The 71200-nt window shown below is 38.9% G+C and overlaps 4 protein-coding genes and 3 long non-coding RNA genes across 12 annotated transcripts in view; 5 read left to right on the top strand and 2 right to left on the bottom strand.

The window, feature by feature from the left end:
• Positions 1-7893, top strand: part of LOC102075892 (uncharacterized) — a 16519-nt gene extending 8626 nt beyond the window's left edge. For 3 of the 4 annotated variants that reach the window (XM_005464134.4, XM_019354478.2, XM_019354479.2), the window contains 17 exons: positions 1-451; positions 750-820; positions 916-1074; positions 1176-1217; positions 1306-1398; positions 1538-1612; positions 1705-1793; positions 1883-1985; positions 2078-2194; positions 2284-2435; positions 2553-2702; positions 4275-4332; positions 4428-4556; positions 5210-5296; positions 5491-5585; positions 5698-5740; positions 5945-7893. The exon at positions 1-451 is cut by the window's left edge and continues 227 nt beyond it. In XM_005464134.4, coding sequence (XP_005464191.3) covers positions 1-451; positions 750-820; positions 916-1074; positions 1176-1217; positions 1306-1398; positions 1538-1612; positions 1705-1793; positions 1883-1985; positions 2078-2194; positions 2284-2435; positions 2553-2702; positions 4275-4332; positions 4428-4556; positions 5210-5296; positions 5491-5585; positions 5698-5740; positions 5945-6253 — 2223 coding nt within the window. In that variant the 3' untranslated portion in view covers positions 6254-7893. The remainder of the gene's footprint in view (positions 452-749; positions 821-915; positions 1075-1175; positions 1218-1305; positions 1399-1537; positions 1613-1704; positions 1794-1882; positions 1986-2077; positions 2195-2283; positions 2436-2552; positions 2703-4274; positions 4333-4427; positions 4557-5209; positions 5297-5490; positions 5586-5697; positions 5741-5944) is intronic. The other variant, XM_019354480.2, reaches the window with a different exon arrangement.
• Positions 7894-28172: 20279 nt separating this feature from the next.
• On the bottom strand, positions 28173-31303 carry LOC106097069 (cell surface A33 antigen-like). The gene is made up of 3 exons (XM_013266596.2): positions 30987-31303; positions 29730-30086; positions 28173-29613 (listed from the first exon to the last, which is right to left on the bottom strand). Exons 1-3 carry the CDS (start codon positions 31054-31056, stop codon positions 29456-29458), a joined length of 585 nt encoding a protein of 194 aa, XP_013122050.1. The 5' UTR covers positions 31057-31303; the 3' UTR covers positions 28173-29455.
• Positions 31304-36557: 5254 nt separating this feature from the next.
• On the top strand, positions 36558-43474 carry LOC109199145 (uncharacterized). The gene is made up of 5 exons (XR_002059621.2): positions 36558-36601; positions 36688-36879; positions 37441-37539; positions 41453-41545; positions 43291-43474. It is a non-coding gene; the product is annotated as an uncharacterized LOC109199145 (long non-coding RNA).
• Positions 43475-48921: 5447 nt separating this feature from the next.
• Positions 48922-57250, top strand: LOC112844145 (programmed cell death 1 ligand 1-like). The gene is made up of 3 exons (XM_025903876.1): positions 48922-49032; positions 54750-55088; positions 55327-57250. The coding sequence occupies exons 1-3, from the start codon at positions 48963-48965 to the stop codon at positions 55452-55454; spliced, it is 537 nt and encodes a 178-aa protein (XP_025759661.1). The 5' UTR covers positions 48922-48962; the 3' UTR covers positions 55455-57250.
• Positions 50117-52387, top strand: LOC109199153 (uncharacterized). 2 transcript variants are annotated; one of them, XR_002059627.2, is made up of 4 exons: positions 50117-50479; positions 51062-51220; positions 51545-51631; positions 52013-52387. It is a non-coding gene; the product is annotated as an uncharacterized LOC109199153 (long non-coding RNA). The 2 variants fall into 2 exon arrangements; XR_003216970.1 differs by lacking the exon at positions 50117-50479 and having other exon boundaries at positions 50974-51220.
• Positions 57251-60976: 3726 nt separating the features above from the next.
• Positions 60977-65591, bottom strand: LOC102075975 (uncharacterized). Its single transcript, XR_267930.3, has 3 exons — positions 65483-65591; positions 64511-64649; positions 60977-61190 (listed from the first exon to the last, which is right to left on the bottom strand). It is a non-coding gene; the product is annotated as an uncharacterized LOC102075975 (long non-coding RNA).
• Positions 65592-70715: 5124 nt separating this feature from the next.
• Positions 70716-71200, top strand: part of LOC102076031 (cell surface A33 antigen) — a 2596-nt gene continuing 2111 nt past the window's right edge. For both annotated transcript variants that reach the window (XM_019354490.2, XM_019354489.2), the window contains exons 1-2: positions 70716-70977; positions 71189-71200. The exon at positions 71189-71200 is cut by the window's right edge and continues 336 nt beyond it. In XM_019354490.2, the coding sequence (XP_019210035.1) occupies positions 70902-70977; positions 71189-71200 (88 nt within the window). In that variant the 5' untranslated portion in view covers positions 70716-70901. The remainder of the gene's footprint in view (positions 70978-71188) is intronic.

The following is a 71200-nucleotide window of genomic DNA, read 5'->3' as shown; positions in this document are numbered from 1 at the left end:
AATCTAAAAATGGCAACTAAAAATGAACTAAAGGTTGAAATGCAATGGGTGAAGAACCTCAGATTCCCATTACCAGTGAAGTTACAGCAAAATACAAATGCAATGCCAGCAGTACATCCAATCACAAGGACATCTGACAGGTATTCACTGTATGATCAATTCCACCAAATAAATCCAAGACATCCAGAAGATAATTTAAGAAGCCTCGTCATCTGCCCAACACTTCGACGAGAGGTCAGCACTGCAGTAGCAAAACAGTTCAATCAAGAGCTTGAATCCATTTGGCATTCCTTGTGCCAAATGAATGAATCCCACTTCAAACAGTCTGTGAGAGTGTTGATTGACTTACACAATGAAAAAATTAACAGGACATTTAAGGCTGAGATGGAGGCTTTGGGCAACACACAATTGTCTGTTGGACTGCATGGGATGTTGGGATTTCATACTGCTGGTAGGTTTGACTGATATATGATATAATAATAACTCATAAAATTATCACAGTTTTGTAAGCACAGGTGTCTTTGGCTGGGAAGGTAGAGGATGTCGTCTACTAGTGAGAAGGCTATTGGTATATTCCCTGGCTCCCTTAGTCAATGGTGTTGGTTTTTTGTGTTAGTGTGTTTGGGGAAAAAAATTGTATGAATTTTTGAGATCGAGCCTTGTAGTAAGCAAACAGTTTGAGTGCTTGAAAAACATGAAATACGTTGTTTAAACCATAGATCATTGCTCAGTTTTGTTTTGTTTTTTAGAAGGGGAGGAACACAGTGTGGTGAAATCCTCATCCATATCACAATTATATGCCACAAGTGATGATGAGAAGGTAAAAAAAACCCTCGTATTGCACTTTGATGTTGACATACGGAACATTATTAAAGTTCTTAAGAGTTAGTATGCTATCTTTCTGTGTGCATAAAGGAGAAACTCAAGCAGCTACTCTCTGGATCCCGTGATGAAACTCAAGCCCTGGCTTATGTTTCACGAAGATTTCCAGTCTCAATAAAAGACATTAGCAGCGTTTGCCCACTAGACTTGTTGCTTCAGTCATCATTGTCATCACCATGGATGACAGATGATGTAAGTGCTGAAAAATAAAATTGTTTTTTACCACAATTAAGAACTTTGTTTGTTAAGAAATTGTGTGCCAGCCACAAATCTTGTTTTCTTAAACATTCCAGGCTGTTAACTATCGGGTGGCGCAGCTCGCTCAAGAAAACAAGGTGACACATTTTCATTTGTTTCCTTTATGATATTTTCATTGGTCAATGAGTATTTATGAAATGCTTAATGAGATGTTCTATTTGACAGTGTGATGCTTTAGGCACCTTTGATTTCACTTTGTGGCACCGGGAATGGACCAAATCTGGAGCAGTCAGCGACCAAGTTGCCAAATCCATTCCAGTAGGTCCTTTTTGCATAATTAAAAATGAAAAAACAATAAATTAAAAAAAAATCCCAAACATAAATTTACAAAAACAATATTGCTTTTTACATGCTACATGACCTGTGTGCACCTACAAACGTTATGTTTGTGCTACAGGAATCAGAAAAGATATTCCTTCCCAGAATTGTGGGTCATTCTTCACCAGAGACAGGCAACCATTTCATCCTTTGGGTGAGCCAAAACATTTTAGGAAAGAGATTTCAGCCTATAATATTTACCCTTTTTATATTTTGCTGAGCATTTATGATTATATATGTTTGCAGGTGTTTGACTTCAAAGCTAAACAGATTAGAATATATGACTCACTGATGACTTCCAACAGCATCAGTGATGATGACATGGACCTGCTCAGGTAAAAGGAGATTTTGTACCACAGTTTTTGTTTACAGGCAAATTAATGCAATACTGATGGTGCTGAACTGCTGCTACTCTCTTTTTTAGAAACGTCTTTAGGTTTTCTGGTGGGCTTCAATGTTGGACAGTCACATATCCTCCACAGTGGAAGCAGGAGGACTCCGTTAATTGTGGTGTTTTTGTGTGTTCGGTGAGTTTGCTGTCCTGGGAGCTGCTACTTTTGCATGATCTATTGGTTGCTCACATGTTGGGTCATCTATGTCAATTTTAATTTTAAACTAGGCTGCAGAAAATGAAGTCCTACATTACAAGGTCACTGAGGATGCTCTGACCCTTAGTGAGTGCAGGATTCTTCGTCTACACCACGCTACACAAATGCTGAAAAACGTGAAAGCTGAGGTTAGAGAAATGGATATCTGAGTATAACAAAATCTTTACTGGTAGTATATGAAATATTGTGTGATAATATTAAGGGTTTTGTTATTTAGAATTTCCCACCGACTATGGAAGACATGTTGACGATTCGACAGAAAGAAATGGAAGTACAAGAAGCTGGAGTTGAACAGACAGACTCAGGGATCCATTGCATGGCCATGCAAATAAAGGCATGCTTGTTCCAGAGAGTGACTGGGAAAACCAGGTGTGCAAAACAATACTGACAACTAAACATTCTTTATGTATCAAACATTTGAGAATGAAAGTTACTCTTTTTTAAAAAACATGGTAGAAATTTAAAATTCACTTTGATTTTCTACAGTGTTTTTCATGACCACAGAAATCAATGTAGTTGGCTACTGTGCACGGTCTGCAAAAAATGTCTGCATTTTGAGTGTGCTGGTGTGGAGGGAGACTGGGAAGACTGGGAATCAAAGGATTTTGTTTGCGGATGCAACCTTACAACTAATGTGTAAGAAACTCTTGATTTGAATATCAGTTACTGTCATACTGTTGTTGTAAGTTTACATATGCTCATCGAAAGCATTTAATTTTTGTGTAATTTTGTGGTTCGGTAATGATTTCTTTAAACTATTGTTTTTCCAGGATTGAATGATTGCATTACAAGTCTTGAATGACTTTTAAAAATGCAAAAAATGTAGTGCACAATTTTTATTTTAGATTTTCTCTAGTCCACACAGGGTCAAAATTGCACATAAGGGCTCAAATATAGACATATACTAAAGTGTTTATACAAGTGGTTGTCAAGGTTCTATGGTGCTGTTTGCCTTATCAAGGCTAAGGCCTATTACCTTCTCATTTCTGATCACCCAAAAGTAATTTGTTTGACAGCACTTATTGGACTGACCAATACTCAGAATAATGAGAAAGTCTAAGTGAAGATATAAGAAGGAGAATTGTAAATGTACACAACTTGGAAAGGTCTCTTGAAGCCATTTCTAAACAACTGCAGATTCCAAGATCATTAATTCAGCCATCAGCAAAAGTTATTCACCAGAAGAAGACCCAAACTGTCACCTGCAAGGAAATTATAGGTAGGATGTTCAGAACAACCCAGGAACAATCAAGACTGAAGCCTCACGTGAACTGCAAACTGCTGGAACACCAGTGGCACTGTCCACAGTGAAGTGTTTTATATTGCCATGAACTGAGAGGGTACTGACCAAGAAAGAAGCCCCTGCTCCAAAATCAACACCTGACTGAAATTTGCAGTTACCCACAAACGCCTTGGAGAAAGGTTTCATGGTCAGATGAGAGAAAAACTGAGTCCCTGCTAGGGCCGTAACACTGAGCTATTTAGGAAAATATGTGTTTGGAGAACTAAAAGGCCAAAACCCAAGAACATTGTGGTGATAGCGTCATACTCTGGGGCTGTCAGGTGTCCTGGTATATTGGTACAAGTAGGTTGACAAATGAAGAAGGGGGACTGCCTCTAAATTCTTCCACTTTCCGTCAAATTAGCTGGAAGGTTGAAACTTAGACACAATTGGGTATTCCAGCAGGACATTTATACCAAAAACACATCACAACTCATTGTGGAATACATAAAACAGTCTAATATTAAGCTTTTGGAATGGCCTCCCTAAACCCTCGACCTTAACCCTTTTAAAGCTTTTGGACTATCTTGAAGAGCTGGGTAAAGAGCTTTGCTCCAAGCAAAGCTACCAGGCTTAAGAACTCTATTAATTTTCCAATACTCAAATATCAAGTCAGAATTTTGATTCTGTGCGGCTAAAAGAAAATACCAAAATAAATTCAAACTAGTGCACCCAATTTTTGTATTTGTTGAAACAACTATAACCCACATAATTTCCTTAAGGATCAATAAAGTATTATCATTCAGAATATTTTGTATGATTATTTTACCCTGGAAACAGAACAGTAAAAAAAATCATTATAATCCACAAATTACCATGACAACCATAAGTGTAGGTAAACATCTGACCCGTATAAAGATTTCAATACAAATGTTACAGATTGTGGTTAATTTAAGGCTCATGGGCAATGCTTTTGTCTCAAACAGAGGTGACATGCTGGAGGCTGTTACAGTTACAGAAATCCTTTCAGATGAAGAAATTAAGGTGATTTAATGCATTCTAACTTTTCTTCACTAACCTGTATGTCATGTTATCAGCTACCATACATTTAAATCACATTTTATATTCTAATATTACAGGATTTGGAAAGAAAACTGCAGAGTGGACTTGTTCTCTCCAACCGGATGTATCTGTGGAATCACAGAGAATTTGATCCTGAACTTTGTAAACATTACAGTGAACATTTTACTTTATTCAGCGACATAAAGGTATGTATATTCAGTGTTTATGATCTTGTTCACACTTACAACTTCAGTTTATCATCCATAATAATCTGTAGTTTATCACTCAAGTATGTTTACATAACCTAACATGTTCAGGATCATTACATTACAAAATATAAAGTGTCTTGAAGCAACTGTTGTTGTGATTTGGTTCTATATAAATAAAAACCGAACTGTAGTGCACTGAACTGAAACAAAGTAAAATTCAGATTTTACATAATTAACAGATTTAACATAATTATTAAGCCAAAACTCTAACTGCGTGGCAACATCTGCATAATAACACATGGAAATAAGTCATTCTAAGGCTTTGTAATGGGATGGTAATACTGCAAAAATTAGTTTTATATTCATTTTACAACCATTTCTTTTAATGGCTTTAAAACACTTTGTGACAATTGTTCATTGTTTTTTGCATTTCTACCATTAGTTCTATATATTGTGCTATAGAAGCAAATTTTACTTTTACTTGGTGATGGAGGCAAGAAAGACTTTGCTGGACATTTTCTTAACCAGTAAACTGATTTAGCTCTGTGGGAGTGAGAGCATATTCGAGCTGACAGTGACAGTGCACCACAGACATGCAACCTGTGTCTTATGCTTTTATCCCATGTCTTCTGTCCTTTTTGGTATTCCAGACAGAAGAAATGATCCAAAGACTTGAAAGAATTCTGTCAACGCCAGTGGAGAAGCAGCTATACCTTAGAGAGGTCATTTTGCCAGAGGTGAGCTGAGAACAAAAAAGAAGCTCAAAGATCTAAAAAATGTTGTAGATATTCTGAATGAATTATAATTTAGGACATGGGTTTTTACTGTAAATAATTTCTTGAATTGAGAATGAAAACTGCAGAACTTCAAGTGGACATCTATACAAGAAATACAGCTTGAAGGTGGTAACTTTAACTTCATTGTTGTTAAGGTTTTGATTCGATGGTTGCAAAGCAGTGGAAACATGTGCAGATACCAAGCTGAATCTATACTTCTGAAGGGCAAATCTTACGAAGAAGAGAAAATGTAAGTTCCATTGTTTACATTGTAGGTTTACTCACAGTTTAATCTGATTTTGCTGACTGAGTGTGGCAAAGGATAATTACTCATGCTTCTATTTTTGTATTTTTGTAATCAGTACAAGAGAGACAACAGCTGGTGATTCTGGACATGTAGAAGATGTAAGAGAAAACACACAGACACACTAAAAATTACATAGCAAAAAACTTTGTGTAAAAATCTACACTCGAGTGTCCTTGTGTGTGAGTTTCAACTTGCAAGTTAAAAAAAAAGCGGAAGACAAAGTCTGTGATGTAAGAGCATTGTTTTGTATTTTACATGTAATGGTATCAATACTATCAACACTTTGTCTTTTTTTTCTGCAGGAAAACACTTTTCAAAGTGACTGCAAAGCTGCGGCTGCTTTTTGCTACAACAAGGACTTTGATGACATTTTTGACCTTCCTGAGGTCAAATTGGAACAAGAAGAAACCCTGCATGACATGCAGATCCAAGAGGGTGGTCACCATGACGATTCCCAAGGAGAAAATGTCACATTTGTATATCAAAAAAGCGATGACAGTGACAGCGCTGAGACAGAACTTACAATTTCTAAAGAAATCTTAGCCATGTTCAAGAAAGAAAATGAAATTCATGACGTTAACCTTTCACACCCTAACTTTATAACTACTTGATTTTTGGTTTATGTTTGTTTCTCTTCAGTCTGTCTTTTGGGTGGCTGTGGCTCAGGAGGCTGACCAGGTCACAGACTAATCAGGTTTTTGGTTTAATCCTCATCTGCTGCAGTCCTGCATGCCAAATATCCTGGGGCAAGATAGTAACCCTAAGTTGCTTTTATATGAATATGAAAGCATGTGCATGTAAGATAGAATACACTTACATAGGAAAAGCATTTTTAACAAGTGTATGGATGAAGTAAATTGTGCAAAATCATTTTAAATGCTCAGACTTGAAGAACCAGTCCATTTACCAGTCAGTGTCCATTTGTCTGTCTACCTCTGATTCCTGAGTGCCCTGTCTGTGTCTGGCCTTTATGCTCCGTCTACATGAATACCTTTGTTGTGCTGTCCTTATGTCCCTATCCCTATATTTTCTCCCTTCCTGTTCCCAGGTTCAGCTCTTTGTCTCTTCCTCTTTGTCTCCCTAGTTTGTCACGCCTACAAAACAGACATTTCGACACTGTGTTAAGCTTCTGAAGCACAGATGTTTTGAAACACTGCTCCAAAGCTTGGTTCAAAGCACACAGGGCACATAACTGCAACTAAATGAAGTGTTGCTACCGCAGTTTCGGCAGGTGTCTTACCTGCTGCTTCGAAGCATAGCCAGTTGCAAGGATTCACATTTTTCTATTAGCCAGAGTCTTTAGGACTTGGCCTTGTAATTATTGAATTAATGCTTATGATACAACTGTGAATGTATGAAACAAAATATTGCACTCTCTCATTATTATTTTTGCTGTGGACTGTAAAGACCAAAATAGACTATCCACTCACTGAAACACTGGAATGCAAAGTGTAATTAAACAAACATTATTTAAATAGATAGAAATAATATATAAACATTTTACTTTAATGTTTACTGGCACATAGATGAGAGAAAGCTAGAGACAGAGACTGGTGGGTGGGCTTCATCCCCTCCCATCAGCAGAGCGAGAGCAGCTCTAGTTTTTTCTACTTTCTGATGTTCTACACACATAAATAATATATTTATGAATTTTAAAAAATGCTAAACAAACACATTTATCAATTACAGGGGATGTATCTCTTAACATTTTTTTATGACAAATGTTTTTGTTTTTTCCTTTTTCATTCTCACTGATGCTCCGTTTGTTAATACCTCAAAAACAACAGGAGTAATGCAGTTTCACTGTAGCCTAAACTCCAACCTCACCATAAACATCATGCCAGTGTTATAAAACATACAGCAACCAAAGCAGTGTGAACTTCATCCTATTTCTTTTCTAGCATATACATTGTGTTGACATAGAGATATTCATGTATTTAAGCTCACAAATTAGTATAAGTGTGGGTGTGTGTTACTTCCTGTTTAATCTTGATAGTCTTCTGTCTTGTGTGTGTAATTTTCAGTTTTGCTTCCCATGTCTCATTAGTTATGAATGTATTCATCTGTTTTCCCAGGTGTGTCCGTTTCCATTAATCACTCTCTTGTGTATATACTGTCTACATCCCCCTCACTGTATTTGCAGTTTCTGTCTGTCAGCTAATCTGCATCTTCCAGCGTCATCAGATTGGATGGGAAGTGTCTTCTTTGTGCCTCTGTTAGATGATTTGATCTTTTTTTCCCATCATTTAATCAATAAAGCTGTTTTTTTTTTTTTAATTTAGTTCTGTTTGCCACGTCATGTTTTCAGGGTCCTTACTCTGTCATCCACACACCAACTCTCATGACAGTTCGCACGTAACGGTGTTATTAGTATTTCTTGTGTTATCTGAATCATTCTGACCTTTTGAAATAGTTGATGTGTTGATGCTAATGCTTTGAAAGAATCAGAATTTGAAGTCGTTAGAGCCAGAAGTGACCATAATTTGGACACAGAAAGGCTAAGTTATCAGCTAATGCTATTTAGCTTGTGTGCCAAAGTTAATTACTGATCATGTGTCTTTTCATTAAGTGATTTTTTTTATTAATTAATATTTGATCACGTTATTACAGTTGATGAATGTATGCAAACCTACCACCTTGGTTACACAACCTTCAAAATGGAGCTACAGCTCATGCCTGTGCTATAGAAAACTATCCTTTATTATAGTAATATCCTTGGGCAAGACACTTTACCCTACCACCTACTGGTGTTGGCCAGAGGAGCCGATGGCACGATATGGCAGCCTTGCTTCTGTCAGTCTGCCCCAGGGTAGCTGTGGCTACAACTGTAGCTTGCCTCCACCAGTGTGTGAATGTGAGAGTGAATGAATAGTGGAATTGTAAAGCGCTTTGGGTGCTTTGAAAAGCGCTATATAAATGCAATCCATTATCGTTAGTATTATTAACTGATGTATTCAAGCTGCAAATCACTACAACAGTCACCTCAAGGCACTTTTTACTGTAAGGTACAGACAGGGCTGGACTGGGACAAAAAATCGGCCCAGGCATTTTGACTAGAGACCGGCCCACCAGGTATTATAGGAAAAGCCATAAAGCCTTTGAATGAAAACAAACGCTGTTGTGACAGTGATGTACACTGTCTTGTTGGTATATGTATGATTTCTATACATTTTACATCAGATAAAAACTTCGGTTGTAAGATTCAGATAATTATTTAATAAAAGCTAGATATTTTAAATGAGAATAAGAAAGAAAAAGTATTTCCTTGTCCCCCCCTTTCCCTGTTAATGCCCTACCTGCCCCCCTGGCAAAACTTTGCTAGATCCGCCCCTGCACAGTTACCAGCTGTCAGCTACATAGAAAAGGATCCTGGTGTTATTTGTCTCTCAGAAACAGTTCATAACTTCCCTTCAACTCATTCATGTCACCTAAAAGGTAAACCTGTTTCTCCATCACCTGTTCAGCTCTGATGATTCAGTAAGGACATCTCCTGGTTTCATCTGCATGTTTCCCTCTCACCAGATAACCAAACCGATATCATGACCAGCAACTTTTACAGCTGTGGCTCCAGCAAACATCAGCTGATACTAGAAATTAATATTAAATAAATTCTAACAACAGCTGATCAAGCTTAAACGTGCTGCTGTTGTTTAACGCGACATCTGCTGGTTTCCTCTTTCTGGCGCAAAGTGGGCGATAAACAAGCAAGAGAGACGGACTTGCGACAGAAAAGCCGATCAGCTGATCATTGATCAGTTTCATGATTGAAGTAGCAAAAGGAGAGGGAGGGGAGAGAATGAGAGAAGAGGAGGCAGCTGTGCAGCAAAGACACAGAATAACTCCAGCTTTGTGTCTTTTTTCATTGTAGCGGTAGTCCAGGACAAACTGTGTTCCTTCTCAGCTCACGCATAATTTTTTCTCTCAATACGGGACCATTCCATTTTTTAAGGAGCAGTTGGCAACTCTACTAATTAACCTTATGAATAAAATAAAGTTCACTATCAGTAACATCATAGCACCCACCCAGCTGAATAGAAACTCCGTCATGCTAGCTAGTACGCAGTACGAGTTATTGTAACTGACTGTAAAAAGTCAGCATAACGAAAATAAACTCCACCTAAACTTGGTTTATATCTGACCCAGATAGACTGCAGGTCATAACTTCTTACCTGAAGTTCAGTTCACCTGATACTCGGACCAGCAGCCGCCTCGGGTCTCTCCTCCTCCTGCCTCCCCTTCCCTCTGTGGAAGCTCCGCCATAGCCACCACCAAACAACTGAGTTATTTTTACACATCGGCCAGCATCTGGCCAATCCACCACCTCTCATTGTTCATGTCGTTACAAAAACAAAAACAAAAACGAACAAACAAACAAAAAAAATCATCGGCCCATAAAAACAAAAAATCACTGCTATGGGTACAGACCCTCTAATAAAGAGAGAGCGAAAACCCCAACAATCGGCTACCCCTTTTGAACAATCACTTGGTGAAATTGGAGAGGAAAACCTCTCTTTTAGGATGAAACCTCCACTAGAACCAGGTTTGGCTGTGAGTGGGGGTGAGGAGAGGAAGACGGGACAAAACACTGTGAAATGTAGACAAACGTTCAGTGGGAGATCTTAATTCTGATTCTAAGGTTTGGTTCAGAAAGTGTGTGGAGGTTTGTAATAAGTGACATTTTTAAGGAAGCTATGGAAGACAGTGTTCCTGTTTGACCTCATGGAGGCAGTCTTCTTTCTCTGAAACAATAATGCTGTGTAAAAATATACATGAAAGGAAACTGTTCTGAAAACTGGTGTTTAATCGTATCTTTTATTTGTTTTAACCGGTTGATAAAGCATGTTCTAATAAAATTCTTTTGGGTAGCACAATCATGGCTCCAGCACCTGTGGACGGAGCCATGTGGATGGATATTTCATATCAAAATTAACATAAAGACTACAAGTTGTAAATAACAAATGAAGCATGGAGCGGGAATATCTGTAAACCTCAATGAGCAGCAGAAATATCCAGCTGAGGCTATTTAAAACCTGGGAAAGGGAAGAAATATCAGGTTTTTTTAGATTCGCCTGTTCCGATCATAATGTTTGATGACAGCTGCTTTGTAACGGGGTGGTAAAAATCAAAGACAAAATAAACAAATAAAAACATTGCAGAACCAGGAAGGTGATTAAGTTTCCCCAGCAGAAAATCACACCTTTGTTTTTCAGAAAAGTAACTGTGACAACTGTCGCAGAATTGACAATTTCTTCCAGTTTCCAAAATTTTTAGAATAGTTCATGTATTTGAAATTTGTTTTTTTTAAATATATTTTCACATTCTATTGTTGTATTTTTTTTTGCTGCTTTATTTAATTATTTATTCTAATGTGTATTTTAACTTTCCACCCTTTTTTTGTCCTGCCACAGCCTTGACAGTGCCTTGTGGACTTGATGCTGTAGCTGGATGCTGTGTATTCCTATCTGGGTAATGTCATCATCCAAAGCGTCACCTGGACAGATCATATGAACCGAATGGCTGGAGTCCAAGAGGATCTAAGAAGAGCGGGGCTCATGGCCAGCCCAAAGAAGTGACCAGTTGGAAGGATGGAGGTACAGGATCTTGGGTACCACTTAGTCATGCCTACTCTGAGTTATAAAGTAGTAATAGGCTGGGAACAGAATGGTGTCTGTGGAAGTCTGGAATTAACAGCGGAAAGAGCCCAGTGAAAAATGCAAAGGAAAAAGACTAAAGTGCATCCTGCTGTGTCATGTCAGATAAACCAGCAGCAACAAGCTTGCTACAGTCTCTTTCATATACTGTTGGCTGGGTTGTGTGTAAGTATGCCCTGCAGACCAAAGGCTCATGGTTCAGACTACTTTACATACTGAGTTTTACAATTTTTCTACTCTTGTGAAAATAGCTTGAGTCACACAGAGGATGAAATAAAGAACTGCAGCAAGACCCAAACTAGCACCACTGAAGGAACAACGGGCTGGGAGGTTCCTTCAGTGGGCTGGTTTCAGTCATTATGCAAATGTACTGTTTATAAGATTGGGGAAACCTGCAGTCAGCTGAGACTGAAGAAGTCACTTGGATGAGTGACGAAACGTTTCTCCCACTGAAAACTCAGATGAACAGAATCAACTTTTGGAGATTTAATTACCTGGATGATTGAGCATGCATCAATACATTTTGTCTGATACAAAACAGCTTTAGATACATGTGGGGGTTTTTGTTTTTAAAGAAAAAAAACTCCAGACAGCCAGCTGTTATCATTTGTGTTTCTGTCTTCAAGCTTTTGTTAAAGAGGAAGAGTTCTGCTCTCTGTTTAAACCACTTCCTGGATCACACAGACAGTGCATGAGGACACACAGTTTAAACTTGCTTTTGCTGTGAGCCTGTACATCCTCTCTGTCAGTGACCAGGTTTTCTATCAGATTTATTTTTCACAAGTTTATGATCAGACGTCACACTCACATGAAGATGGCTCATGGTGGTTAACAACGCACAACTTGTTCAAATTTAGGTAGCATCATGAAGGCTTGCTTCCTGAGTGGTAAACAGATACAGGAAGCATGGAAGACATGCATGCTTTCATGTTTTCTGCAAACAGTCAGAAGAACCCAGAGCATGAAGGAAGCAATCACATGTCAGTGAAACTAAATTTCACACCTACGTACAGAACTTGCACACCAGACCGTTTTATACTGAGTGGTGTTCACACAAGCTGCCATTCTTTGCTGATTGGAAAATAGACGCTGTTGAAATGGATTTTAAATCCTCACCTATTCTACAGTGATTTTCTTTTCCATCCTGTTGTTTAGAAGAGTCTGAGGATTTCAGAGATCCCTTCAGAACAACGGTAAGTGTTATGCAAGAAAAAAGAAAAGTTCTAGGTTTGTCAAAATTCTTTTCACTTTGAGGTCACCAGTGGTTAGTAATGTTAATTCAGCTGAACCGTCCTGAAATCTAGGCTGCTGCTGACCAATCTAGGGTTAGGGTTTTAGTCATCATCCATTTAGAATGTAATCTAGTTTCTGAACATTATATGTGCACTTTGACTGACAGTATGATGTAAATAGATATCTCATAGGCCAAAATGTATTGGTTTCAAAGTTGTGCTGTGTGTAACAAAAACATATCCATATAGAGTGACTAATGATTAAAGCAGGTTATTTTAGTTATTTTGTAGTGATCACTGAAAAACAAAACCACGTGACCTACTTTTGATTTCCTCTCACTTCTAAAAATCTTAGAATTTACTCAGCCGGATGCTGACTCTGGATGACATCACCATGCACTTATTTTTGACCAGGATATGTCCTTCAATGCACACATTAAACAAATATGTAGGACTGCTTATTTGTGCAACATCTCTAAAGTTAGAAATATCAAGTCTCAGAGCGACGCTGAAAAACTAGTTCATGCATTTATTACTTCCAGGCTGGACTACTGTAATTCTTTATTATCAGGATGTCCTAAAAACTCGCTGAAAAGCCTTCAGCTGATCCAAAATGCTGCAGCAAGAGTCCTGACAGGGACTAGAAAGAGAGAGCATATTTCTCCTGTTTTGGCTTCCCTTCATTGGCTTCCTGTTAAATCCAGAATTGAATTCAAAATCCTGTTCCTCACATACAAGGTCTTAAATAATCAGGCCCCATCTTATCTTAATGACCTTGTAGTGCCATATCACCCTATTAGAGCACTTCACTCTTGCTCTGCAGGCCTACTTGTTGTTCCTAGAGTATTTAAAAGTAGAATGGGAGGCAGAGCCTTCAGTTTTCAGGCCCCTCTTCTGTGGAACCAGCTTCCAGTTTGGATTCAGGAGACAGACACTATCTCTACTTTTAAGATTAGGCTTAAAATTTTCCTTTTGACAAAGCATATGCACCATGTAAAGTAAGTATTAAACACATCACCAATTTTATAAGTAAATATATTTCTAAAGGTACAATTCAACAAACCATCCAATCCGGACTTACAAATTTATCAAACCATAGATGTCCATAAATTACGTTTTGTGTAATAATGAGAAAAGGTTTTGAATATACTTACTGAAATGTATTTAATACTTTGTAAAAAAAACAAAACAAAAAAACCACCTTTGTTGGTGATGACAGCTTCAAGACGCATCCTGTATGGAGAAACTAGTTGCATGCATTGCTCAGGTGTGATTTTAACTCATTCTTTCACACAAATAGTCTTTAAATCTTGTGTGTTTCTTTGGCGATTTTCAACTGGATTCAGGCCAAGTGATTGGTTGAGCCATTCAGTAGCCATTCAGTGCCTTTTGACCTCCAGACATTGTGTCTATTATGGCATCCAAATAGTTCAATGTTGGTCTCATCTGACCAGACTGTATTTTCCCTGTAATTCACAGGCTTGTCTAAATGTTGTTCAGTAAACTTTAAATGTGCTTCAACAGGCTTTTTCTTCAGCAATCGAGTCTCGTGTGGCGAGCATACAGGCCATGGCGATTGAATGCATTTCTTACTGCTTTCTTTGAAACAATCCTGCTGATTCCAGGTCTTTCTGTAGCTCTCCATGAGTGGTCCTTAGTTCTTGGACAACTCTTCTGATAATTCTTCTAATAAATATTGTGAGGAGAACCTAGTTGTGGTGAAATTATGTTCTTTCCACTTCCGGATTACGGCCCCAAAAGTGCTCACTGGAGCGTTCAGTAGTTTAGAAATTCTTGTGTAACTAATGCCATCAGTATGTTTTCCAACAATAAGGTTGCAAAGGTCTGATGGGGCTTAACAGGTTAAGAGGGCTCATTGATGTGACCCATTATAAGACATCATCATTGTGCGATACAGTACCTTGGTAATGACACATCATTTTAAAGGCCACCAGTTGGGGAAGAATTGGCTGATATTAATTTGCACTAACTGGCAGGATTGCTTTCTAATTAAAGATTGATTTTAGCTGCTGTCATGACTTTCTATGCCCTTTCCTCATTATTGCACATAATTTATGGACATCTATGTTTTGATTTATTTGCATGCGTGGATTGGATGGGTTGTTACCAGAATTTGATGTGAATTTCATGTCAATATCAACTTTAGAAATATATTTTCTTATAAAACTGGTGATGTGTTTAATATTTACTTTATCCACTGTAATTAGGTCTGGATCAGGTGACTCTTAATCCTCCCTCAATTACATTGCAATAGGCCTAGATTGCTGGGGCCTTCTTATGATGCACGCTCACCTTTTTTCACTCACCATGTGTTTATATATATGTTCCAAAACACAGATGTGTTCCTACTGAGTTTCCAGATTTTTTTTACGTCTTTATATTTAATCTGTCTTGTCAGGTTTTAAACTCAGGTTCTTCTTGTATTTATTTATTGGACAGATAATTCCAACAGTATTTACAACACGCTAAGACTGGGACAACTGTATAAGGCGCAAATGGCTGCTGGAACATCCACGTCAGTGTGCCCTCTGTTGTTTGTCAGCCTCTTCGTGTTTGTCTCAGTAGGTAAGATTTAACTATTGGAAACTAAACAACAGAAAGAAAGTAGGGGAGACCGGGGATAGTTGTAACATTTTTGACATTTCTGTCTGTAAATTGGAGCTCTTTTAAGGTAGTGGATTGAAAATGTAATGCAAAGTATTTACATGTCTCTGCTATTAAATAGTGCAGCTATTTTCTCTGCAGCACAATTACTCATTGCATGGTATGGTCTCAAACACAAAGAGTGAAATGTTACAATTAACCCCATAGTCTGGGTTAGTTGTAACATATCCTGGGGTGAAATGTAACACAATGAAATAAGGGTACTGACAAAACATTAACATGTAATATTTTTTATTCAACACAACACATGAATGCACTTAGAGCCATTTATGTAGCTATGTGTGTGTGTGTGTGTGACAGAATGCAGAAATCTAGCTTTTGAACATATTCCAACCCCCCAAAAAAGACAAATGATGGAATTTTCTGCAACTGAATATTTCATTAATTTTGGTTGGTCTTCCTTGAGTTTGGCCTCATTGGCTCAGTGGGCATTATAACCTACAACTCTTGCACCAATTTTGAACATAACAATGAAGCTGAAAAAATGTAGTTGTTCACCAGCATCGCAATTCCATTACTTTTTATCATGGCTTACCTTGGTGTGGTTTGCAAAGTGCTTCAGAAAGTTGAGGAAATCTGTTTCTTGCACCCATCCTGATTTATTTCCACTACCAATACTTCCTACTGGTCCATCTCTGACACAGTGGTCTGCATAATGTATGAGTGGGAACACAAACAGTGGTTGTGTTGCCAATGGCATTAACCGCATATACAAAGGCGACCAGTGAACCTCTCTCTGCTGATGTCGCTGCCCCAACTTGTTTAATATAAGTTAAAGTAATAGTGTGGTAAGTTGTAACATCTGCATTATTGTTACAACTAACCCAGACTGTTGCTGTTACAACTGACCCAGACTCCTATAGCCATGAACTAGCTAACATTACAGCTAACGGCTAAAACATTAGCACTAAAGACCTACACAGAATATATCCCCATAGACATACAAATAACATAATTTAAGTTTGATGAGTTTAACTGCAAAGCAGATAATGCTATTAGAAATTGAAATAAAGTAGAAAACCTTACTTTTTGGCATACAAATTACTTTTTTTCGTGTTAAATTGTCTGTGTTTGACAAAATGTGCTGATTTTTCACATGTGATAGCAGAACTGAATTGGGCATGCACAGGATGAGTCACATCATTTGAAACTTAGCCCTGATTGGAGAAATTGGAAGTGTTACAACTGACCCACGTTACAACTATCCCCGGTCTCCCCTATATTACAATGTTATGCACTAACTGAGCTCACTATACATTATACAAAAGTTGGCACAGGGACAATAAATGGTTGAGAAAGCAAGGAAGTTGGGAGAAAATTTAGCAAGTAATTTATTTAATTGATATAAGGTCTGTAACATGATTAGCTATAGAAGAGATGTCTTAGGGAGGCAAAGTCTCTGCCAAAGCAAAGATGGGCCAATCTGTGAAAGAGCGCGTAAAAATATTGTAGAATGCTTTTTTAAAAAGTTTGTCAACATGAAATTGCAAAGGCTTTGTAACTCTCATCATCTACAGCACATATCATCATCAAAAGATTCAGAGAAACTGAAGATACCTTTGTGTGTAAGTGACTAAGCTGAAGACCTTTATTAGATTTCCCTGGTATTCAGGCCCTGAGATGACACTGCATCACTCATGGGTATGATTGTATCTCTGACATTACTAAATGGCCCAGGAATACTTCCAGAAATCTCTGTAGGTTAACCCAACCCACTGTGCCACCTGCAGATGCCAACTAAAGCTAAATCATGCAAAAAGGAAGCCATATTTAAACATAGTCCAGAAGCGCGGTCATGTCTTGTGGGTAAAGACTCATTTGAAATGGACTGTTTCATAGTGGGGAAGTGTTCTGTGCTCATAACGGTCCAAATATACATTATTTTTGGTAATCACGGGCATCACGTTCTCCGGGCTATAAAGGAGGAAGACTTTCCAGCGTGTTATCAGCGCTTAGTTTAAAAGCCAGCATCTCTTATGGTATAAAGGTGCGTAAGAGCATACAGTATGGGCAGCTTGCATGTTTTAGAAGGAACTATGAATGCTGAAAGGTTTATAAAGCTTTTAGAGCAACATATGCTGCAGTCCAGATTACTTCTGTTCTTAGTTGCCTAAAACATGTCTTATAGGAGCCACTGTAGCTGGGATTATACACTTGAATTGGGAAGAAAGTTCAACACACCCAGGGCATCTTTCCCTTATCTGGATTCTCTTACCCTAACAGTGGTGATCGGGATAAATGATCACACAAAGCTGATTATCAGCTCTCTAAGTTAACCCAGGGTTTACTCATTCACGCGTAAGGAATGATGTTGGAAAGCTCTGGCCAACTAATGTACCGGCAGCTGAGTGGCTGATTTTACCAAGGCAGAGTAAATGATAATATAGGAAAACATGAAGAGGTTACACTCAAAATACAAAATGCAAGTAACACAACTGCTGTGGATAAACCTGTGGTGTGAGAGGAAAAGCAGTGTAGCAGTGTTAAAAGTGATGTATGAACATGTGAGCTTCAAATGTTTTAGTCAGTAATCTTGGAAAAGAGCTGCATTATTAATAAAGTTTAGGGTTTTTGAATGCAGGGAGAAAAGCCGGCAAAATTGGCGATTGTGTGAGTTAACATTTATCGATATTGACTTTATCAATTTATCGACTTATCAATATCAAAACTTTATCATTAAGACATAGGCGAGTCTGAGTTATAATAGTATTTTATTAGTTTAATATTCATAAATGACCCACGCTCAGCAGTGTGATTGCAAACTCTTTACTTTCAGTGTGCTTTTTCAACAGGTTTGTGCTTTCAGGAGCAGCTTTTCAGCTCCTCATCTCTTGGTAGTGCCTTCCTCTTGCTGCTCCTGCTTCTCCCTCCTCTATGCTTCAGGCATGATTAGTGCTCCACCCGTCCCCTGCAGCAGAGCCACTAACCACACCCCACTACAATTAATACTCATAGAGCAATACAATGAAATTTTAAAAAACAAACAAAAAACAGGAAATTGTGTCTAAGAATCTAGCTTACTGAAGCTCATCACACAAGGACACCAGATGCTATTTAAAAAATACAATTAAGTTAATCAAGTAAATAAGTTACCATGGTGATTTACCCCAGTCACCCTGTCTTCATAGTTAAGAAAACCAAGGATTCACCCTGCATGAGACAAAATCCTGCTTTGTAGTACAGGCCTGTGGTCATGTGTGACCTGTTAACAGTTATAGTTAGGTTCACATTTACGCCATCTAGTGGATCATTGGGGATCTAGTGGAGGCGTAGAAATGAATGAATCAGGAGCTAGCATACATATTGCTATCACAATTCACTGCAGAGAGTCAGTTTATAGTTTGACATGTTTGTCACAGACCACGTCTCTGACTGCTGCAGGTTATAACCTCACCTCAAGCAACAGGTAGTGAGTACATCAGACTGCTGTATAAAAAAAAATCAATCAACACACATACAGGAAATATAAAAGTCCTGTGAAGTACACACAGAGGTATGTTTGTCTTTGCTTATTGTTTAGCATAGATGCTTGGTTTTTTCACAAGGTATATGAAGATTTTTTAACCCGTTTAGCTCCACCTACAAAATGCATAGTCCTTGGTTACAAACTTTAAAAAAAAAGTCTATAAAGTCAGGATTCATCTATTTAAAGCACTTTGAAGTTAATGATTCGATACCCTGAATGTTTGAAATTGCCTGGATGTAAATAGCTAAACTTTTGAATTCACACAGACCTTTTGTTTTCTTTCAATGTCTGCGCTCTGTGATATATCAACTTTATTGATTTAGCTGTTTGATTATTGAAAACTGTAGTCGTTTCTTTTCTTTTTTTTCAGATCAGAGAAAAGTATCAGTCATACTCAGAGAAGATGCCACTCTGGAGTGCTATGGTCCCAAAGATGCAGCCATCATAATGTTAAAGTGGAAAAAGCCCGGCCTGCAGTTGCACCATGTCTTTTACCTTAGACACGACCACATTCATGATGACTACCAGCATGGATTTCTTAAAGGTCGAGTGACACTGAAAGATCCGGAGTGGAAGAAGACAGGAAATCTTTCAGTGATTCTCAAAAACGTCACCATGAATGACACGGGAACATATGAATGTCATGCTGGATACAACGATGATGTGAAGCTCTTGAGCACAGTAAACTTGACTGTTGTTGATCCTCCAGGTGAGTGAGTAGAGTTGAGTGTGTGTGTGATCAGAGGTGAAGCTGCTTCCTGGTTGTTGATGTTTGTTTCTAAAGATGTTGTTGATGAGACTTTGTAGAAAGCAGCTGGTCTGAGTGATGTGATCAGAGTGCAGTAGATAATGTCTGACAGCAGTTTGAAGAGGAAATGGATTCTGTTCTGTTCTTCACTCATCACCTACCTGACAGCTGACACCTCACACCTGTTTCTCACCTGCAGGTCACACAGGAGGACAGAGTGGAGACGGAGTGAACGAGGATGGATCTGTTGGACTGATAGTTGGTCTGTCAGTTCCTGCTGTGCTTGTTATTGTTGGTGTTGGTGCTGTTTTTATCTACAGAACATATAGACGTAGACAAAATCAAGATTACCAGCCACCTGAGGATCAGGGGCTTTGAAATTCCATCAGTGGATTCCAGTTGGTCTGTCAGTTTCTGCCATGTTTCTTGTTGTTTTTGTTGTTGTTGGGTTTTTGATCTACAAAAGACAAACAGGGCCATACCAGTCTGGACACGCAAGAAGAGAATGAGCTGCAGACTTCAAACATGTACAATCTGTTTCATCTCTGTCAAACCTCCTGTTTTGTTCTGTTTGTCAGTGGCTCTGTGAACTTCAGTGTGTGTTTGTGTGTTTTGTTTGAAGATGCTGCTTAATCTTTAACAATGTTCTGTAGTCAAAATGATTCAAAGCTTTTCTTTTCTCAAGAAGGTTCAGAATGTGTGTGGAGGTCTGTAATAAGTGACATTTTTAAAGTTATGTCAGTGTTCCAGTTTGACCTCATGGTGGCAGCTTTGTGTCTCTGTCATAATGCTGCTGTATGGTAGGCTTAAAAAGCCCAATGCGTTTAAGCTTTCTCCCTGTTGAAGAGAAATTTGGCCTTCCCACTGTCACTGAATGCTTGCTCATAGTGGGGCGTCTGTTTGTTGGGGTTTTCTCTGTATTATTGTAGGGTCTTGAGGTGACTGTTATTGTGTTTTGGTCGTCTACAAATAAAATTGAATTCAACTGACCTCACTGTAAATTTTCTTGTGTTCAGTCACTGCCAGCACAGAAAAAGAAAGTAAAACCAAACAGGGAGTTTCCTTTACCAAAGCTCCACGAGTCTTCTAGATTTATCACAATTGGACTGTAATCTTTTAAGTCATCTTGAGTCTCATTTTACCTCAGTGGAAAAAAACTAAGTTCAGTTCAGTGTGTTTATTTATAGCGGTCACCAAAAACGTGCTAATGTACAAAGTGGAAGAGGAAAAGGGAACAGGCATAAAAACATCCAACTCTATTTAGCTCAGGTAGGCTCACCACACTCCAGGGAGGTGACTCAGTGAACATCTGTTCACAGGGAAACACGAGGTGAATTTCTTCAATGCTGATGAGATCATCAATGTCCGGTCGGGGATTTCCTCAGGTGCATACAGCCATGGGCGAGAATCCAAGACAAGAAACAACAGCAAGTGATCACAGATAGAAGAGAGGAGAGAGAGAAACTGAAGTAGAGAGAAATAAAAGATAAAACCTGGTGACATCAACCAGGAAGAGCTGAGCGATCATGACAGAAGCAAGTAAACATGCACATTTAAGGAAGTTAGAGTCATGAGTTAAAGTGTTTTTCTTTTGTTAATCATGTGATGTACAAAAATAGATCACATGGTTGGTATTTTCAATGATTTACATAATCTTCACCTGTTTAGTTTTTAAATGTAACAGACAGACTGCGACCTGTCCAGGGTGTACCCCGCCTCTCGCCCTATAACAGCTGGGATAGGCTCCAGCGCCTCCCGCGACCCTGGAAAGGATAAGCGGAAGCGAATGGATGGATGGATGGACATTAAGTCACTAAGTGTAAGTTAGAATTAACCGCAATGTATTAATAATACAAAACCAAAAAGAAATGTAAGGCCAAAGCAGGAAGCTAAAGCTAAAAGACACAAATCAAATCCGTCAGTTACCACACAAGGGAATCCAGAAAGCCGTAGAAACATATCAACAAATTGTTACAATGTACTGAGTGCAGATTAATTAGAGGCAAAAAAGAATTTCAATGATTTTAGCATCAGGCTGCAACACAAATATACTGAAAAAAAAGTTACAGGGATTTCTGAAGCCATGAAATATCGACAGACTTCAGACCAGAATTCAAACTAGAAGAAGTCACTACTTTTAGATCAGTTACATACTGTCAGTAACAAATTTAAATAAAATGAGCTAAAACAAGCAACAAATTAATGTCAGAACCACAGAACACAAACACATTCAGCAGAGTTTGTGTATATTTGAACCAATTTTTACAGGGTCTCTGTGTGTGTGCGATCTTCTTGAAGTATCTGCTTAGTGCTCACAGATCTACAGTGTGTTCAGTGGGAGGAGCTGATCCTCTCTATCCTCAGGGAGACAACTTTAATACTCAAAAACGAAGATGTGAGATGTGTGTGTAGCCCCCTCCTATAGTCCCTGTTCACACACGACTGTGTCGCTTAACATAGGTCCAACACATTATCAAGTTTGTGAATGACACAACCATCATAGACCTTATCACAGAGAATGATGAGACGGCCTATAGAGAGGAGGGGATGGTGCTGTACAATTGTTGTCTGGATAATAACCTGTCTCTCAACGTCAGCAGAACAAGGAAAATGATAGTTTTGAAATGATGATTCAAATTCCTTGCAGTCATCATCACAGAGGATTTCTCCTGGACCCTTCACACAGACACTGCACTCAGGAAAGCTCGCCAGCGACTCTACTTCCTAAGGAGGCTGAGGAAGTTTGGCATGAATGCCAACATCATCTCAAAGTTCAGAGTGCAATCGAGAGCTTGCCTGTATTACAGTCTGGTACAGACTACAGAGAGTGGGGAACGCAGCAGAGCACATCACTGGCATGAGTGACATTTATCTTCAACAGTGCCTCCGCAAAGCACACAGCATCATCAAGGACCACAGCCACCCAGCACGTCAGCTGTTCTCCTTGTTACCGTCTGGCAGACGCTACAGGAGTCTGTCTGCTCGGACTACAAGACTCAAAAACAGCTTTTATCACCAAGCCATTCGATACCTGAACTACAACACTTGAACACACCACACTTCACAGGATGCACACAGAAGCTGTCCTACATTTGCTCAAGTACATTCTACACTCTGCACTGTTCACTTTACTTTTATTAGTATTAAAATAAAAAAATTAAAACTCATACTCCGTGCAATACTGTACTAACTGCCACTTTAAATCTTGTACTGCTCAAAAAATTGTACAGCTGCTCACTCCTGCCATTAACTCATGTGCAATTACGCCGAAACAGGAAGTGTATGGATGACATTTCTGCCTGATTTATTTTCTCTTTGAAAGCAAGTTTCTCATCAGATGATCATGAATTTATAGTGCAGACCATCTCATCTCTCTCTCTGTCAATAGCTCACACAGCTGCTTGTTAAAACAGGAACGAGCCAAAATCCTCACCAAGGTGTTAACAAACCTGGAGACCAACTACAAGAAGTGTATTTCCTCTGTGCTCCCCAACAAGGGTTTCTCAAGTTTTGATTGGCATTCCAATACATACTTTTATATAACTTTTTTATAATATATTTGTGATTTTTTGTTTGGATTTTTGGTTGATATTCTCTCTCCCCATTCAAATAAAACTACCACAACAGTTACACACTGTTAGTTTCTTTGTTTGTCACCAAATTTAAAAATTCATCAGGGGATCAAATAATTATTTTCTCCACTGTATATTGATTATTTTACAGAATACCACTCAGTTAGTGTCACACTTTCCAATAAGAGTAACATTCTCCATAAATGAGACATGGCTGAGGTAATAACAGCCATCAGTGAGACAAACAGTCTGTGATTCACACCTTGTGAGGTTATTATGCGGCAGTATTGGTGTTCCGACTAGTCAACCCAAATAACCTAAAGAGATGAAACGTGTTCTCTGTGATCTTTTTCTCTGTGTTCTGTACAGATGTGAGCTTTGACACTATCAACAAGTGTTTACTTAGGTGTTTAAACGTTATGCCACAGATACAGTCAGGGTGGACTGAGCATTGGGAGCAAGGGGATCTAGTGAAGGTCACTGTGGCTCTCTGTGAAAGGTGAACTTCATCAGAGCTTACAGACATTTTAGATGTAGCCTCCATGGCATGCAGGTATGTCTACCATTGACACGCATTGTTCAGTGTATGTGACGACACTTGTGCACTCCTTTCAAATGGCGAAGTTATCCAAGGTAGAGGTGAGAGAGCGAGAGAAAATAAAAATATTCAGATTAATCTAAACACTATATAAATGATGACAGAATTTTTATCAGAAACATGTTTAATCATTAAAAACATATTTTTAAAAAAGTAGTGTTTTACAACATGCACAAAAATATAATGAAAAAAATTAAATAAAAGTCAAATATTTGGAAATTTTGGAAGATATTTTGTTTTATTTGTTTGTTGTTAGGCTAGTTAGAAGTGATGACTCATATGAGAAAATGTAACTTTTCGTGTGACTTACTGTCACATGATCTATAACCACCTTCTTGTTGATCTACAGCGAACAGTCCTCCTTCAGAAACTTGTCTCGACATGTCTGGAAAGCTGTTTGAGCTTCTGAGGTTATTGTATACATCTGTTTCCTATGAAAGAGGGCGTTCACACTACGTACCTGAATCAACTTGTTTAACAGATCACAAAGCTTGTGATAAAAATAGTTTTGTACAAGTGCAAACAGAAACTCTCTGCTTATTGTGACTTTATTTTTAGCTGCTTCCTTATTTACAAGAAGTCACCACACTTGATTTGGCACAGATCTTACACCGATTCCCTTCTTGATGCAACCCCTACAGGGATTCGTGCCTCATCCCAGTATTGAACCAGTGATCCTTCTTGTGTTAGACAAACATTATGGAGCCACTGAACCCTCTTTAATCCTCTCCATCACTAATATAAACTGAAATAGAAATAAATATCAATCTTAAGTCACAAGGTGGACACTGTGTTTAAAATACATCAGACAACAGCTGAACTTCTATAAGTTTCAAAACTTTTCCTGCTGCTGATACAAGCAGCTGTGCAGTCATTCACTAGAACACACACACTACTGAACAAGTCCAGATATCTCATCATACATGAAGTACACACTCGTACAGAATGCATTTCCAGATGTTCATAATGCGTTGTGACTTTAAATAAATGCAAAACATCTGCAGCACATTGAAAGACATGGACACAACAGCATCATCAAGGATGAGTACACACATAGTACCACTGAGATCAAGATTACCTGATCAAAGCAGCAGCCACAGAAAATTTAAATTAAAAAAAAACATAAACAAAAGAAATGCAATAAATTGCATTGCACTGTCTTGTGTCTGCATCATTTTGTTCTGTTTTTTGCGATTTTGGCACACTTGCAATTTTTGTAGCCCCGTGTGGATTGTCTGTTATATGTTGCACCATGGGTCTTAGAGGAACACTGTCTCATTTCACTGTATACTGCACCACTGCACATGTTTTGAAATCATCATGTTTACATGTTTACCATCATCCCATAATGTTCCAGTATAAAAACATTAACATGCACATAAATGTCCACAAATGAATAAAGACTTTTTCTTTTTTTAAAAAGAGGCTGGACACCAAATTCAGCCGTAGATGTTTCAGCATCTACGGCTGATGTCTGTCTGCTGGATGATTTAGCATTTTTCTTTCTGTCTGTCTCAGATCATCTGTATTTCCTGATGCTTAAAGACAATACAGAGAACAGCAGGAGGAGATGCACTGTTTAGCTGTTTATCACTTTAAGAGTCTGCATTTCTATCTTTTTAATCTATGCAAAATAAATAAATAAATGGCAACGATAGCAACAGATCCTAAAAACACAACAACTACTGACAGACCAACTTTCAGTCCAGCTGATCCATCCTTTGTCCCTCCTCCTGTCTGACCTGCAGGTGAGAAACAGGTGTGAGGTGTCAGCTGTCAGGTAGGTGATGAGTGAAGAACAGAACAGAACAGAATCCATTTCCTCTTCAAACTGCTGTCAGACATTATCTACTGCACTCTGATCACATCACTCAGACCAGCTGCTTTCTACAAAGTCTCATCAACAACATCTTTAGAAACAAACATCAACAACCAGGAAGCAGCTTCACCTCTGATCACACACACACTCAACTCTACTCACTCACCTGGAGGATCAACAACACTCAGGTCTATGCTGCTGATGAGGTCCAAAGTTGCTATTTCTTCATTTGTTTTTCTCTGTGCAACTCGACACTCATATGTTCCACTATCAGCAGTCGTCACATCCTTCAGAATCAGAGACACGTCTCCATCCTTCATCTGTCTGTCCTGCAGATCCACCCGGTTCTTAAAAGATGGATGCTGGTTGGCAGGATCAAAACCCTTGTTGCGGTAGAAAAAAACATATTCGTTCCTCAGATTAGTTCTAGTCCATTCTACAGCTGTGATAGTTATGTCATCATTTGGAGCTCGATATGGCAGTATCACACAGACTCAGCTCTGAAGTGTTTCTAGTCTGAAACTGAAAACAAAACAGAGTAGAGAGATCAACAGGATCAAAGTACAGCTTTTCACCTGCACAGCATCCCACCAGCGAAAGGTTCAGACACACTGAGCTCTGCTGAACTGCAACATGAGGAATTTAAATTCAGTGAACACATAAGAATGATTGTTTTTACAAAATGATGCCCAAAAAGTGTAAAAACTGTATTTTATCTCACCATTTTTTGGGCAAAAATATTTTGCTGCATGAGAAAAAAGCAAATGAGGAACAAAAGCTTTGCTATAAAAATGTTTGTATGATACCAACATTGATTTTGGTATCTGATCAGTACCAGTGTGACAGGACTGATTAATAAGGTTAATGTTTCTTGTTTCATCAAAAAATAGACGTGTTCGCAAACAGCACTCCCCTCGCACCCTGTGTGACCACTTTGCTCCTGCTCCCTTGATCTGCTGTGTTTTGTTGTTTTACCGTGACATGACAGCGCAAGGACGACGAGATGCCCGAGATTACTGTGAATGAAAATAGTGACAATACTGCAGTGTTTGTAGGAGAAAAGCTGTGGCAACACAGTCTAATTTACACAAACACGTGAATAAGAGCCGAAAAAGAAGCGAAGAATAAATCTGAAGAGAAATCCGACCAACTCCTTCACGTTTGTGTTTTTCTTTCTTCTGAAAAGATGCAGCTTTCTGCACCCTCTCTTCAATGACCTTATACTTTGACACGGACCTTATACTGTTTTCAAAATGAATTATAATAATAACAAAAATATCTTTTTACTTTTTTTCTTACTGTGACCGTTCTTGATGAACGTGGTTTATCAAATCAAAGTTGCAACAAAGATTTTATTGATCTAAGCAATATTATAAGACTCTTAAAATACAGCAGGTATGTGAGTGTGTGAGAAGAAAATGATTAACCGGTTCATGAGCACCAATTATCGAGACGATGCGATGTTGAGCTGAATTTTAACCATGTTACTTAAATGTCCACATGCTCTTTTATTTAAACATTTAAACCTAGTCTGGAGGTTATACTCTCCTCCTCTATATCACAGAGTGAAAAGCTGTTTGTTTTAATTAAACAGGTGAAACTCATCTGAAGAGACCAGCAGGAAGAAAACAAACAGTAAAATGCGCCAAAGTGGTGCAGATCCTCCAGCAGACATTCACCGCGCCGTTTATTTGTGCTGTTCCACACTTACTGCTCTTAATGTCCGACATTGCATTTCCAAAGAGCAACACGTATAAGTTTAATCTACAAAATCTTACAAGATCATCTATGTTCTAAGTTTTTAGGTTGAACTAAAAGTCACTGACCATAGATGCCTATCTTTAACCTTACAGGTTAGTGCCGCGATGCCTGACGCACTCTGACGCACACTCCAACGAAAAACAATTAACGAAAACAATTTTCCTTTGTACCGAAACGACTAACATTCATCACTCATTACAAAATTATTAAAAACAGTCGGGGATGGCGGGAGAGGAGGTGGCAGGCAAGTTCAACGTCTGCGTTCCTAAATGCACTGAGTTACTCTCATATAACTGGTCGATTAGATATTTGCATTAACAAGCAGCTGGACAGGAGTAGTGGCCAGGGAGTCTGTAACAATAGTGTTATCCGGCCCAGTAGCGCAGATTCTACAGACGACATTCTATTTGTGCTGTTCCACACTTACTGATGTCAATGCCAAAAATGGCAGCGCATTTCTAGAGAGTAACAAATAAGCTGAGTTTAGTCTGTGAACATTTCAAGCTCATTATTATTATATTTTTTTTCTTCTGTTGAACTAAAAGTCACTAACTGCAGAAGCATATATTTCACGTCTCTCCCTCTGACTCCTCCCTCTCCCTCTTTGCTGCACGATCCTGTGCTCACTCCGACCGCGTACCCGACGATCACCACCAGAGGCGAAGTAGGTGTCCATTAGGTAAATTCAGTGATAACCCTGGGTTTTTGCACTACTACGTGGTTCCAATTGTTTTTCTGGTTTATCTGTGTTAAGCATTAAAATTAAATGTTTGTCAAACTGAAGTTATTAATGAAACTCTTTTATATTAATGTCTGAATGTTGGCACAGTAATCTTATATTTATTAACACAGAACGAAAACAGTTGAGTCTGAGACTTCACCATTTTCAATAAAATACAAATACTGAATCAAGTCTCCACATGCAGTCGCATATAGTCAGTCACAGGCAGAAAAGTGGCTTTCACGTTTTGTTCTTTAGAGTAAAAAGTAACACAAAGTACAAACCAATCTTTATTTTGAAGTTCCGAACAAGATGTTCATTGTGCACATTAAAGAGAAACTTTTAATTTATCCATACACCCAAACATTTGCCTTGGAGGCATGTATTCTTACAACAGAATTAACATCAAACGTAACAATATGAAAATCATCTCTCGATATGTTTCCACAATACTTAAAAACAGCCTGTTCCTGTAAGAATCTAACTTTATTTGCTCCATACTTCAGCTGAAGTGAAGCCTCTTTAAGCAACATACAAACATCATCTTTAACTGTTGCTGTGCTGTTACATCTTAAATATGGTAATTGTAAGGTAAGATCACCCCTTAATGTTCAGTTGTAAAATTATATCAGAAGTGAATTCATCACTAACATATAACATAAATATGGCTTCTTGGGTGTGTCGTGATACCAGGAGCAGACAGGCAGGACAGGGACAAACTTGGTGTTTTCAGGGATATTTAAACAATATTTTTAGCGCTGTCACTAAGACACTCTCACTTCTATCGATCTGTGTGTAGATGAAAAGCTTTCTCAGGTATGATTATTTTCAGGAAATACATATTTTGTAAACCAGCCATATTAACATGAGGATATTTGTAAAATTTCCATTATAGGATTACAGGTAAAGGAAATGGTACCCCATCCCCCAAAAAGACAAAAGAAAAAATAGGAAAGAAATCCTAAATCCTTTTGTTTCACTTGCTAATATAGCTTGGTCACTTAAGAATTGACAGACATGAGCTGGTATGAAACTGAATACGTTAAGCCAGTTTCATTTTTTCAGAAACACCTTTTGGGACTAGTAGTTGCCTAGTTTATTGTAATATTTCCACTTTTTCAACAACTTCAACTGAAGAATGATTTCTAAAAGATAATGAACGCCAAATTCAGGATGTTAAATTCTCTACAGTTAACGTCTGTCTGCCGTTTCTGTTTCTTGGTTGGTTGGTTTTAACATTACAGCTGCTTATTACCCCCCATTGTCAATTGGCCACTTCTAAACTCTGTTTCCAACAGTCATATCCCTCTGGCAGCAGCTAACAGCAACAAACTTGTAGTGTTTAATCCTGCGTGTGTGTTCTGACAACAACTTCGGTTTTGTATTGTAAATCATTTTGTGCTTTTGTAAATAGCACTAACATACAAGGGAGGAACTGTCTTTATTTTCTATGTTTGTTCTTGTCTATTAAATGGAGGAGTTAGTTTGTGTTTGGTTTGGTTTTATTTTCATTTAAGGTTTATCTAGCACTTCAGTTAAATAACTTTTTTACATTTTATTTTAGTGTTTGTTGTCCCAGGAATTTTTAATTTCAACATATTTTTTTTTAATTTCAGACCACTTAAAATAAACAGCAATAACAGCAGCAAAACCTAAAAGCACAGCAAAAACTGACAGACCAATTTTCAGTCTAACAGATCCATCTTCTGTGTCCCCTCCTGCAGGTGAGAAACAGGTGTGAGGTGTCAGCTATAAACATTTATAGAAACAAACATCAACAACCAGGAAGCAGCTTCACCTCTGATCACACACACACACAACTCTACTCACTCACCTGGAGGATCAACAACACTCAGGTCTATGCTGCTGATGAGGTTCAAAGTTGGTATTTCTTCATTTGTTTTTCTCTGTGCAACTCGACACTCGTATGTTCCATTATCAGCAGTCCTCACATTGTTCAGAATCAGAGACACGTCTCCATCCTTCATCTGTCTGTCCAACAGATCCACCCGGTTCTTAAAAGATGGATGCTGGTTGGCTGGATCAAATCGCTTGTTGCGGTAAAAAAAAACATATTCGCTCTTCAGATCAGTTCTAGCCCACTCTACAGCTGTGATGGTTATGTCACTGTTTGGAGCTCGGCATGTCAGAGTGACGTTCTGTCCAGAGTCAGCTGTGATGATTTTCTGCTCTGAAAGAGGAAACAACACAGAACAGAGAGGTTAAAGGTCCAAGTACAACATCCCATCACTGAGAGATCACTGAGCTCTGCTGAACTGCAAGAGGAGGAATTTAGATTAAATAGACACATGAGAACAACTATTCATAACAATAATGCCCCAAAACTTTAGTTTAAATGTATTCCTGCTGTGTAATAACTGTGTATTTTTTATTTTATTTCACCCGTTTTATGGGCAAACATCAATATATATTTTCTGCCTCTTCTGTATTCACAAGTGTTTAGACCTGCAAATGTGTAATTAACAGTGGAAAAACAAAACAAACAAACAAACAAAAAATAAATAAAAGTAGTTTTCAATAAAATGTACACAGATTCAGCAAATCAAATGACTGATGATGCAATCACCTTGGAAATCATGGCACAATGTATGAAAGCATAAGCTGCCTTTTCAAGTTAAATGTATTTGTGATACTGCTACTGTGATCCTTATACTTCATCTATAACAAATTTTGTAGTATTACACAGTCCTGCGAAACTAACAGATATCACCGATTCAGTTATTAAAGATCTGTAATGATGTCAACAAGACATCCACAAGCAGGGTGAGCAGTGACGTAAACGTCGTTCATCAAATTGATAAGGCAACAAAGAGTTTAGCCGTCTAGGTATTAGACTTCCTGGATCTGACCAATCAGAAACCGAAGGCAGAGGGGGTAATTTTACGAATATAAAACTCTTAATTAAGAAGACAGCTGGTATGTAAGCGTGTGAGAAGGATTAAAGGTGCTTCATGATGTCAAATTGATGCTCTTTTACTTAAACATTTAAACCTAGTTGGGACGATATACTCTCCTCCTCTATATCACAGAGAGAAAAACTGTTTGTTTTAATTAAACCGGTAAAACTCACCTGAAGAGACCAGCAGGAAGGAGACAAACGGTAAAATGCGCCAGAGTGGCGCAGATCCTCCAGCAGACATTCACCGCGCCGTTTATTTGTGCTGTTCCACACTTACTGCTCTTAATGTCCGATAGTGCATTCCCAAAGAGCAACAATTAAGTTTAATCTGCGAAACCTGACACGATCATCTAAATTCCAAGTTTTTATAAGTTTTAGGTTGAACTAGTCACAGATGTCGATTTATCTTTAACCTTACAGCTTAATTGCTGCGATCCCGACCGCACTCTGACGCACACTCCGACGACAAAGAGATTCACACAACAACAACCTTTCCACATACCACTCACCAGTCATAACAAAGTTATTAAAACATTTTCTGTAGGCGCGGCAAGATCTGACCAGCTGACACACCGCGTTTGTTATTACGTTGCTCTGCAGGATCACGCAGATCAGACTTATTCCTCTGTGTGTCCGTATTTAAAAAATAAATAAATAAAATAAAAATCTCATATTATTATCATCGAATAGAATCATGGCATTTTTTTTAATTTAGAGACATTTTTCATTAAATTCAGAACTTTGAGTTGTGTGACAGATATCACATCTATTTTTTTTTCTTCAATCACACATAGAAACAGTGAAGGGTAGAAACTTTGATCATCTTAAAGAACTGAAACAATTTAAATTAAGAGCATGAGCTGTTTAAGGAGTCCTCTTACCTTCATGGTTTCTACAGTGGCTTGCAAAAGTACTTGAACTTTTCCACGTTTTGTCACATTACAGCCACAAACATGAATCAATTTTATTGGAATTCCAGGTGAAAGACCAATACAAAGTGGTGTACACGTGAGAAGTGGAACAAAAATCATACATGATTCCAAACATTTTTTAAAAATAAATAACTGAAAAGTGGGGTGTGCGTAATTATTCAGCCCCCTGAGTCAATACTTTGTAGAACCACCTTTTGCTGCAATTACAGCTGCCAGTCTTTTAGGGTATGTCTCTACCAGCTTTGCACATCTACAGACTGAAATTCTTGCCCAGCTCAGTCAGATTAGATGGACAGCGTTTGTGAACAGCAGTTTTCAGATCTTGCCACAGATTCTCGATTGGATTTAGATCTGGACTTTGACTGGGCCATTCTAACACATGGATATGTTTTGTTTTAAACCATTCCATTGTTGCCCTGGCTTTATGTTTAGGGTCGTTGTCCTGCTGGAAGGTGAACCCCCGCCCCAGTCTCAAGTCTTTTGCAGACTCCAAGAGGTTTTCTTCCAAGATTGCCCTGTATTTGGCTCCATCCATCTTCCCATCAACTCTGACCAGCTTCCCTGTCCCTGCTGAAGAGAAGCACCCCCAGAGCATGATGCTGCCACCACCATATTTGACAGTGGGGATGGGGTGTTCAGAGTGATGTGCAGTGTTAGTTTTCCGCCACACATAGCGTTTTGCATTTTGGCCAAAAAGTTCCATTTAGGTCTCATCTGACCAGAGCACCTTCTTCCACATGTTTGCTGTGTCCCCCACATGGCTTGTGGCAAACTGCAAACGGGACTTCTTATGGTTTTCTGTTAACAATGGCTTTCTTCTTGCCACTCTTCCATAAAGGCCAACTTTGTGCAGTGCACGACTAATAGTTGTCCTATGGACAGATTCCCCCACCTGAGCTGTAGATCTCTGCAGCTCGTCCAGAGTCACCATGGGCCTCTTGGCTGCATTTCTGATCAGCGCTCTCCTTGTTCGGCCTGTGAGTTTAGGTGGACGGCCTTGTCTTGGTAGGTTTACAGTTGTGCCATACTCCTTCCATTTCTGAATGATGGCTTGAACAGTGCTCCGTGGGATGTTCAAGGCTTGGGAAATCTTTTTGTAGCCTAAGCCTGCTTTAAATTTCTCAATAACTTCATCCCTGACCTGTCTGGTGTGTTCTTTGGACTTCATGGTGTTGTTGCTCCCAATATTCTCTTAGGCTACGTTCACACTGCAGGTCTTAATGCTCAATTCCGATTTTTTGATCTAATCAGATTTTTTTGTCTGCTTGTTCACACTACAAATAAAATCCGCGGCCCGCATGCGCGAAAGAAAACGTCACACACAACATGCTCTGTTTAGAGCAAACAATATTGTTTGACTGATGGCCCTTGATATAAAGACTTCGGACTTTACGTTTCCCAATTTTTGCTTTAAGTCATTGTGTTATTTACATAATAATGTAGATAACCTAATAATGATCCTTATTGCTGTTTTAGAGGAGCGATGCTTCAAAGGATAGTTTCAGATTTCTGTCAGAATCTGCAGATTATACAGTACAAATAAAATGTTCACGTTTCTCCAACGTTGTCTTCCCAACAGTTTCACTAACATCTAGGCTGGATGGCCAGGAAGCGTTCACGATGTCTTCTCCGGAGCTGATAATTGGCGTCTGTCTTGTGTCAGTGACGTAAAAGATGGATTTAATGCGACATGACCGTTCAAACAGCAGTCGCTTTCTAAAACATCGGATATGTATCTGATTCAGTACCACATACGAAAGTGACCCAGATCGGATTTGAAAATATCGGATTTGTGCCGTTCACACAGTCATACCATGATTGGATATGGGTCGCATAGGGTCAAAAAAATTGGATTTCATGCGCTTTCACCTGCAGTGTGAACGTAGCCTTAGACAACCTCTGAGGCCGTCACAGAGCAGCTGTATTTGTACTGACATTAGATTACACACAGGTGCACTCTATTGAGTCATTAGCACTCATCAGGAAATGTCTATGGGCAACTGACTGCACTCAGACCAAAGGGGGCTGAATAATTATGCACACCCCACTTTTCAGTTATTTATTTGTAAAAAAATGTTTGGAATCATGTATGATTTTCGTTCCACGTGGAATTCCAATAAAATTGATTCATGTTTGTGGCTGTAATGTGACAAAATGTGGAAAAGTTCAAGGGGGGCGAATACTTTTGCAAGCCATTCCAGCTGTGGCCACAACTACTTTAACCTGTGCATCCTCAATTAGCTCCTCCCACAGCCTCCCCCTCTCATCCATCCTCCATATACATTTTAGGAACTGGGACATACTTCATCATGGAGCGCTGAGACTGATTTCTGTGTCATAAGCAGGAGAACAGAGGAGATGAGGAGGCACAAAAATCCCCTCCACTGTCCCAATGTGACAAACTTTTCTTAAGCCTTTATTTCAAAATGATAATTAGTTTTTATACTTCTAGATATGTAAAAATACATTGTAAACAAAAGCTCAGGTATTAGGAGGAAACGTACAGTCCGTTTGTTCTCCTGTAACATTAAAGGCCAAAGGTCACATAAAAAAAAATGTCAGGCATTGTGAAAACTGATGCTCCGATGCTGCCACCTGCTGGCAATTATCATGCAGTGACTGATGCCATGTAGTGGAGCATACACTTACTGGCCACTTTATTAGGGATACCTTGTTAATGATAGGTCGGGTGCTCTTTTATGTCTGTCTTAATTCTTCATGGCACAGATTCAATAAGCTAAAACAATCCTCAGAGAATTAGTTCCATACTGACCTTACAGCATTATGGTTTCTGTTGATTTGTCCATGAGGTGACTCTCCTGTTCCATCACATCCTGGTCTGTTAGAATGAGATCTAAATGGTAAATGGCCTGTATTTGTATAGCGCTTTACTTGGTCCCTAAGGACCCCAAAGCGCTTTACACATCCAGTCATCCACCCATTCACACACTGGTGATGGCAAGCTACACTGACAGTGGCGAGGCTGCTGGACACTGGCGCCACCGGGCCCTCTGACCACCACCAGTAGGAAACAGGTGAAGTGTCTTGCCCAAGGACAGAACGACCGAGACTGTCAGAGTCAGGGATCGAACCGGCAACCTTCCGATTACAAGACGAACTGCAAACTCCTGAGCCACGATCGGCGAGATCTGATCCGGTCGTCTAATTTCAGATTGTTTGAGCTTCAAGACACTGCGTATTAGCTCACTGGAAATAGAAGATAGGTATACTGTAGTCATGAAGGGATGGACATGGTCATAATGCTCAGATATTCTGTAAGTGTTTCAATGATCCTCAGGCGGTACTAAGGGGCTCAAACTGCCCCAGTAAAAATATCCCCCACACCATTACGTCATCACCAGCATTAAGACAGAATGGATTCATACTTTCATGTTGTTTACACCATATTCCGATCCTACCACTGGAATTTTGCATGTTTCAATTTTGTGAAGTTTTGATGAACCCACAGTTTTAAGCCCTTTAGGCAGAAAGGACTTTTTATATATTCTAATACTGGACTGCTTGAGCTACAGTGTAACTAAATGCTGCTATTCAAACTGCTACTAAAAAACATGGTGCAGTGTATTTTAATGTATGTTTTCTGAAATTATTTTATAAATTACATTCCTACGTAGGTAAAAATGGTAGTTACCTACCAGTGTCTTTGTACAGAAGAGGGAAACCCTCAATCAGATGAAGAGGGCGGGCTTTACTATCCATCTCTGACAAAAAGAAAAGCTCATATGAGTGAGAAGGACGATGAAGGAAACATCTGTGCTGTGTCTGCTCTGTAAGTATAATCTCTGTTTGTTTGCATTCTTGTACTTTGACTGTCTGCTCTCCTGATAACTGATGATGGAGGAGAAGACATGAAAAACAAATCAGGCTGAATTCAAGTTCAAAACAGCAGCTCAAGAAAAAGCTCAAATCAGTCACTCATTATAAGAACATAGCTGAACAGCAGACAGGTGACTTTACTGTGTTAATTAAAAGTGTTTATGTATTATGTTTTATGAGTGTGTATAAACTCACAATAGAGCCAAACTTTATTGAAGCATGTTGCTGGCATCAATGCGAGTTCGTGTGTTTTCAACTTTTTGTATGGAGTTGTTCTTTGTGTTCACCTCAAATCAACCTGTGTGTCATTTCTCGTTAGTTCTGATCTCACTGCTGAGCTGCACAACAAACCAAGGTCAGTAACCTTCTTCTGTCACAGTTGTAACAGTTTTGGCAATTATTATTATTAATTTGTTTTGTCTTAACCCTCACAGCTCGTCTGACTGTGAGTCCCAGCAGCTCTCAGTTCTTTAAAGGAGCTTTTGTGTCTCTGAGCTGTGAGGAGGACGACAGCTCTGCTGGATGGACTCTGAGGAGAAACACAAGCAAAGAACAGAGGACTCAGTGTGGAGATGGAAAGTCAGAGGGCTCTTCCTGTAATATCAGCTTCATCATCCCACTGGACAGTGGGGTTTACTGGTGTGAGTCCAGAGAGGGTCCCATCAGTAACATGGTTAACCTGACAGTCACTGGTAGGCTGAGTGTGTGGAGTTAGTGTTGATGAAGCTGTGTGTAAATGGATGAAATGCTGTAGTTTGTCTCTGTGTTGAGGTGGATCAGTGATCCTGCAGAGTCCTGTCCTCCCTGTGATGGAGGGAGATGACGTCACTCTGCTCTGTAAAACAAAGACCACTCCCTCCAACCTCCCAGCTGCTTTCTATAAAGATGGCTCCCTCATCAGGAAGCAGCCTACAGGTCACATGACCATCCAGCATGTTTCCAGGTCTGATGAAGGCCTCTACAAGTGTGACATCAGCGGTCATGGAGAGTCTCCATCCAGCTGGATCACTGTCACAGGTGACACACTCACCTGTCTGTGTTTCTGCAGGTTTCAACATTCACAATGTGACGACGACTTAATGACTGTGTTTGCTTTATTTTAGACAAACCCACCACCACACCTCCACCTACATCCACACCTCCACCTACGTCAGGATCGATCCCAACATCCTCATCTGCTTATGGCTCCTCTCCTGTTCTTGCTGTAGTGGTACTTGCTGGATTAGTCTGTTTTGTGGTTTTGCTGGTGTTTCTGGTTCTGCTGGTGAAACGATGTGTCCGTTGGAAACCTGAAGGTGAGACTCAGACATCTGGATTTTGCATGTATGTATTTTGGAGACAATTTTTGGAGACATGTATGTATTTATTTTGCAGAATAATCTAAACATTTCTACCAGTCATTATATACTTTTGTATTTACATTTTGTGTAAATACAATCATTCGCGCTCACATTCACTCACGGATTCACACCTTTGGGCAATTAGATTTTTCAATTATCCAAGCACGGTGGTTAGCACTGTTGCCTCACATCAAGAAGGTCTTGAGTTTAATTCCACCATTAGGCTGAGGTCTTTCTGTGTGGAGTTGCAGGTTCTCCCTGGGTGGTCCAGCTTCCTCCCACAGTCCAAAGACATGCACTTAGTGGGGTTAGGTATTTTGGGACAATTTAGGGAAATATTGTGAGGAATTTTAGAACTATACAGTGTAATCTGTAGCTGTTTGGAAAGCAAGTACTTAAAAATGAGTTGAGCCGGACATATTACGAGAGAATAAGAATTCTGGATAGAAATCTATTGGAGCTTTGGTCAGATATATTACCTGCACTGATGTCCTCTGTTTGCCTTTTGATATGCAGAGACTGACCCAGCTGCAATCTACTCGGGAACGAGATCTGAAGATGTCAGTTATGGACAAATCATCATCAAAGATAAGAGCAAAAATTTGCAGATAAGAGGTACAGCTGGTCTTCTTTCTTTTTTGTCATGGTTCAGTTCTAGAGCCAGAGCTGTGAACCTTTGTCTTGCAGTTAATTAATGCAGGAACTGTTGCTCACCTAATTTAACTAACTCCTTAGTAAAATTGTGATTCTACTCAGTCTTCTGTTCCTAGGACTACACTCTTCTATATTGCTTCCACTTATCCACTTCAGGGTTGTTGGGAGTTCAGTTGGTTCAGTTTTACTTCTATAGCACCAAACCACAACAACAACCATCTCAAGTCCCTTTAAACTGTAATGTAAATTTTGCACAATAATACAGAGAAAACCTCAACAATTAAACAAACTTCTTTGAGCAATCTCTTGGTGGCAGTGTGAAGGGAAAAACCCTTTCTCCAGCAGAACCAGGCTCAGGGAGCAGCAGCCATCTGCTGCAACCAGTTGGGAGTTTGGAGAGACTTCTCTGGTGTTGTACTTTGAATCTGTTTGAGTCACACTTCTATTTTGAGGATTACGCCGTCTAATCACTGACACCAATTTTGACTTCCCACGCCTGCTCAAGTCTTTCCTACAGATGTACTTGCCGTTTTTCATTTCTCTATTTTCTTGTGCTCCTTCTTCCTGATGTTGCTGTCTGCTGGGGTTGCCACATCTATCACAACTGCAGTCTTCTGCTCCTTGTTAACCACCACATAAAGCTTGATGTCATCTATGTACTGAACAGGAGATGGCTGACTCCAATCCCAAGTCTACATCTTCATCTGCTCTTATTGATGAGCTGGTCCAGAGGGTTGAGGTCCATTCAGAACAGCAGTAGGGAGAGTGCATCACTTTGGTATATTCCAGACTTGACGTTGACTTGTGTGATTGCGCAACACAAGCGTTTAGCTTGATGAATTTGTTGATGTCTTGAGATGTGTGTAAGGAGGAAAAGCCCTTTAATACAATGACTCATTTTCAAAGTTCTGCATGTAAAACCACAGCAGCTACTTCCTGTTTTTGACTCCAGTTTACTGTAGTTTTAAACTGATAAAAACTCTCACCATGGCGTGTCCTTGTTTTAGAACGTTTTGCTTTGCACTCTATGCAGAAGTGTGTCAGCCTGCATGGAAATATGATGGCATCTTTGCGGTCGTTCAATGATCTTTTTCACAGATATACCCACGACTCTTTCTGGTTTTGGGGGTGGGGGAGATGGAGTGTCACCTCAGAGGTAAAAACTAATCAAAGAAATCTGAAACTGTTTATAAAAGCCATTAAACAACCTTATCATTATGCTGCATAAAACAATATCCATTAGTGTTAAAATAAAAATGACTGTTATACAGTTGAACTGGATCACTTTCTGCACAATAAAAATGTCATCATCATCATCAATGGCAAGGAAAAATAACCTAAGCGGTACAGCAGCTTTTACTCCAACGAGAGGTTTTGTCTTGATGGTTAAAGAAAGTGAATCCTCAAAATTATGATTATCAAGTGAATTATTTTGGGAAACCATGATAGAAACTAATTCCCACAAAATGTAGTGCATTGCAGTGCATGCACTATATTGCCAAAAGGATTCAGTCACCCATCCAAATCACTTGGGCCATGTGTCAGGCTCGAACCCAAGCCAGCTGCTCTCAGCCATGAACCATGTGGTGATCTGCAAAGCCTAGTGAGCTAAACCAAGCCTCACACTCATCTGTCTGTTAACTTCACACACAAGTGTGGGTTTGACAGTTGCTATGAGAACGGTACTTCTCTGACTGCATTGTGCCAAGTGTAAAGTTTGATAGAGGGGGGATTATGAGGGGGGTTGTTTTTTAGGAGTTGGGCTCGCCCCTTTAGTTCTAGTGAAAGAAACTCCCAATGCTTCAGCATCCTGAGACATTTTGGACAATTGCAAGCTCCCAACATCGTAGGAGCAGTTTGGGTATGGCCCCTTCCTGTTCCAACATGACTCCATACAATGTACAAAGTAAGGTCAATAAAGATATGGATGAGTGAGTTGGTGTGGAAGAACTTGACTGGCCTGTGCTGAGTCCTGACCTCAACACAGTGTTATACCTGTGGGAATAACAGCGGAGACATCAGTGCCTGATGTCAGAAATGCACTTCTGGAAGAATGGTAAAAATTCCCATGAAAGCACTCCTAAGCCCTGCCAGAAACCTTCCTAGAGGATGTAAAGCTGTTATAACTTTAAAGGGTGACCAAACATCATATTAAATCCTATGGATTAAGAATTGGATGCCGTTCAAGTTCACATATGTGTAAATGCAGATGAGCAAATCAAAATTAGCCCCACATGCTGTCTGATTTTGGTACAAACACATGTTTTTAGCTGGATGAACAGAGAAAATCTGAACAGACCAAACATTCTTTACTGTACGTTCTCAGCCCCTCAAACCTGTTCTTTAATACAGACTCATTTTCAAACATCGGCATGTAACCACAGCAACGATTTCCTGTTGTTGACTCCAGTTTACTGTACTCTGAAACTGATAAGAGTTTTTACCACAGTATGGCCTAGTTTTGAAACATGTCTGCTTTGGGCTCTGTGCAGAGACCTTTTGGAAGTCAGAGGGACTTCAGAATTTTTGGTTACTGTGTGGTTCATGTAGAGTTGAAATACTTCAGAAGTTTTATAGCAGACAGCTAGAATATGTAAATACAAGGTAACAAAAACGGCTTTTTTGGTATTTAGTGATCAAATAATAGATTTATGTAAATAGTTTGAATTCCACAGAGAGGTACATGCACTTAGGTCTGGGTATTTTTATTTATAAGCCAAATGCAAACCTCATCTGCCTTCTCTAGGTATTTTACAGTAGTCATTCATTTGTTTGAACATTAAATGTGAATAAATCAAGTCCACTAATCAGTCAAACCCTTATATGTACTACCATACACTGGGATAATATTATGACAGCTATAATAACTATGACACAGTTATTAGATGGGATATATTAAGGAGTAAGTGAACATTTTCTCCTCAAAACTGATGTGTTTGAACAGAAAAAAGTGGCCAAGTCTAAAAATTTGAGGGAGTTGTACAAAGGCCACATTGTGATTGCTAAATGACTGGATCTCACAAAACTAAAGTTATTGTCAGGTGCTCAAGGTCTGCAGTGGTCTGTATCTATCGCATCTGGTCTAAGGAAGGAAAAAGAGTGAACCAGTGACAGGGTCGTGGGTGGTCAAGGCTCACTGATGCATGTAGGGACCAAAGTGTGGCTTCTGTTGTCCAATCCAAAACATAGGCTACTCTACCTCAAAGTGCCAAACAATTTAATGCTGGCTTTGGTGTAAAGGTGTCAAAATATAGAGAGCATCACAGCTTGTTTTGTACAGGGCAGTGCAATGGGCATATGAGCCTCAGACGTGCCAATGGAAGAAGAAGGGCTGGTGCTACGTTACCCTAAAATAGGGGTGTCAAACTCAAATACACAGTGGGACAAAATTCAAAACTGGAACATAGTCGCGGGCTAAAATTAATATTTATTGAAAAAAAAATCTGCCGACCAGAGTTTGACACCTATGCCCTAAAAGGTCCAGGGGATGAAGGAAAGCAACAAAAGGTCTCCAGGTTGAAAAAAAGGAGACAGGGAGGCACAATGGTTAAATTAAAGGGCTTTGTTAATGTTCCTGTTACTAAATAAACTAAAAGAGACAGTTAAAGAAAGAAAAAACAAAACCCAAGTGTTGGTCAACAAACTGAAAAGTAAGTCAAAAAAAGCTGAGTCCCACCTCGCAACTTACGGGGTTTAAAAGATCTGTTGTTAACATCTTGGTGCCAGATAAACCAGCACACTTTCAGGGGCCTAGTGGAGTCCATCACTGGACAGGTCAGGACTGTTTTGAGAGGAAAATGGGCTTCAACACAGTATCAGATTAACTATATGTTGTGCACAGACCCCTGTAATCTCTATGTGTTTTATTAAGCAGAGAGTGATCCAGCTTCAGTCTACTCAACAGTGAGCATAGAAGACATCACTTGTGGATATCATCAGACTACAGGACAAGAGGTAAAGAAAAGAGGTAAAGTTGCCCTTTACTTTAAACTTTGAACAAAGCCAAGCTAGCCGCACAACCTGTTTTATGATGCTAAGCTGAGCTAACTATGTCCCGAGTCCTTATCAAACTTCTCTGCTGTCTTTTAGAAAGACATCAGTTTATTTAGAGGTACATGGGCAGCAGAATGTAGTTAATGATTGACTCAAAGCGACAGATACCAGACAACAAGACCCAGTTTTGAGATGATACTTAAGGGCACAACTCTGTATGATTTTATTTTTTCTTATTACATAGAAACTGTGTAGTTTATGTCCTATATAATATGATTTTAGGAGTCGTTTTAATTTCATTCTTGCTGATGTCATGGAGATACTCCACTACTCATTCAGCAAATAACTATTACTTTCATAATAGTTAAAGGCCCTTAAAGTACATCGGCGATTTCTAAATGTAATATTTTCCAATCAGTACCAATTTCTAATACATTGATACATGCAGAAGATAAACAGATAAACATTTCAGAGCTCAAAAAACACAAATTTTATCTTTGTTAAAAATGCAACCAAGTCAATATTACACCCATTTGAAGTCTCAGAATTTAAAGACAAAATGTTTTTGTTCAGCACAAATTAAGTTAGACTACTACTACTTGGACTCTTTTGATTATTTTAGGTTCTGTGATTTAGTGTTTGCATTGCTAGTTTCCTTAGTTATTCCTTAGTACTTTAGTGATTTTCTAGTCCTTTGGTTTTGTCACTGTACCTTCCTTGCATTCCATGTGTTACGTCTAGCGTTCCAGGTTTCTATGTTCATGTATTTCCTGTTTTACTTTGACATCCCCGTGCCCTACGTTAGTGTTTTCAGTTTTGCTCTCTTTTCCATCTCGCTATGTCCGATTTGTCTAACCTGTGTTCCCCTCCTGTTTCCATTTTCCTCACCCTCTGTGTGTATATATATTGTGTGTTTCCCTTTGATTCTCACTGGGTCGTCTGTGTTTCCCCTGCCATTACTCCCGATGTAGTTTCAGGTTTCTTGTTTAGCTTTTCCAGATCAGGTTTTTCTTTGTTTATCTCAGTGCCCTATTGCCATATTTTCGCTTTTTGTTAATACCCACCTCATCTCTGTGTGTCTGTATTTTGGTCAACTTTCACCTCACTCCAAACCATCGTCTTTGGCATATATGACAGTTAAAATAATAATCTTCATATGTAGTCTTAATCTAAGACTCTACAAATTTTGAATTGGAAAATCACTCTTACTGCTAGCTAGTGTACCCCTACTGCTGGTCCAGAGAACTGTGTGTAGTGACAAATCCCTCCTTATAAAATAAGGGACTATTTGAAAGAAAGCAGGTGCATGAAATAAAACTGAGTTTTAACCCTAGATAGATGTTAAGAGGTTAACGAAGCTCCATTCAAACCTCAAATGATGCTGCTTGGCCTGCCTGTATGTCAGGGTGGAGAGAAGAGAGAGAAAGAAAAGCAGAAAGGAACAAATGTTTTGGTGTAATTTAATGTAGATGGTGAGGTTTTTCTTTCGGCTCTGTGGGTTCAAGGTTTAACATTTGTGAATTTAGTGGACGTCTCAAGAAATAGTTAAACAGTGAAAAGTATGAAAGCTTAGTGATTTGTAGCTGAGCTGGTTCCCATGAAGTGTGAATTGGCACTGTGTGTATCACAGACATACCAATGAGGATTGGAGGTCTTGATTGAACTACAAAGCTTGCATTCATGTTTCCTGTTGTTTGAGCTGTGTGTGTTTGTGTTCAGACTTTAAAACAGAGCCAGACGTTGTCGAAGCTTCACTGAAGTAGTCCACCAGTCCAACCACTGACATTCCCTACTGGTCTCCCCATCACCTCAAAAAACAATCTTCTTTTTTAATGGAATTTTTAAAAGTCTGTGTAAATTCTCAGTTATGCATATCATGGTTGTCTAAGGAGCTTGAAAACAGACTGCAACTGCTTTATTTAATTTTTAATTTTTTTTTTTTAGGTGTTTTTTTTATGATGTTTCACCTCTCATTCACGAGGATTTTTCAGTTCTAAAACCACAAGGTTGAAAGTTTCAGGAATCCCGGGAAGGCAATCTGTCACTGTAGGTCCTCAGTCATCCAGAATTAAAATTTATATTAATCATGTGATGACACACAAGTTTAATAGTGGGTCAATGACCACCTCCTAAGGGAAAAGCCCCCCCGACTCCAGTAGGGTAATAAATACCTGGGATGCTCAATTTTTTTGATGAAGCTGAAACATCTTCAAAAAACCTTAAACTTAAAATCCACACGCCTTTTATTCAAGCTCCTCCGAATTTTTAAAAGTGGACTGTTGTTTATATGTATTCAGTAAATTTACTGTTACTTACTGTATATTTTATTCATATGTCATTATTTATTTCTATTGGATCCTGTTCTTGTTCCCACAGCAGCTATCTGGTTAATAAAACTTTGCTCTCATTTGTATTTTTCGTGTTGTTGTGTCAGTTTTAATGATTGTGTGTGATGGGAAATTGTTTGGTTGTAGCTAACCGATACATGCTTGACTTTGGTGGAGAAAACAAACAGTAAGCATTGAACCACAGACTAAAAACACCAGCAACACCACTAGAAGATCTTGCATTCATCCTGTATCCTCACATTTGTTCTTTTAGAATTTCTATTATATTATGTTAAGTAAAAATATTAATTTAGTTTAAATGGGGACATCTAGTGGAGAGAGCAGCATGGCCTGGTGGTTAGCACTCACACTAAGAAGGCTTCATGGATACATATAACTGAGCACTATCAGCATAAAAGTTAAACTGTTTGCAGTCATTTACTATAATATTGACCAGGAAGCATGTACAATATAAAAAGAAAGAAAAAGTACTGATTCAAATAACTAAAAATATTTAAATATAAAGGTCAAAATTATGTTTTTTTTTCTGTCTAAACCCACTGAGCACTCATTGTGCTCTAAAATACAATAGTTCATTGAAATGAGCTGTTATTAAAAATAAATGATGTCTGCCACAAGCCCCATCCCAAATTGAATGTTTACATGTTTACACTAAAATGTCACAAAGTCAGGGATAGCAGTTGTGTTGTGCATGCTGGAGCACACCCTAGTGGATACTGGAGGATCTCTATATTCACTGGTACTAATTCAAAAACCCTTAATGTGTATTTAAGGGGAGTGTGTGAGGACTTAGAGTTTGTAAAAGAACATATGACAACATATGAATCAACCCTCTGCTATTACATCGATTTAAGTGGCAAAATTAGGTGACTATGTGCACAAGTTGAGAGATGATGACTTTGCACAACTTGGGAATGTAAAGGAAAATCTCTTCAAATGGACAGCTAACCACATTTTCCAGACATATTCCGGCCACTGAATTCTCATCATGAATTCTTGGCCAGTTGTTCTTTTGCATGATAAACAGATTCATATATTATAGGAGGAAAGGATTTCTTAGTATCCAACATGATATAAAATTATATAACGATTTATGATAAAATGATCAACCATAAATTATGTGCATGTAGTTCTCCCTAAACACAGTGAAGCAATTCAGATCAGTGAGAGGAGGCTGAAGAAGAATCGATATGTTAACAGAGAAATTTTCATATAGAAACTGAGTCTGTGTCCGTGGTCTTGGTGACTGAGTTTCAGGTGGAGCCCAGGATTTACCCAGAGGTGAAATATTGCAAACTGTTCTACTGTAGGAACCTGAAATCTCTGCAAATATTATTTGCAAATAGATGTGTGTTAATTAGTACTGTTACTGTGCCATGTGCGCAGGTTTTAAAAATCTTTTATTTTATTTTGAAACATTCAGACATGAATTCAGCACACTAACATAGTTTGACGTGATGAAGGTGATGGAGAGATTGGTTCTTCCAGGCTCCAGACCCATCTCAGTTTGTTTACGAGTCTCAGGTTTGAGACAATCACCCAAACGTCCTGTTACGCACTCGCTATGATAATATCTAACAGATAAATGAGAGGGAAAGGATAAACATTCCTAGAAGCAATTATCATATTCACATTAGGCACAGCACATGCTCTTTGACTTTTCTGGCAATTTGGAATAAAACACATGCCGCAAACCTTTGTAAATGCCATTTGTATGTTTATTTTAAATGTCTGCCTTTTGAAAAATAAACTTGTACAAACACAGTTGTTGTATAGCCAGCCACAAAAATACCCCTGTCTATAACGTTGAGTCATAAAACTTATGGAAACTTTGTCTCTTAAGTAAATCCAGCACCTTTTAAAGTCCAAAAAAGGCACTGTGACCTGCATAAACAGAAACCACAGGGTAAGAAAACATTATGGTGACATACGATGCTGAGGTTCATCTTTTGCTCATAGCACTTTAAACATTACAATCATTATTTGAGCTCATGGCCTTCCATTGAGATCAGTAAAAAGCAGTTAGGTGATAGAAGGTAATTTGGGGTGTTGTTTCTACAGTAGCAACTTTCAGTTAAGAATGGGAGTCAGAGTTTAAATGTTTTTTTTTATCTTTCCCTCTTTTCTCTTAGCTCGTGTACATCCACCCAGAGAAGAGAGCAGAGGTGAGGAAAAGGCACAGATGAAGGCTGAAATGAGAAATCTTCACTTTAGAGCCTCATTTTAAAGTGACTGACACAACTATGTTTCATCATATATATGACATTGTATATATTTAGATTTAGCCATTTCTAAGAAAATTACCAACATGAAGGTAATGTGACCAATTTTTTTTTTCATGACATGCAAAAAACGTGTAGGGCAGAAAATGTGATTATCTTAAAGAACTGTATGCATTGTCTTTTATATTCCAGCTGTGCCTCTTATATATGTTAAAGGTAAAAATGTTTCTACCAGATCCACAAGTAAATCCTTCATCATAGTCCTATTCCCACAGTCTCCTCCATCCTCTGTCCTACCCACGTTATTTGGGATGCGAGGCATCCTTCGGTGTGGAACACAGGAAGATTTCTGCGTCGCGGAAGAGTCAGAGTTTAAACTCGTTTATCTCCAAACCATTATCTCCTCAGCCTTGAATTGTCAAGCCATGTGAAACGTCTATGCTCATCCTCTACATTTTACCACTTGCAACATCTTTGTTTACCTAAAGATTGCTTTATGCATTCATAATTGTTGGGTATATTATTGCATCATAAATGTACCACAGCAGTTAAAGTTTAAAGAGTTAACATGAGAACAAGTCAACAAGCTATTTTCCATTCATTTTTCTTTATAAACAGCAACAGATGGTAGACAGATGGTAGCATTCCGATGTTATCACATTTGCTGTAACCAATCACAGGGCTACACCGCCTAGAAAGGTCATTCTTATAAAGGCTGCCATTCCTTTTGATTGGGAAACAGAGAAGCAGCTTCGGAAATAGATTCAAACTTTTCTCATCTTCGGGTGGATATTTCTGATTGGATATGTGAGTAATAACTGATATTTTATTGAATTAATATTTATTTTTATTTTACTGTGTCCTGTTTAATCTTTTTATTGGCTGAATTATTTACATTTACATTATTCACATTTACAGAAGCCAAACCTGCTGTTGGTCCTTTAAGGGTGGTGTTGTTGCCCGTTGTTTTTATTTTACCTCTGAACAGCCACCTGCTGACCCAACGGGGGTTTTTGAGGGCACAAGATAACCTGGCGGATAATGAATGGCAAACAGGTGTTTTGCTGGCTGTTGGCCTGTTGGCTGGTAGGATAGCTGCTGGTTGGGTAAGATTAGAGGAGATAAAACAAAGGAAAAATTTAGTACACCCTCTTTTGCTTTGTGCTTGATAGCCCTATAACTGGGGTGTTTATGTTAACGAAACATTTTTTCATTATCATGTGGTTTATCATTTCATGTCATCCTCTTCTTCTTCTTTTTTTAAAGTAAATGCCACAAAATAGGAAAGAGCCAGCGACTGGCTTTCATTTAATGTAACTTTGATTTAATGTAATCTACAGGCTTCTGTCAGTCTGCCCCAGGGCAGCTGTGGCTACAACCGTAGCTTGCCTCCACCAGTGTGTGAATGTGAGCGTGAATGAATAATGGAGTTGTGAAGCGCTTTGGGTGCCTTGAAAAGCGCTATATAAATGCAATCCATTATTATTATTATTATTACAGCTAAATGCTGCCTCCTCCATAGTACAATATACATTTTATACAGTGACATCATGTTGAAGTCCTTTGGCTGATGATGATCTTTAGTATGTAGCTGATGGTTGATGATGAGATGTTTGTGTTGTTCTGTGGAGATCATTCAAGAACTGAACCTGTTAAACCTGTTCAAAATGTGTTCATTACATAAATAAAATTTAATTTATTTTGTAGCCTTTCATGGATTTCATAAGCAACACACTATAGTTGTTTATACAAAGCATAAAGGTAAAAAACAATGTGTGCAGTGTTATCTTCATTTTAGATGTCAAAAAGTATTTGCGGCTCCCAGTGTTTTCTTTTCCAAATGGCTCTTTGGGTGTTAAAGGTTGCTGATCCCTGGCTTAACCTGTGCTCTGGACTGTGCTATCTCACCACAAGGGGGCTCTCCCACACAGTTGACAGCCTTTCCAATACGTCATATAAAACTAATTATGCCTTTTATCATCTGTAGAACCAAAAGCTGTCACTTTGACACAATATAAAGAAGAAAATCACCTCAATCAGAAAGACCAAATGTATTCAGTTACTCTCCTGTACTGATTCCAGTCGTGTGGTTTACAGGAAGTAGTGCAGCAGCTGCATGCTCTCTCTCCCTGCTGACTCTTTGCTGCTGCTCATCTTCTCCATGTTTTCTGTTTCTGCTGCTTCTTTGTCCTCACTGTAAACAGATGTACTGAGAGACTCCTGCACTGATGTTTCATAGGAAAGTCCAAACAGCCTCACTGGTTCTGCTTAAAGAACAAAGATTTGCTCTCTGTGGCGCCAACACAACTTAAAGACAATCAAAGGTGGACAAAGTTCTCTGTGGTTTGATGGAGGCTACAGCTAAATGCTGCCTCCTCCATAGTACAATACACATTTTATACAGTGACGTCATGTTGAAGTCCTTTGGCTGATGATGGTCTTTAGTATGTAGCTGATGGTTGATGATGAGATGTTTGTGTTGTTCTGTGGAGATCATTCAAGAACTGAACCTGTTAAACACTCAGACCTGCTTTAGATTTCACCGCTTTAGTTATGATGCACTTATTTATGGTCACCCTACAGCAGCGTAAACACACGTGACTCTGACGTTACTTCCTTCAGAGACGATGAACTGGACGTATTGAGTTTGAAGGAGTGTCTAAAACGTCTGATCTGTTCTCACAGTCAGAGACTTTCAGGATCATTTAAGCCTTAAATTTAATCTCATGTAGTCAGGATTTAAACTCAGGTTCAGTTATTTCAATAAAACCATCCTGAGACATTTAGAAGAATCGAAGCGTCGGAGTTGAAGAACACGGAAATGTCTGCTGTGACTGCGTCGCTCTGCTCGACTTTGCTGTTTGTCGGCCTCTTCGTGTTTGTGTCTGCAGGTGAGATTCACTCTGTGGGACAGAGAGGAAAAGCATCAGTCTGCTTTACATGTTAACAGCATTTCCTGAAGATTTATTTTCATATTGATTCAGTTTTTCCGTGTTTGTGAAGGAGACACGAGGCTGGGTGGAGTCTGTGTGGACCTAACATGTTGGTGTGATCAGATCTCACACACTGTAAAAACAATAACTAGTAACTGTTGATTTGAGTAAAGTTTTCAAATTAAACTGACTTAGAAATAAAACTTTCCATTTACAACCTAAAATAGCTTGTCTGCCCAACAAATTTCTTCCATTGTTGTCCTAACTAAGATTTTCTAGCGAGCATAACAAAGATTATCAACTTTTGAGTAGATTTTTTGAGTCGAGTTGAGAACCAGTGGGAAACCCCGTAGGTGACTGGCTCACGTCGTGGTCTGAATAAGTCTGAACTAGACCAAACGAGCCTGAGCAGACTGTGTGATAGTGGTTTGTCGATGTGTTCTGAACTGAAAACCTGCTAAGAAAATTTGAACAAACGTGGCCAAAGTTGGATGAAAATTACAATTTTTCGACTATTACGGATTTTACCTGGTCTGAAGTTGGAGTGTATTATTTGGCCATTTTTTGGACAGGTGTGGGAGCTGCTGGCCATTTGCACTAGCAGGTAAGCTAACGACATCTGTTATTAGGATTTTCTACAAGCGCTAGGCTGCATCCTCCTGAGGACCCAGGAGGGTGGAACGAGTAAAGCACTGAAAAAAAGCCAAACAATAACATATTTAAGTCATCTAAGGGACTTATATATCATGTTTAAGCTAGCGAAGAACCGCGCCGGGGGTTGAAAATGATATGCCAGGAGTTCGCTGTTCTCGCTGCTCTAGCGAGCCTTGAATCCCCAGCTAGCTATCGAAGCTGGTGGTAGCAGACGTCTCCGAAAACGTAGAAGCATTTTTGCAAAAATGTGTTGTCTTAATAAACTGAGCAGATATTTGAAATTTACACAGCTACATTCTCGCCTGAAAATATCTTAAAAGTTTACTTTGTGACCCAGAAAGAGTAATAAGAGTAATATTAAAACTAAGTGGCTGCCGCCATTGTTTGAAACTAGAATCGGCTGGGCCGCGCTATGAATTCTGGCATAGGGTGGGCCACGAAGGATACACCTGACCCATCCTTCAAAGCTGTGGAAAGTATTGTATTGTTTTGAGAGCCTTTTTGTTGGTGGAGTATTGATTTTATGTACAATTCCATGGGTAGACGCGATCTGTACTGTCCGACTTTGCACATGCGCAGTAAGGATCGGGGAGTCCGATCCGTAACTTCTTTTTCTCGTTTTTTTCCTACATTATATTGAAATGTTTCATTATTGCAAACATTTTCTCTCAGGCGGAGAGAGGTCGTGGAGTGTCAGCCTATGGTATCTGAGGTCCAGGAGAGATGACCTGCGCTGTTTTCCTCTATGGAGGTAAGACTGTCCTAATTTGTTTATAATTAAATTATTCAAATTGGGCATGATTTATACTTATATTGAAGTAGTACGGTATTTGCTGGGGTAATGCATTGGCCAACTTTATTATCTTGTGCTACCACTCCAGTCAAGGCCCTTGCCAGTGTTATATTGAAATCCTTACCCTGAACATTTCTGCCAGTACAAGAAAAGAGTCCCCATGCTAAATCGAAATTGTGAAACAGAAAGGCAATCTCATAATTTTGACTTAGCATGTTTTTTTTTTCTTTTTGTGCTAAAAAATAGAACTTCTATAGACTGAGATGGTTAGGGAAAGAATACTAAGGCAGGTCACAGAATCTGATTGGTTACAGATTTTGGTGCAACTTAGAGCATAATATGTATTTTCATATTGATACTGTGTTTTGTGGGGGGGGTTCTATTCCTGTGCAAAAGACGTATTCATGAGAGATTTTTGAAGTAGGTTTTGCTTTTGATAACGCAGTCAGGCATATAACATGGTGCAGACTGTCCAAGACAGCTACCCAGGAATTTTCTGTGCTGAATAAATGACAATATTTTGGTGAATGTATTGTTTAGATATCTGAAAAATTTCATCGGATCACAAACAAAGACCTCCTGGGGACCTTCAATGCATCCCTTGACAAATTTGTGCCTGGCCTGCTGAAACTGTACTGGTCTAAGAAGGGAGTTCTTTGTGAGGAGATGGAAGACCTCCTGGATAAACTTGATGAACAGGTGAGTGCTCCTTTATCTGACATTTTTAGAAGAGTATACTTTTCTCTTAACAGAAACTGAAAAAGATGTTGGCTTCAAACAAAACACATCAGTGGACATGTCAGTAAAAATGAATGTCATCAGTCATTGCTTTGTTCTTATTTGGCAGTATTTTATTTAATTTGTTGTTTTTATTCGGGGGGGGGGGGTAGTTGTACGTTTTGCTTGTTGCTGGGTCTGACCTGTGCTTTACTTTCATTACTATGAGATTGATTTTGCATTGTGTATAGTACACCATGTTACTTCACTAATTGAAATTCTTGTTTTCCACTGAATACTCTTCAGACATCCAACATTGTGTCCAACGGGCACTGAGAGGCCTGCCCATTTTCCTCAAGAGAAGATGCAACAGAGGTTTTCCCGAAGTGCTTAGTAAGTACAAAAAAGTAATGCAAGTAAAACTCATTGCTATGAGATGTTTTTAAAGGATGAGTTAATCCAAAATGGAAATGTACACTTCCTCAGTGCAGTCCAGATAATTTTATAGTGGATTTGCAGTTATCATAACTCTCACTCCTTTTTTTTCTGCTGAGCAGCAGCTGGGCATTGTTAGTGGTTGTTCCATAGCAGAAACTATTTTTGTACAAAACTCACAAGGTGGCATTAATTAAAGGAAAATAAGCTTTTTCTTCTTAAAACCTCCATGAGTCAAACGACCAGCATGGTATAGAGGTTAAAGTTAAAATCTTTAGAAATTTTTTTTGTCTTTAGTTTTTCTTAGCTTTCAATAATTCATATTTTACTTTTCTTCAGGACACTGAAGGACATTTTGGAACCAGTGTTGAACGGTGCATCAGTTGCCATCCTCACCAATCCTACAAGATGACGATGCTGATACGTCTGTGCGAGAACATGCAGTGGTGTTGGAAGGGGACATCGTGCTACATAACATTCCCGATCTCTCTACTTCCCTGGCATACCTCTTTGGCCTTCTGTATGCCCTCAACATTGATTATCCAAAGCAGATGAGTTTTACCTTTGAAGCAATTCAGGCCATCTTATTTTGGCCTGGTCGGACAATATGAAGGTGAAGTGGATAAATCATTATTCGAAATGTAAATTTTAGTCAGATGAATCTGTATTGTTGAGAATATATGGTGAAAATTTGTCTTGTAGTATTTTAAAAGATTTGTTATAGTGTTTGTTTCCTCTTCGTTGATGGTAACATTTCTAATAACTTTTAACTTCCATAGTTCATCATAGTAAGCCTGTGTAAAATGTCAATGTCTGGGTGCACTACCCTATTTAATGTGCAATAGTTATGTTCAGCTTTTACAAGACGGTCAGGGTGTGTGTGCGTGAATTATTAAGTTGCTGGACACTTTTCTTTTTTGGTTCTGGACTCTGGAATTTTGACGTCTCTGCTGGGGTGCTCAAAGCACCCAAAAGAAACTGGCAACACGTTTTTGTTTGTTTGTTATTTCTTTTCTTTCTTTCTTTTTGTTTTTTTTAACAGAAATTCACCCTACTACCCATGACATTCTGAAATGTACTGAAAAGACTGTTGAACAAAATAAATAAGCTTTTAGATAACATTGAATTGTGCTTTGTTTTATTCTATATCTATTAAGTGTTTTATCAAGTATAATAACAGCATACATTTTCCTTTGTTTATATAGGTAAATTTTCAACTCACTGGAGTAAGAATTGTATGATTACTCAACAAGAATATCTGTGTTTGGTGAAGGCAGAAATACATGGTATTGAAACCAGAATTTCTTCGTTAGACTTCCAGGATTGTCCTAATTAGGTGAACAAGAAGATCCAAGTTGGCAGAACTTGTAAATCTTAGTTAAGTCAACAACAGTTGGCAAAAGTTGAGAAAACTCAAAAATCTCTTGCATCATGTTGCCTTGAAATTTTACGTTTTCTCAACTTTTTCTTTTTTACAGTGCAGAGACAAAGAAGTGTAATGTGTGTGTCAGTGTGATGTGTTGTAGTGTCAGGAGTCAGTATACAGCTACAAAGCTTTTAGTTCAGTGTATACAAACAGCTGTAGCTCCATAAAGGCAGCATGCAGAGACTCACAGTGTCTTATAATGAGAGGCTGCTTTCTCTCACACATTATGTTCACTTATTATCAGGATGTGTTTTTGTTTTAGTTATTGTGATTTTTTCCTACTTAGTTTTTATTCTGTTTTGACTTTTTGTGTTTAGTTTAATTTAGTTTCCAGGTGATTTTCTTCTTTCAGTTCAAGTTTTATTCTTTATTGCTTGAAAGGTTTTAATAGTTTTATTCTTTTTTATTATTACTGTATGGAGGTTTTGTGTCAGAGGCAAGATTTAGGAGCATCAGTCCACATATTACAATAAAAAGCAGGGACATCCACAGTCTCAATGAACTCGACCATCAATAAAGTTTTATCAAACAAACCCATTAAAAACTAAGGCTGGGCATACACCGTGTGAGTTTTGGCCCATTTTGAAATGGCTTTTCACCCGTGTAACCATTTTGGGGATCCGCCCGAGTTTCCCCTTAATCGTGGGGTAATGCGAAGCAATTAACACCTCACGAGCGGCTCCCGATCATCAATGGTATGATTGCAAGAAAATCAAACCTGTTTGAAATCCTGGTCGCCCCTTGTGGAGGCATCGCACTTTTGAAGCAGTGCCATGAGCCGATTTAACACAACCTCTCACACTGCACATGCACAAACACAGAAATGGAAGTGAAAAAGACAGAGCAGCATGGCAGTGTAGCATGTGATCTGGAAACAAGCGATGGAGGCCCAATTTGTAGAACTTTGGCAAGTTCATCCAAGCCTTTTCAATGTCATCATCAAGCCTGTAGAATCCTGGTGGAGCATAGGGCCGCAATAACACCACACCAACGAACTCTGTTTGGACGGTTCTCTTCAGCTGGTTCCAGATCATTCTGGCGGACTTTAGTTTGCTCTTCTCCACATCTGTTTGGGTCTTCCCCACTTTCCTTTTTCCTTGTGGGTTCCAGTTCAGTGCTTGCCTTGTGTCATTGTCGAATGGTTTTCGAAATGTGTGGCCTATCCAGCCCCATTTTCTATTCTTGATGTCTTGACCATCCGGGTTCTGTCTGGTTCTCTTTGACAGGTCTGTGTTCAAGACCTTCTCAGGACATCTGATGTTGAGGAGGTGTCGCAAGCACTTGTTGATGAAGACCTGTATTTTGTGACACTGTGAGCACTCAGGTCGCATCAGAGCATCGGGCCATATAGTGTGAGACCCTGCATTGTGACCTATGAACTTCTAACCCCTGCGATTCAGTTGTACAGCTTTTAGTTTTTAACCTTTTGTCACAAGATGAAGAACACGATAGAGATAAAGAGGCAGAAGATTTGCTTTGGTGACCTCTGAAGGGAGCAGCTTAAAGAACACACACAGAATAAAAGGCTGTCATCTAATAACAGATCTTTTGTTGTCGTGTGTGTTTTTCTCCCTCTCTATGGCTGCTGTAGAAGTGAACAGTTGTACTTTGATCTTGAACCTCTCTACTCTGTGTTGTTCTCTCTTTTAGACAAGAAAAACATCACAGCTGAGTCAGGACAGAACGTCACTCTGACATGTCGAGCTCCAAACAACAACAATGACATTGTAGAGTGGAGCAGAGCTGACTTCGAGCCAAAACATGTCCTTGTGTACCGGGGTGGGAACTTTGTTTCAGATGAGCAGCATCCATCTTTTAAGGACCGGGTGGATCTGCAGGACAGACAGATGAAGGATGGAGACGTGTCTCTGATTCTGAAGGATGTGACGATTAATGACACTGGAACATATGAGTGTCGTGTCTTAATGGGAGAAACACGCTCGTGGAAATCCATCAGCAGCATCACCCTGAGTGTTGTTGATCCTCCATGTGAGTGAGTAGAGTTGAGTGTGTGTGTGATCAGAGGTGAAGCTGCTTCCTGGTTGTTGATGTTTGTTTCTAAAGATGTTGTTGATGAGACTTTGTAGAAAGCAGCTGGTCTGAGTGATGTGATCAGAGTGCAGTAGATAATGTCTGACAGCAGTTTGAAGAGGAAATGGATTCTGTTCTGTTCTTCACTCATCACCTACCTGACAGCTGACACCTCACACCTGTTTCTCACCTGCAGGTCAGACAGGAGGAAGGACAAAGGATGAAGGGAAGGAGGATGGAGTCAATGGAGGCCATCCTGGACTGGAAGCAAGTCGGTCCTTTTTGGTGCTGCTTTTGTTGTTGGGAGTTTTATTGGTTTTATGATCAATAAAAAACAAAAAGAAAACATCAAGAAAGAAACTTTAAAAAAATCAGGTCAGAATTCATAGCATTATACATAATCACAAGAAATTACACTAAATATTCAGTTTAATAGAAATTTTTGGTGATTTCAAGGAAAAAATGTCATCCACTGAAAATAACTGGAAACATTAGTAATGGAAAATTTGTTAAAAATGATCTAATCTTAGGACAACTACAAAAAAGAAAAGACAGTTCCAAGATTAACACATCAAATTTAACTAGCTGATAACTCAATATGTGACAAATGCATTTCAGCCTGACATTAGTCATTAATTAACACAGCATCTCACATTATCACTCATCTCAGAGATCATTTCATCTTTTTATCAGCAACATAAAATAACTGCAGTTACAGATCAGAGAAACTGACACATTATAAACTCACACCATGTTCTTCCATCGAGCTACAATAAAACTAAAACAGATTCAGCATTTGGAATAACAGTTCCAAAACAACTGTAATATCCGTAGCATGGGACAGAAGAGAAAAACTCATCAACCACTGATGCTCACAAGTCAAAACCTCGTGGGCCTTACACTCAGCAAAGCCTCTGACAGCACTTCTGAAATCCTGAGCATCTTTACAGCTTTATCGCATTTTCAGGTATGAAATTAGTATTAATGTTTGTGAACTTTGGAGTGTGTGGAATGAGCTGTACAGCTTTTGTTATATACACATGCTTCATTTTGGGAATGCTTTGTAAGCTTTATTTCAGTTTTTTAGTGCTAACTGGGATACTGTAAGCAGCTAGCTAAGAATAGCTGTAGTATATTTAAGCTTGATGGTCTAAGTTAAGTAGCAATATAATTTTGATTTTTAACCATGTTTTTGTGATATTTCTAAGATGTTTGTGTTTTCTAACTTTTATGAAAGGTGGTCTAATAAATTACATATTATACTTGAGAGAAAAGTGAAAGTGTGGAAGAATTATGTATTATTGTTAAGGTGTTACACAGATAACTTTTGTATCACTGTAAATATTTAATGATCAAACTTAATGAAGCTGCTGAAAAGCAAACATCATGTACAAGCATCTGGATTGATTTACTTCCTTTTCAGCAAAAGGTGCAGTTTGTGTCTGCTACATTACAAATTAAAATAACAAATGTGATAATCAAATTTCACAATTTCACAATAATACAGTAGTTCTCTTTCCATCGGATGAGTAAAGCTGTACCAGGTCTGTGTATTTTTAAACATTTCAAAAGTAGCAGCAGTGAATAATAAGAACAAACAGACTGATGTCAATCTGTTTTTATTTATTTTATTCATTATGCGTCTCTTTGTGAAGTTTGACAGTGACTCTATGAACTACCATGTTCATTCATCATCAGTGATTTACTGACAGGTTGGGAAGTCCACTACATGTATTTATTTAATGTCTGTATGTTACAGTGTCAGAATGTGTGAGTCAGCTATTTGTAAAATCAAACTTTTTCTGCGATGTTCAAACAACACAAACTGATCCTCGTGTAGAGATCAGCTGTTACAGTATAATTACACACACATACTGAAAGAAGTGAAGACGAAAATATTGTATGTGATGACATCAGTGCAGCTGGACTGTTCTGTATTATGAAGCCATTGAGAGAAGTACCTTTGACTTAACTCCAGAGGGAGCTCACATCATTTTAACTTAACTTCAATTTCAAGAGTTTTTCACATATTGTTGATTCATCTCCTTTAATATAACAAAAATGCTTAATTATTAAAGGTTCTTCATTATGTGACTCTGTTTAATCATTGCTAATAAAGTTTTGCACAATATTTTTATTAATTTAGTCTTGATTGTTTCTGAGATTTCACTGGCTTTATCAAAGTTTTTGTGCCCTTTTTTGATACTTTAATGCTATTTCTTTAAAAGCGCATAAAAATTATTATTTTTAATATTATTTGGTATTTTCACACAAGATTAAGGCTACGTCCACATGTGCATTTCTTAAAATGTACTGCATAAGCTGCATATTTTTGAAAATGCAGCTTTTTCTATGCGTTTTGGCCTTTTGTTCACGTGTTAACGGCCTTTTGGATCAGTGAAAACTGAGAATTTGAAAAACTCCCACCAGGGTGGAAATTTTCGGAAACCCATTTTGCGTTTACGTGCGGTCCAATCATCATTAATCTGCATAGGTACATGGTGCAGACAGCTACCTGCTAATTAGTGGTCAGTAACATCCAAATAAAATCCTCGGATTTCACTCACCAAAATTGGAGCACTTCCAGCAGTTACAGCCATATTACTGGTCAGATAATTGAAAAGGCTACAACAGCACAATCATGGTCAGAGGTCCAGCAGGAACAACAATTAGCTGCCTGGCACACAGTTAGCAGCTACAGATGCCCCATGCTGTCAATCAAAGAAACCACACCCCTAATAATAAAAGGGTTGGACTTTAATACAAATTTAAAATATATTATAAAAATAAAAATTTTAAATCAAAATTTCAATCTGAGCACCAGAGACAGATCTCAGCCATGGAATTAAACTTGAAGAATCGGATGCTTTTAATTTGAAGGACTGAATCAGAGCATTTGTTCAAGAATAGGGCAGAGTGGAGCACTTTATTCTCCATCTGCCTGATTTTCGGGCAAAAATATTTTTTTGTTTTTTATAACCCTTTAAGACCTACCATAGAACCAAGTCTGCCACAGCTTATCTTTATGTCTTTAGATGCTGTAGTAGCATTTTTGGGAGTATTTCAAGTTGCTATACATCAATACAACCATCACATCCCAAATTTTAATAATATGTATGCATTAAGTCTATAGTAACTACATCAATTCATAAAAGGTGCAATAAACTACAAAAAAACCCATGAAAATAGTTATTTCTAGTTAGAGAAATTTCAAACTTTTATTCCTCAAAACTGAAAATGCAAAAAGGTTGCACACAGTAGTTTCCAACCACAGGAAGTTTATTTTGTGCATCAAAATAAACTATTTCCAGCAGTGTAACTTAAGTTCAACAGCCAATCAGATCGGCAAAGTGTGTTTCTGGAATATTGTGTTTTTGTTGCTGCAAGTGCTTTTTATGCAGTTTTTGCAAAGCCATGTGTGGAAGGAAACCGTGACCTAGGAAAAGCTGATGGCATTACATGTAAGTACAATTCCTCATATGCAAAAAAAAAAGAAAATGTGGTTGCAATTCTGCCAGGCTTTAAAAATAGTAATGCAAAAACCTCTAGTGCCCTGGACAGTAACCCTCTAGCAATCATTTCCCTTTACCTTATTAAAATTGGTATATTATTGTGAGAAGTATTATTATTATAACCTTAATTCACCTCAACTACTGACCATAAACAACACTCTCTGATTCCTTCTCCTTTTCCCTTCTCTAACAGCCTTGCAGTGTTTCAGCAGACAGACACTCAATTTTCTGTCCAGTTATTTTGAAACATTTTCAGAGAAATGAGAAAAGAGAGGGCAGCACGGTGGTTAGCACTGTTGCTGCACAGCAAGAAGGTCCTGAGTTCAATTCCACCATCAGGCCGGGGTCTTTCTGTGTGGAGTTTGCATGTTCTCTCCGGGTACTCCGGCTTCCTCTCAGTGTCCAAAGACATGCACTTAGAGGGGCTAGGTTAATTGGTTACTCCAAATTGCCCATAGGTGTGAGCAGTGTTGGGAAGGTTACTTTTAAAATGTATTCCACTACAGAATACTGAATACATGCCCCAAAATGTATTCTGTAACGTATTCCGTTACGTTACTCAATGAGAGTAACGTATTCTGAATACTTTGGATTACTTAATATATTATCATGCTGTTTACAACCACGTGAATGTCGTATTGCTGTGATTTATTACTGATACTGAAGGTCTGCGGCTCCGAACCGTAGTAAAGGGACCTCTGGCTAATACAGTGGGTTCCGTGTCGGGCTCATAGCCGAAAAATAGCTTTACTTTGTTGTCTGGGTCAACTTTGCTTGCCAGAGACAGAGAGAGGCGTTGAAAGGCTGCTGCAACGGAACTTATTTTTTCCGGAGGAAAACACGAACACAGTGTACAGTCGAGTCTTAATAGCTTACTTACAAATGGGCTCGTCAGGCACTCTTCTTGGCTGCAGTGGTTATTATTATATTTATATGCTTCCAGCTCCTGTTTTTGCTCCGTGACAGCTCGGACTTTTCCTTTCTCTCCCTCCCTCGCTCACAGACACATAACGTGTATGGTAGTCCATTCTCCCTGCAGTACGGACTACACTGCCCATCAGGCTACATTCTTTAGGGCCATGCCTGTAGCATTCTGCCTTTTAGCTTAGCACAACAACAACAACAAAAAAGCGCTCTCTCACCCAGGAAACACGCAGAGAGAGAGCGCGTCACCCTGTAACCATGGCAACCGTAACGCTGCCGCCTGGAACAACAGAACAGCTGTCAAACAAACCCAAACAGTCCTGACCCGCGACAATATGAAACAGGGAAGTACCGCCGTGTAATCCATTTATTTCAACAAAGTAACTGTATTCTGAATACCACCTTTTTAAACGGTAACTGTAACGGAATACAGTTACTCATATTTTGTATTCTAAATACGTAACGGCGGTACATGTATTCCGTTACTCCCCAACACTGGGTGTGAGTGAATGTGAGTGCGAATGGTTGTCTGTCCCTGTGTGTTGGCCCTGCGACAGACTGGCGACTTGTCCAGGGTGTACCCCGCTTCTCACTCTACAGCTGGGATAGGCTCCTGTGAAAAGGATAAGCGGAAGTGAATGGATGGATGAGAAAACAGTATTTTATTTAAAGCTACAATAAGATGTGAGGAAGATGAGACTAAGAGACAGACGACATTAGGACTGATAAAAAAAAAAATCACATTAACATTTGATCATGTGATCAACCGCTGTGGCTACACACACTCGGAAAAGGAGCAATGACTTAATAATGTCTGTGCACCAGATGTCATTACATGTCTGGATGTGACAGAAAACCACATGTGATCTCTGCATTTAATATTGTACATAAAAATGTAAATAAAAAGTCATTTTTTAACATCAGCTGAAATCATTGCTGCTTTTGTGACCTTGTTGAAGTTCAGGGCATGGCTGCTGGGCTGGTGTTGGTACACAACTGTAAATGTCTTTGTAAAAGACGAATTGTGAAATGTCTAATATGATGAAAAATCATCATTACTTCTTAAAGCCCAAGTTGACATGTTCTAATTGTCCATTTTGTACATGACCAACAGTCAAACTTTGCAAATTCTCAGTTTTTCATCACAGAAAACTTGAGCAAAAAGTGAGCAAAAAATTCATATTTAAAAAGCTGCTGTAAGAAATTTCAGTTTAAATTATTTAATCGATAAAAGTGGAAACTTTCATGGAAAACGTCAAGCACAACAGAGGCTGTACCTAATCTTTTCTGTGCTGTTGTTATTTTGGAGTAGGGGTTTATTATAAATGATAACCACAACCAAACCTGAACAAGTCAAATTTTCCATCTAGAACCTTTTTTAAACCCACAAAACCACATGAGAAAAACAAATGAGATAATAAGTTTATTAACCCTGCAGAGAAACCATATTGCTGCCACAGAAACAAGAGATAGATCCAACAAGCATGACTAATATCTATATAACAGAGAGGTTGTCTTCTGATCTGTGTTGCAGGAGGATTACAGACCAGCAGCTGGATGTCAGTGGTTGGACTGGTGGACTACTTCAGTGAAGAGTAGATGACATCTGGCTCTGGTTTAACGTCTAAACACAAACACGCACAGTTCAAAAAATAGAAACGATTAGCTCATCACCTGCATTAAATGACATTAAGAAGTCAAACTCTCTCCACCTCGACAGAATATTTCTCTGACAAGCTGAGAAGTGAGATTTTGAAATGGGGACCATCACCAGAAGCTGCAGCCTGTCTGCAACACTGGAGAGTGAGCAATACCATTTGGTCATCCTTGTGCTGTGTTCAAATAATCTGCCAATGCTCACTGGTAGGGTGGACCTGCCAGATTATAATTTTATTATATCAATACAACCATAAAGGTACATGTAAAGATATTTCTGGCAATTCCAAGCAATACAGACCACATGCAACACTTAATACTTGGGATTTGTCTGAATTTAGAATTTGCAGAATTACCAGATTCACATCTATCATACATACAAAATCAAGCCCATAATTATTCATACCCTTGACAATTTTTGACTTAAAGTTAGTTTTATTCAACCAGCAAGTTATGTTTTGACTGGAAATGACACAGGTGTCTCCCAACAAATAAAAGGAACTGTGGCTGCACGTTGTGGCTGCGCAGTCAGGAAAGAGCTACAAGGCCATTTCTAAATGTTTTCAAGTTCCAGTGGCTACAGTGCAAAGTATTAATAAAAATACAAGATGTTCTGCACTGCGGAAGATCTCAGAGGACGTGGTTGGAAGCCAAAAGTGACACCTGTGCTGGCCAGGAGGATAGTGAGAGAGGTGAAAAAGAATCCAAGGATCACCACCAAGGGCATCCTGGTGAATCTGGGCTCTGCTGGTGATGTCTGAAGGCCAACAGTCCAAAGGACACTGCACACTGCTGGGTTCCACAGATGCAGACAAAGGAGGACGGCACTTCTCCAGATGAGGCACGCAAAAGCTCACTTGGCCTTTGCAAATGCTCATCTAGATAAAGAGGAAGACTTCTGGTCCTCAGTGTTATGGTCAGATGAAACAAAAATTGAATTGTTTGGTCACAATGATGTTTCCTTCATTTGGCATGAAAAAGGAGAAGCCTTTCAACATAAAGAACACCATCCCCAATGTCAAACATGGTGGTGGGAACTAGGGTTGGGCCATATCGTACCGTTCACGGTAATACCGGTAGAATTTTGGGCAATTTTGGTGTGGAATTGGTTTAGCTTTCGTCTGTTAGATACACAGCAAAGCACTATTTTTGGTAGAGCATGCTAGCGGGCCGTCGTTATTACCGTGTTGTTTGGAAAATACGGCACACTTAAAATCAATCCTCTGATTTGTCTGAAAATCAACAGTGCCCCTTATAATCCAATGGGCCTTATGTATGAATTCTGGTTGTGTTTACTGACTTCGAAACGATTTTATGTGGTACACGGCGCTCGAAATGTTTCAGTACGACTTTGCTAAGCTACAAAGCTGCACTGCTTGATGTATTGTCGGAGCATTACGGCTATCGTAGGCAGGAGCCTACGATAGTGATACGTGTGATACGTACTGTGCTTCAACATAATATAATGTATAACCACTTTCTAAGTTTTGTGGATATTATACATGGTTATGCTGAGAAATGCCTTTTGGTTAAACTGTCAGCAACCATTTGCACTGTTAAATTTTTATATAACTTTAATGCACATAAAAAACAGCTGCTTGTTTAAGTGAAAATACATTGATGTTTTCTTTTTTTGCACTAATAAAACTGTGGAGTTGTAAAGTATTTTGTCTAGTGTCGATTATATCGTCAGTTATATCGTTATCGCAAATTTTCAAATGTATATCATGATAAATATTTTTGGTCATATCGCCCTGCTCTAGTGGGAACCTAATGCTTTGGGAGTGTTTTTTAAGCCAATGGACCAGGGGACCTTATCACAGTAAATGGCACCATGAAAAAATAGTAATACATGAAGATTCTCAACAACAATATCAGGCAGTCTGCAGAGAAACTTGGCCTTGGCCACCAGTGGACATTTCAGCACGACAATGACCCAAAACAGACACCAAGGGTATGACTAATTATGGGCTTGACTGTATATCTCAGCCCCATCTAACGAACGTCTCATATTTAAAGTTTTAATTTAGATTTGATGTGAAATTTGTTGTTAACTGCTGATAGGCTTGTTTAGGAGATCAGTCTCCTCCTTGTCTTCAAAATCACTATCAGTGTCTGAAGACTATGTCATTTAAAGTTGATCTGATTGAGGATGTAAGCCATGTACTGCAGGATAGACTCCTCACTGCAGAGGCCTGCTGTAAACTATTCCATGTGTACCATTCCCAAGCACTCTCTCTCCACCCTCCGGTCTACTCCCTGCGTTGTCCAATAAGGGGCAAACGGCCTCATGTTCTGAATACTCTTCATGTCCTTTTTCTTTTGGCTAAACATTGGAAACAATGAAACACTGAGGTCCCACAGACTCAAACAACAGTTGTTGTCAGAATTTCTTATGCACTCATGGGCTTGGATGTCATGATACTTTGGTACCGTTATTGATTTTTTTCGACTGTTCTCAATAACTGCAACAGAATGACTGCTGTTACAATACAGCAATACAATGAAACCTGTGTTACTGTTTACTTTTATGCAGCAGCGTGAAAAGATTCAGCGAAGGTTTTCAGAAACTGCAGCATCTCAAGAGTTTTATTTTTATCCTCATCTTAACACTTCTGCTGTGGAACACACAATGACCACATAGAAGTGACAGCATTTCTATGAAAAGGCTGCTGGGTGGCCGCAAAATTGTTGGCTGTTGCATGTTCTCGCACCTGGAGGAAGCTGCAGCTGTGGTTTTAACTGCAGACAATTAACAAGTTCTTGTATCAAAGGACTGTGTGGGCTGATTTTGGCAATTTTGGCAAGTTTCATTAACACTGGTTATAAAATATTAAGTGGCACAGATATGAATCAAAAGTCACAACAAACCTGTCATCAAGCACATACTAGAAGGATGAATCAATGTGCTAGCACCTTTAACCTCTTAAGCCCCAAGCCTACCTGATCTCCTGCTTTTTCCCCTGTATCAGGGGGTGTTGGGGCTTGAGAGGTTCCATGTGTCCCTAAGAAAATGAGCTGCAATTTGGACAAAGAGATATTCTGTTCCTTCTAAAACAGTAATGGTCACCATTAACCCCCCCCCCCCGATCTGTTCCTACATCAATATTGAAAATATAACTGTTGTCAAATGTAGATTATTAATCAAGATTCTTTGCTTGAAGCCTCACAGACAGTGTATCGCTCTTGACACACACACAAAACCTGTGGTGACACCAATGCACACAGTGCTAATTACTAAATATTAAGAAGATAATAAGATGGTAAAGATGATGAATTATACTATACCATTTCAAAGGTTATAAATTGTTAGATCAGCCACAGTTTTAGCTGTAAACCGGAGCTGTCCCTGTCATCTTTGATTTGTTTTCCTTGTCTTTGATGTCTTCTATTCTTGCTGTTGAGTAGACTGCATCTGTATCAATGTCTGCACAATAAAACACATACAGAGGGCATCGCTGTAGGTAGTACAGCTGATAATAGAACTCTTCGTAGACTAGTGGCTACTGCAGAAATCATTATGTGAACAGGACTCAGATCTTTTCATTTAAATTATTTAGTTTAATACAGTCAGATTTAGAATATATATCGTGATGCTTCTAAAATGTTGGTATCATCTAAATATAAAGCACTTATGTATAACACATATATATTACTATTTTTTTGATGACAAACAGGAAACTGGACGACTGCAGACCTGTTAACTTCTATTAACCACAGACCACAGACAAACAGTTCAGCACACGAAGAAAAACACTTGGTGATATACACACACACACACACACACACACACACACACACACACTCAAAAATAATAAACATAATTGTGATTTCAGGCTTAAATTTGAGCCCTAATTCAGAAATAAATAATGTTCATTTAGTTCCTAATCATTCACCATTTTGTATTTATCTAGCTATTTATAATGCATAATTTCTTTAATCATCTATTATATTGTATAAACTATTATGAAAACACAGTAATCCATCAATTTAAAACACATTTTAAATCATTGGAGGTTAGACAGTGTAGACTTGCAAATCATGTTACCAATTTCCAAAATAAGCTTACAAACCAACTGAAGAATTAAAATCCTGTTTTTCCTAACAGGAAAAGCAGGCACACACTTTTGTAACATTGTTGCTTCATTAGTCAAGTTAATTCACAGTTAACACAATCAGTAGGTACGTACACACACATTTATGTTTATATTGAGTACAAATAACTCTAAAAAAGCTCAGATGTCCCAATATCAACTTTACCTTTCCTATGAATATATCTCACTAGAAGGACAACGAACGCAATGACTGATCCAACAGATGACAACACAGAGAGAACAGGAAGGGAGAGTGATGAAGGTGTGGATGTAGGTGGAGGTGTGGTGGTGTGCTCCCCTAAAATAAAGCAAACACAGTCATTAAGTTGTCGTCACATTGTGAATGTTGAAACCTGCAGAAACACAGACAGGTGAGTGAGTCACCTGTGACAGTGATCCAGCTGGATGGAGACTCTCCATGACCGCTGATGTCACACTTGTAGAGGCCTTCATCAGACCTGGAAACATGCTGGATGGTCATGTGACCTGTAGGCTGCTTCCTGATGAGGGAGCCATCTTTATAGAAAGCAGCTGGGAGGTTGGAGGGAGTGGTCTTTGTTTTACAGAGCAGAGTGACGTCATCTCCCTCCATCACAGGGAGGACAGGACTCTGCAGGATCACTGATCCACCTCAACACAGAGACAAACTACAGCATTTCATCCATTTACACACAGCTTCATCAACACTAACTCCACACACTCAGCTTACCAGTGACTGTCAGGTTAACCATGTTACTGATGGGACCTTCTCTGGACTCACACCAGTAAACTCCATCGTCCAGCGGGATGATGAAGCTGATATTACAGGAAGAACCCTCTGATTTTCCATCTCCACACTGAGTCCTCTGTTCTGTGCTTGTGTTTCTCCTCAGAGTCCATCCAGCAGAGCTGTCGTCCTCCTCACAGCTCAGAGACACAAAGTCTCCAATATAGAACTGAGAGCTGCTGGGACTCACAGTCAGACGAGCTGTGAGGGTTAAAAAAAAAAGGGGGGGGGTCTGTTACATCTTTGTGCATACAGCTAAAATTATGAAATCATATATATATATTGTGTAATCATTCATTTCAGCAAATTCAGATGATTTTCTGACATCACCCCAATCAGGTCATATCAGTGAGCATTTATCAGGTTTAAACTGTGACAGAAGAAGGTTACTGACCTTGGTTTGTTCTGCAGCTCAGCAGTGACATCAGAACTAAAGAGAAATGACACTATGAGGTGAACATGAAGATCTCAAAAACACATACCCCCCCAACCACCCCCGAAACAACTCCCCACCCCTTGTTTTTTGAAAAACTGTCCACAGCATAACAGAACCAAAGAAGGTGCTCACTGTAGGAGTGTATGCTTTAGTTAATCATCTGTCACATTTCCAATATAGAAGTCTTAGATAATACAATAGCATACCACGATCATTTTTTAGCAAACAGTATAGGATTAAAAGAAAATGTACATTTCTTAGAGTAATGCTGCAGATTTTACTTTTCTTGTCATATTTTTCATGGATGACTTGAAATGAAATGATTGCAGATTTAATGAAAATATGAAACATGGACAATTCAGCTGTGAATACTCCTCTACAATAACAATGAAAATCTTATTGTGTCCATCTGATTTTGTGCCCGTGTTTGCGTGTCTGCATGTTGAGTGGGGAGCCAATGTGTTGTGAATTCATAAGGTTGTAAAGATGACTTTGAGACAGTGGGTATATCTTTATTAAGCACCATCACTGATTGTGTTTCATCATGTCTTTGCCAAGTTCTCTATTAGTGATGAGAAACAAGGGGCCATGTTGCTCAGACAGAGATCCTCAAAGAGAAAATGTCTTGGATACAGTTACTGAAGAAAAGAGCTGTCCAATAATCATGTTTCACATACTGCTGTTTTCTCAACAGACAGAAGCTACACTGAACTTTAGGTGAAATTATGGACCACCTGACTTTGCCTTGATGTGCAGGAAAGCTTAACTTGAGAAGCCCAAAATGTTTCTAATGCTATTGTGACTGAAGTCTAAACATTTGTGTCTGACTATCTGTTTTTAAAATATGAGGAATCTATTTTGTAATCTGTTTAGTCTTCATTTGGGACAACTTCAGATTTCTGAACTCATGGGTCCCTTCCTGATTTCTTAGGTTTTTGTCACACTTACATGTTTCAGATCAGTAAACAGACTTAAATTGTTCTGGGTGTTTTTTTCACCTCAATTTGTTGTCAGCAACATGTTTCAATAAAGTTTTGATAAGAAAATAATGAACATGAAAATTATTAATTAAATAATTACTTTAAAAAACAGCTGATGAAACAAACACAGAGATTCTACTTACAGAGCAGACACAGCACAGACGTTTCCTTCATCGTCCTTCTTACTCATTTGAGCTTTTTTTTCATTTCTGTCACTGATGCCAAGTAAAGCCCGCCCTCTTCCTCTGAGGAGGAGCTTTTCTATTGGTTCAAACACAGCGATGTATACAAGTACACACACATACACAAAACTCGCAGCTAAAAACAATTTCCATCTAGTTAAAGAGGAAGAACTTTCTGGTTCACACTGGAACAATGCAGGAGGACTCACAGCTTAAAGCCTTTTATCTTTTTCTCATTCTTCGTGTCATTTCCCGTGTCTTAGTCCCTCACACCAGACGGGTGAGCATGTCAGGTGAGGAAGATTTATGAGGAGATAGGAGGCAAGGCAACAGGAGTTTAACTTAATGAAGTGTTCCTGGCAAGGAGTCTAATTTTAAAGTGATGTCATATATAACGTCTAAAAGAAACTGCATCATAAATTGTTGGTGTAGGCCTGTATTAGCCTATGATTTTATGATGCTAGGTGTAAGATTTTATACATGTAGTCTTCCTCCCTCCATAGTTCCAGCTGTGTCCCACACACTTCTTTTACACAGTGGCAGTACAGGATACCGACAGGATATACCTGTACATCCTCCATTGTAGGCCCTGCTGCATTATGGAGGACTGACATTTATTTCTGGCTGACAGGCAGTAGGATGTAGGAGGCCTCAGAGTCTAAACACTTTTATCTTGTCTTGAAAATCAAGCAAAAGTGTAGAACTTTTTCTCCACAGGTATAATGACTATTTCATTCCATCTTGAATCTTTTATTTATTTTTTTTAATCTTTTTTCATTTTCTCTTTTTAAAGACAGGAGCAATGTTGTAGATGATCATGCCACACTCTAATAACTGCCTACACTGAGTCACTCATTTTAAATGTCTTGGTTTGTGTTTGTAGCATAAAAGTTCTGCACACATTCAAGCTTGTGTCAAACAACAATTAAAAATATCTCTCGTGACAGTGTTGGTTTGAGAGAAAGTCAAGCAGGTTTTTCTCATTAAATCCTTTCTACCTGCAGGTTTCTGGCACTTCAATCCTGCTCAGTGGTTTGTTTGTTTTAAAATAATTCCAATAATTCCAGTTAGAAAACGTCTGATCAAAACGCACAGCCATATGAAGGTGTTTCAGAATGGCCTACAGTATCTGAGTTGTACAAAGTCAAAACAGCATCAACAGAAAAACAAGTGGGGAAAGTAATAGGATCATACTGATAACGCCTTTACTTTAACTAACAAAGTATAGGTGCAACACAAAGCTTCCAGGAAACGTCAATATTCAAACATTCAAAATCTTTCACCAGGATGTTAGAAGGATGTTCTCAGACCTACATAGTAAACCTCTACAGCAGTCTGTATGTGGGACTCATGCTGACTGATTCCACAGCATGCTTTATTGACTGGAAAACAGAAACAACACTTGGAAAATGGAATAAATGGGATTTCTAGCTTTTAAGATTTAGGTTTTTAAGGGATATCCACAGAACAACAGTAAGTGTTTTCCACTGTTTTCTATCTTTAAACAGAACAAACTGAGATACAAAACATGCAGAAGTCATTCGAAGTGTAACATAGTTCTTAAAAATTGGAGGCTGATGGATGAAATAAAATAGCTGTTGAGCTGGCTGCTGGGATGTTGTTAGCTGGTAGAATAATCAGAGTTGTAGATTGGTGTTGTTTGCAACTGCCTAAGTCATTGACAGACACACATATACACACATATACTCACATGTACATACTACAAGGGATATATATGGTGGAGCAGTGGTTTCAGAGTGTGGTGTCAGGGGAGGCTGACATGCACCTGATCTCCATCAGCCTCCCCTTCAAGGATGGTGCCGGGACCGGAGGAGGGCGGTGTGTGTGTGTGTGTGTGTGTGTGAGTGTGTGTGTGTGTGTGAGTGTGTGCAGAGCAGCTGAAAACCAGCTCGAGTTACATAAAGGTGGAAAAAACCAAAAACAAATAAAAGCCACCAGAACGTGCAAAGCTCGTCACAATATCCCTCGCTGTTACCATTGTGACTCTTTTCTTACAACGCACCTATATCGGTTCATCCAACAGTCCAGCCTACCAAACGTCACTCTAATGCAACTTGCTTAAAGGTGACGTGTTCAAGGTGTTACAACAGTAGCAGAACTTGAAATCAAAAATGGCTGCCGTGAGTGCATCACCATGGTCCATTTTGTTCAGTGTTGCCCTCTTTGTGTTCGTCTCTGCAGGTGAGATTTTAGCTGATAAAAACCAAATGATGTTTCCATGATGTTTACAGAAGATGGTTTATATTTTAACAATATTTCCCTTAGGAGTTAATTATGAATTGGCTCGACATGTCCGTGTATGTGAAAGCGACACGAGGCTGGGTGGACTTAACATTTATCACTGCGATCCAGAATGCACAGAAACAAAGATGTGTAATTTGTGTGTCAGTGTTACAGTGCAATGAAAAATTATTTGCCCCCTTCCTGATTTGTTTTTTTTTCTTTTTTTTTCTATTTTTTGAAAATGGCCCGTGGATCAACAGAGTCCCAAAAGCTTAGCCAACTTCACTTTTTCAGACAGGATGTATCTAATGGATTTCTTGATTCAACAGGTCTGGTGTAGTACAGCGGTCCCCAACCCCAAGGCCATGGACTGGAGTAGTTTGGTACCATGAGAGTTGAAGCTCGGGTGTGAAATTTATAGTTTTAAGGATTTTTTATTGGTTTTCATCATTTTTATCGTTAACTCAGTTTCCCTGAATAAATCTTCTTTTTTTCGTACTCCTACTGATTTTATTTTGTTGTATTTATCTATGACACCTTAAAGGCCAATCCGTGAAAATACTGTCAGACATAAACCGGTCCTTGGTGCAAAAATGGTTGGATACTGCAAGTGTAGTAGATTCAGAGAAACCCACAGACCCGACATTCATGATATGAATGCAACTGAGTCGGTGTAATTGAAGAATTAAGTGAAAGGGGCGTGTTCAAAATATAGCAGTGTGGAGTCCAATCAGTGAGGTCATTCATTATGTGAAGACACAGGTGGCCATGTGGTGGTATTTAAGGTGGTATTTTAGGATGAAGCACATATTGTCCATGCAATTCTCTCTGAAAACCTGAGAAAGACGGGTTGTGCCAGACATTGTTCTGAAGAACAAGCGTGCTTTAATCAGAGTGTTGATTGGAGAGGGGAAAACATGTAAAGAAATGCAGAAAATGATAGGCTGCTCAGCTCAAATGATCACCAATGCTATATAATGGAAAGCCAAACCAGAGAGATGTGGAAGAAAATGGAAGACTACCATTCGAATGGATCGAACAATAGCCAGAATGGTAAAGACTCAGCCAATGATCAAGAGCAGAAAACAAACAGGGCAGGAAAGAAATGTTCAGACTAAATGACAGTTTTATTTGTTGAATTCTTCACCATTATAAGTAAGAATAATAGTTAGCAGAAAGAAAACAGCATAGGCTGCTATGTTACACCATACTAATCCAAAGCTGCATTGCCTATTTGATTCCTTTAACTTCGCTGTTCGTTTAGTTTCTCTTTCAG

The sequence above is a fragment of the Oreochromis niloticus genome, linkage group LG3 (genome assembly GCF_001858045.2).
Source record: "Oreochromis niloticus isolate F11D_XX linkage group LG3, O_niloticus_UMD_NMBU, whole genome shotgun sequence".
NCBI classification, from domain to species: Eukaryota; Metazoa; Chordata; class Actinopteri; order Cichliformes; family Cichlidae; genus Oreochromis; species Oreochromis niloticus.
The sequence above is the reverse complement of the archived record's forward strand: the minus strand, read 5'-3'. Positions and strand labels throughout refer to the sequence as shown.

Excerpts from the sequence above, each read along its gene's own strand:
- LOC112844145 (XM_025903876.1), top strand. The coding sequence starts at position 48,963 with ATGTCTGCTGTGACTGCGTCGCTCTGCTCGACTTTGCTGTTTGTCGGC. Across the intron at positions 49,033-54,749 it reads CTTCGTGTTTGTGTCTGCAG|ACAAGAAAAACATCACAGCT; the intron begins GTGAGATTCACT and ends TCTCTCTTTTAG. Across the intron at positions 55,089-55,326 it reads GAGTGTTGTTGATCCTCCAT|GTCAGACAGGAGGAAGGACA; the intron begins GTGAGTGAGTAG and ends TCTCACCTGCAG.
- LOC106097069 (XM_013266596.2), bottom strand. The coding sequence starts at position 31,056 with ATGTCTGCTGGAGGATCTGCGCCACTCTGGCGCATTTTACCGTTTGTC. Across the intron at positions 30,087-30,986 it reads CTTCCTGCTGGTCTCTTCAG|AGCAGAAAATCATCACAGCT; the intron begins GTGAGTTTTACC and ends TTCCTCTTTCAG. Across the intron at positions 29,614-29,729 it reads GAGTGTTGTTGATCCTCCAG|GAGGGGACACAGAAGATGGA; the intron begins GTGAGTGAGTAG and ends TCTCACCTGCAG.